Source organism: Monomorium pharaonis, chromosome 1 (genome assembly GCF_013373865.1).
Source record: "Monomorium pharaonis isolate MP-MQ-018 chromosome 1, ASM1337386v2, whole genome shotgun sequence".
NCBI lineage: Eukaryota > Metazoa > Arthropoda > Insecta > Hymenoptera > Formicidae > Monomorium > Monomorium pharaonis.
Genome location: NC_050467.1, coordinates 15,527,801 through 15,599,889, shown reverse-complemented (window position 1 = coordinate 15,599,889; position 72,089 = coordinate 15,527,801). Strand labels below are relative to the sequence as shown.

The 72,089-nt window shown below is 32.1% G+C and overlaps 4 protein-coding genes and 1 long non-coding RNA gene across 5 annotated transcripts; 2 read left to right on the top strand and 3 right to left on the bottom strand.

Moving 5' to 3' along the window:
• Positions 1-14,048: 14,048 nt before the first annotated feature.
• LOC118646119 lies at positions 14,049-39,688 on the top strand. Its single transcript, XM_036288419.1, has 6 exons — positions 14,049-14,554; positions 15,003-15,171; positions 36,721-36,919; positions 37,745-37,939; positions 39,034-39,164; positions 39,519-39,688. Exons 1-6 carry the CDS (start codon positions 14,502-14,504, stop codon positions 39,546-39,548), a joined length of 777 nt encoding a protein of 258 aa, XP_036144312.1. The 5' UTR covers positions 14,049-14,501; the 3' UTR covers positions 39,549-39,688.
• On the bottom strand, positions 19,107-20,369 carry LOC118646122. The gene is made up of 3 exons (XR_004963709.1): positions 19,677-20,369; positions 19,241-19,290; positions 19,107-19,175 (listed from the first exon to the last, which is right to left on the bottom strand). It is a non-coding gene; the product is annotated as an uncharacterized LOC118646122 (long non-coding RNA).
• LOC118646114 lies at positions 26,749-31,346 on the top strand. The gene has a single exon (XM_036288415.1). The coding sequence runs from the start codon at positions 27,618-27,620 to the stop codon at positions 30,987-30,989; it is 3,372 nt and encodes a 1,123-aa protein (XP_036144308.1). The 5' UTR covers positions 26,749-27,617; the 3' UTR covers positions 30,990-31,346.
• A 21,666-nt stretch (positions 39,689-61,354) lies between the features above and the next one.
• Positions 61,355-63,624, bottom strand: LOC118646553. The gene is made up of 4 exons (XM_036289680.1): positions 63,525-63,624; positions 63,263-63,446; positions 63,005-63,156; positions 61,355-61,566 (listed from the first exon to the last, which is right to left on the bottom strand). Exons 1-4 carry the CDS (start codon positions 63,622-63,624, stop codon positions 61,355-61,357), a joined length of 648 nt encoding a protein of 215 aa, XP_036145573.1.
• Positions 63,625-68,088: 4,464 nt separating this feature from the next.
• Positions 68,089-68,928, bottom strand: LOC118646548. Its single transcript, XM_036289674.1, has one exon. The coding sequence runs from the start codon at positions 68,926-68,928 to the stop codon at positions 68,089-68,091; it is 840 nt and encodes a 279-aa protein (XP_036145567.1).
• Between the last annotated feature and the right edge of the window lie 3,161 nt (positions 68,929-72,089).

Sequence of the window (72,089 nt, the reverse complement as noted above, 5' to 3'; positions counted from 1 at the left end):
AGCTTCGATCAAGTCGGGAAAAGCTATATATAACACATTTTGCGTTTCAAGAAGTGTTTTTCTCTTACAACGCGTAAAAATTGTGCTAATGATACATTGTCTAATTTATAGGCAAGACATTTTGTTCTATGTCGGAGATAAGAGGAATATCTTCATCTAGATATTTTTTGAGACTTGCTACCTGTTTGTGTTATATTTTGCTTCTTGCTTATATAATTGACAATCACTCAATCATCATCTTGCTCTATATTTTGAGTAACCGTATCAACAGTACTTGATGCTTCTATGGATGAAATGTCGTATTTACATCTTTTCTCTTTTATGACATTTTCGTTCTCTCTTTCATTTTGCCGACTACTTTTTGCTCGAATAATATTTTTCTTAACTGCTTCTTTAGCTTCTACAATATATCTTGGATTCCTAATGGGCATATGCCTATTATGGCGACTATCCAAGATTTCGGGAAGCATGCATTCGTAGTAGAATAGTAATAGGGCAGGCAACATTTTATTATTTCAAAAAGCATTGTCTCTATAAACATATGCTATTTTTATGCTTTTTGGTGTCCATACAGCGAAAATGCAATATTCTCGCTGCGTAATGTTCAATTAACCCTGAATTTGATAAAAAAATCGGTGACTCCGATTCATTTCATTAGGGTTTTTTTTTGTCAAATATGCCCTTCAAAGGAGGTAATGTCTTCACGGCTTCTTCTGCTGTCAAATGTTCAGCCGATAGAGGACATTTAATTTCAATCAAACAATCCTCACCTATGAGACCATCAGGAGAAGCACCAAGGCATGGATTTTCATTATCAATGAATAATCCGCAAGGTGTTATATTTTTGTTTAATTTTGCGGCTAAGTCTTTTATCGCTACTTTTTCTTGTTCGCGGCCATATTTCATAGCTGCGGTATTAACAGACGTAGGATACAAAATATTCTTTACCGTAATTGCGCAAGAAGTTGTCGGTCTCATACGGCATACGATTCCAAAATTGGACGCTGTCAACATTTCACGTCTCAGTGCTAACCATATCTCGGATTAACTTTGTTCTACTGTATCTCGTTCAATTTGCTTTCAGTTCTTTCCATTTTCGGACAACTTCTCTAGATGTTTTTGCCGCAAATGTTCAAAAACATCATCTGGAAGACCTGGTTTTTGCGATTGCGGACCATAATGACAATCTGGTCCTGATTCTCGCTTGAATATCTTTTTTCTTTCATCTATTTCTCGAGATTCTTGGATTTTTGCAACTTTTATCTGCCGTCGCTTTTCCAGATTCTCGACAACGGGAGGAACAATTTTATCCATACCTTGATGCAGTTCTGTAAGAACTTGCTGGGTATTATATTGCATAACTGCTCCCGCTATTCTAGCGTTATAAGAGCCTCGTGCTCCATAAAATACACGCTTTCCGTTTATCACTTTGCAAACGTTAGAATGGAACGATTCTGCAGGATTATTCGTGACATTCAATAGCAAGCTGTCGGAGTATACACTTAGATACTTTACAGCATCCTCTATTTTTGGATAGAGACCATGCAACTTCAGAAACGGAACATAATTTTTTTCCGTTTCACGGTTTTCTTCGCATTTATGACCACGTTCTTTACATCGTTTATGCTCACCAAATATATGGCTAGGAATGTTCAATATATCAAATCGTAATTCCTTCGCCTTATAATGTTGAGGTTGCTGTTCTTCTCTTCGTAAAGAAGCTGCTAATGTCACCTCGTTCCGTATTTTTAAAATATTATTTTTTATGACCTTTCTTATTTCAATAAAACCACGCTTTCTTTGCGTTTTTGGCTGAGTCGTTGCAGCCACGGTTTGTAATTTTTTACACAAATTACGAAGCAGATGATTGGTGCATTCTACTTTTTGTACAATTACCATCTGTTCGCGATATGGATTATTATTTATAATATATTGATATACATTACTGTCACCATCGGCGACAAGTGTCTTGTATATCAATCCATGCATTTCAAGGCTACAATTGAAACCTTCTGCAATAGCATCGCTCTCCATACGTGTGGAACTTATGTTGCGATCAAAATTTTTGTAGCATTTATGAGCTTTTGGTTCACACATGTTTCGCTCTGCTACGTTACATATTGTGCAAAACTTATTGCAAATACCAATGAAGAGAACATTCCCTGTGCGGTAACCAAGTATAGTGCCAACACCAGAAAGTAAACCTTTGCCGTACGATCTCTTCATCCAGCTACCATCCGCTACAACAGTTATATGCGGAATACCATTTATTGTTTCGTTTTTCTCTATAGCGAGTTGTTTTTCAACCTTGCCTGCCTGTTTCATACTTTCCACGGCAGTTTTTTGAAAATTATCATTTACAATTTTGCGATATTTAATGTAAGTCACTTCAGACATGCAATGAATATTCATGCCTGCACATGTCTCTTCCAGCGTAGAATAGTCAATTCCAGCTGTTATAGTTGCAGCCACAGCAGCCGTATTTAAATCTAATACTTTTGGATTTGTGATGAGTTCTGACCAGATGGTAGCTGTATAATGGCACATTTTGCATTTGAAAATCAGTTGCGTCAATAACCCACGAGAATAGGTTGTGTCGACTCTCCAATCTTTAAATTGGCAGTCGATTCCTCGCGCATAATTATCAAATGTTCTGTGCATCTCTTTAAACAAAAAAGATAGATCGACAATGCGACGACCTTCAGGTATATTATCTTGGACAGGAATGTCCACGACACCTGTATTGTCGATAACAAGTGTATCGTTATTTTCGCAATTGTCGACCTCTTTTTGTATACTTTCATTATTTGTCGTATCCAAGAATTTGTTTTCTGAGATACTGATTTCAGAATTCACATTCGTGAATTCTGATTTACAATTATCAATATTTTTACCTTCAGATACCTTTGCACCAATTGCATTCACTGCGCTCAAAAACTTTCGTCTGTAAAAAAAAATAGATTATGTAAAATATTATTGCAAGCAAAACTAAGATATATCATATTTATTATACATTGTGATACTTATGAAAAAAATTGTATTTCTTTCAGAATAATTACTATGTATAATAAATAAGATGTATTTCTGAAAAATGAGATTGGAGACCTTTGCTTATTTTCATGTTGACTTAAAAATGAACAATGTATACATTTGTTATTCATAATATTAATATCAGAGGCGTTTATCGTGAATTGACTACTTTTTAATTATTGCAGAGTTGTCTGTTTCTATGTCAATTGGTTCTTTTAATGTGTGTGTATTTATTTATTAATATATATATAACTGCAATAATTAAAACTAACCAATTCACGATAAACACCTCTGACATTTTTTTTAAACTAGCCCACGATTTATGTCTCGTTTCTAGTATTTTCTAAAAATTAGCCAGCTCACGATTTACATCTCGTCTCTGGTATTTTCTTAAAACTAGCCAGTACACGATTTACGTCTCGTCCCTGGTATTTTTTAAAAATTAGCCAGGTCACGATTTACATCTCGTCTGGTATTTTCTTAAAACTAGCCAGCTCACGATTAACGTCTTGTCTCTGATATTTTTTAAAACTAGCCAGCCCACGATTTACATCTCGTCTCTGGTATTTTCTAAAAATTAGCTAGCTCACGATTTACATCTCGTCTCTGGTATTTTCTTAAAACTAGCCAGTACACGATTTACATCTCGTCTCTGGTATTTTCTTAAAACTAGCCAGCATACGATTTACGTCTCGTCTCTGGTATTTTCTAAAAATTAGCCAGCTCACGATTTACGTCTCGTCGCTGGTATTTTCTTAAAACTAGCCAGCATACGATTTACGTCTTGTCTCTGGTATTTTTTAAAAATTAGCCAGCTCACGATTTACATCTCGTCTGGTATTTTCTTAAAACTAGCCAGTACACGATTTACATCTCGTCTCTGGTATTTTCTAAAAATTAGCCAGCTCACGATTTACATCTCGTCTCTGGTATTTTCTTAAAACTAGCCAGCATACGATTTACGTCTCGTCTCTGGCATTTTCTTAAAACTAGCCAATACACGATTTACATCTCGTTTCTGGTATTTTTTTAAAACTAGCCAGCCCACGATAAACGCCTCTGGAATAATACTACAAATAAAAAATATGTATACATTGTCCATTTTTAAGTCAACATGAAAATAAGCAAAGTTTTGCAATCTTATCTCTAGGAGCATTATGACATTATAGATATTTTATAAACAAGTATAAGGTATCCTACAATATTACCATGTATACAATGTATCCCAAAAGTACCGCAACGTCCAAATATCTAAAAAATAAAGCATTACAGAAAGGACACTGTTTTAGACAAAAGTTTGATGGCGTATGTGTATTTGTGTGAAGAGGGACAAACAGTAGAGTAAAATCACATTTCAAAGCAATTTTTTAAAGTCATATAAAAATCATTGCCATTTTCTGAAATGGAATATAATGATTTTTATTACATATTATGATTCTTCTAATTATTCTGCATAGAAGGTACATTTAATGAAAAATTAAGTTTTTAAAATATTTTTTAGATATTTATATCTATTTTATTCTATTTTTATTCTATATTTAACAAAATATTGAAAGAAATTTGATTTGACTATTATTTGTCCCCTAGACCATACAACTTTTATCTGAAATTTTTTTCGAAAATGCTTCATTTTCCACATATTAGACCTTTCTAGGATTTTTGGGAGATATTGTATACATTATATAAATTATTCTAAACAAGAAAAATACATATATTTGGGAATTAAGAGAATTTTGAAATACATTTTTACTAATATTGTATTTATTATAGACATTCATATTAGTAAAAAAATATATTATAAAGATACACTACCGTTCATAAGTTCGGGATTCGTTCTCAATTTCCTTGTTTTTCACACAACAAATAAGAAAAAAATTATATACATTTTCTTTTTAAGTGACTAGTACATTACAAGCGCGCGCTACGCGCGCGCATTAATTTTATTTTATGTACCAAATTGTCGAACATAATCTTCTGACATTGCTACCTTAAAATTTTCCCAGAGTTCCTCAGGATGTAACGGTTGACAATGTAATAATATACGTACAAATAATCTTCGAAGTTGTCTTGGCATCATCCACCCAACAGCTTCATTCATTGCTCGTTTCCATTCATCATCATCTTCAATTAAACCTAAAGCTAGACATGTCGCTGAAAATGATTGATGTACTTCTCCATTTACAGTTTTTAAATCATCAAAACTTGTAGCTCCCTTTACAGTAAGTAATAATAATCGTAAATGAAATAATTCTGTTTGTGTTGGACTAACAGAATACATTCGTCCTATGCAATTATAATGACTTTTACGTTTAACCCAATGTGAAATACTTTTTCCATTAATTTTTTCTTTCTTAAACGTATAATATTGTGGAATTTCTACATATAAATATTGTCTTGCTTCTTCGTCACGAAAATTTAAGGAAAAGTAATCAATTAGCATTGTAACTTGATTCAAAGCAGACGTCATTGCTTCTTCAATAGCTTCATTTTCAATTATAATGTTTTGTTGATGAGGAAGATGGATTGGCAAACGTATTATAGCATGACTTTTTTCTTGTAACTTTTTTTCGAGAATACGCCAAATGGCTTCTACAGGACCAACATAACGAGTCTCTATAAAATTACGTATTTCATCATGATCAATAATTATATTGTTTGTTGTTGGTTCAATTGTTATAGCAACAACATCATGTCCTTTGTAGATATACTTATATAGATATTTAACCGATTTGATACTTGAAACTACTTCAACATTTATATGACAATTAAAAATAATTGATAAAATGGGACAATATGGAACTACATAACGATTGTCAACTATATATCTACCAGGACGTTCATAATTTTTACCATTATTTTGTCGACGGTAATAAGGATAAGCATCTTCATCCATTCTAGTTTCTTCGAGATATGATTTAGGATAATGTTTCGAACATTTTCCATCTATCAAACACCAATCGCCACAAGGTCCATGAATCATATGTCTCATAACTATGTCATGTAATATTTGATTTTCAAGAGGGTCAGGAATTTCAGCAGAAATATATTTGTCAACGATTTGGGAAGTTGTTATTTTGTAATCGTATTTTAAAGTAATTAACATATGAACATGTGGTAAACCGCGTTTCTGAAATTCTATGACATATACAAAAGCTGCTACTTCCCCAAAAAATTTTTGCTTTACAATCAAATCAATTAAATAATCTTTTTTAATATTAAAAACGCGTGCACAAATATCAGGTCTATCAGAAGCTTGTTGACCAGGCAAGAGATTCTCTTCAATTTCACGCCATTTAGGATTGCAAGTCATAGTAATAAAAAGATCTGGTTTACCAAATTTACTAACAATTGCCATTGCATCTTGATAATTTTGCAACATATTACGTGGTGACCCTATAAATGTGGATGGAAGTATAATCACTTTTCCAACACGTCCATTTAAATTATTTGCCATAGTTTGTATATAATCTCTTAAACCTTGATATGTTTCAATGCGTAATTCTTTTTGATGATCTTTACAATAATTTATTCTGTCTTTTTCTATTTTAACATAATTGTCTACAAGCCACTGTTGAAATAGACGACGGCCTAATAAAAAAACGTTAAATTTGTCACGAATAGCTATGCGATATCTAATATATTGACTTCTAGATATTCGTTTATTACTATTTAACTTTGTTAAGTCACGATGCCATCCTTGAGTACCATATGGATAAAATAATGGATATATCCATGGTTCAACATTTGGATCCATAGAACTAACCTTTTGCAAAGTTTTAGTATTTTTATTACGTATTGTTACATATGATTCTGGAATTTCTCCATCGACAGTTGTACGAAAAACAGCAGCAACTTCATTGGTTCTTTGAATGTTATATCGACGTCGATCCATACCTGGTTTTAATATAAATGATAATTGTAATTCTGGCACCAATTCTCCAGATTCTATTTCTAATCGTCGTTGATTCTCTAATTCTTCACCCATCATTTGATAAGATTGAACAAATACATTTGATTCTCTCATTATATGTTCAAGATTATGTACAATTTCAAAATCTAAACCTGAATTATCAGTAAGACGATAATTTACAGCTTCGTTAGCATCTATAATAAAGAGTTGACCATATGTTGGATTTTCATTTTGAGCAGCATATAATGATGTATTTATTTGATAATAAATTTGTCCTTGTATTTTGAAACAATATGGACCTGATCGGCTATTTTGAAAATTTACTAAATTAGCGTTAAATGATGCGAATGAAAATGAACTATTATAACTTCGAATATGTTGAAAAAAATTATTAGATTTTGCGTGACTACCATTGAATAAATTATGAAGAAATTGTGGAAGTTGAGGTAATGAGTCCAAATAAATTGCACCATGATTGCAACAATCTTGAAATGAATTTCCTTTATTTAATATTTTTTCTGCTGTAAAATGTTTTGCGTGACAATGAACACAAGATGTATTCACAGAACCAATGTAATATTCAATTACTTTATTAATTGGCGTTGTACTGTTAACATTTAAACAAAATTGTTGCTTTCTCCGTGATTTAAAATGAAATTGATATTCTGTACGTTGATCTAATAGTAAACTACTTGCAGAATTTTTTCTAATTATTTCATTATTCAGTTCTAATATACGATTATTATTATGTATTGTACCAGTGATGCAAATATTTTTAGTTGTTTGTTTAACTGTTTTCAATAAATTGACATTAGTAGCTAATTTTTTTGACATCTGACGACGACGACGCTGATTTTCTCTATTTCTTTCTAGACGTTGTTGATTAAATTTTTTTTCTTCTTCGGAAGTACGATTTGCTTTACATCTTGGCATTTTGCAAATTAAATTAAAAGATATCTTATTTAAATTGAAAAAAATATATTATTTTAAATATATAAATATATATTAATAAAAACTCAATAAAATAGAAATTATTTAAGTATTTGTTTATTATATATAATGTTTATATGTTAATTTGATTAAAATAATTATATTAATAATTATATTAATACTTAATTTTGTATATGTAATACGTAATTATATTAAATAATTTATTATTTATAAAATAACAAAAATTAGTAATAATTAGTCATAAATAACTATAATTATTATTATTGTCATCATCATTATTATCATCATCATTATTACATCATCATTATTATTATTTAATCATTTTTATCACAATTGTTGTCATTATTTTCATTAATATAATCATTTATCATTTATTATCATTATTCCATCATCATTATTATCATCATTGTCATCATTATAATCATCATTATTACAATAATAAATTTATTAATTTTAAAATTTAATACAATAAAATATAATATTCTAATATTAATATATTGAAATATTAAAAAAATATATAACATATGGTAACAATACTTTATAATATAATAGTATAATTATTTAATAATAATTATATATATATAAATATAATTATTAAATATTTAATTTTACTTAATTTTTACGTAAACTTTAAATTAACATTTAAAAATATTATTTAATTAAACGCAAATTATAATATTAATACTGATATATAACAAATAATTTTTATAATTTTATATGAATATCTTCTTAAGAGCTTCTTGAACGTCTTCCTGAAACAAAAGAAACAATGATAATGAGTAATAATAATAATAATACAATATTAGTAATATAATATTAATAATAATAACAATAAATTATTTTTATGTAAAAATTGTTAAACATAGAAAAAATTTTCAATATTGAAAATATTGATATTAAGTTTTCTAAATTAATTTTTTTTTCTCGAAAACTAAATATTAGTATAATACAACATTAATTGTACAATATGGATAAGATATTTACTAAGCGAGAAACATATAATCAACATTTTTTTAATTGTAATATTTTATAGATTTTATAAACATTATTAGTTAATGTTTTTATGTAATTTAGGAACGAAATATTATAAAGGCAAAATATAAAAATATTGATTGAAAATTTTATCTTGGTTTTTTATAATGCATGTTGGAAAACTTTTTCCTGATTTTTTTCCTAAAAATTTAACTTTTCTTAAAATACAAAAAAATTATAAATATATAATGAAAATATTAAAATAGTTTAAATATGTTAAAACGTTTTTTAAATATCATTAAACATTGTGATATAAATTGTTATTCAAATATTTTTAAAACATTTTACATTTATAAGTCAAAATAGTTCTTTATATGTTATTGTCACATTTATTAAAAATAAAAAACATTAATTAATATTTTTCATTTAAAATTTAAATACACTTTTTTGTATTTTATGTTGATATTTAGATAAAAAATGTTAAATATTTAGATAAAAGAAATCGTAAAGAAGTTTTTAAACACGCATTATATATAAAGAATAGATTAAAATTATAATATTCATGAATTATATTAATTGACATTTTTTAATTTTTAATAAATGTGTTAATAACATTAAAAAACATTTTAATTCTTGTTTCTTAAATATTTTAAATATTTAGTAAACGTTACGTCATAACATTTAATAACATTTTAAAAACATTTTATTAAATATTTTTATAATATTTTAAAAATATTTCTAAAACATTAAGTTATATAATGTAGATAAGTTATATAATTTATATAAATTAATTCTTTTAATTTATTTTTTTTATGTTGATTACAAAGACTTCTTAATTAGTAGAGGAAAGGCACCGAATTTGAAACACCGCTTTATTTTTGGACTATATTTCTTAAATAATATAGTTAGAAAAATAACTTAGCAAACATGAATTTAAATTAGGAAACATATTTTCTATCTAATAATATATTAATTTTTACACTTTTTGTAATTTTTTAAATAATTAATATTTTTGTGACACATGACAAAAAAAGGATCTAGCAAAATAGGAACCCAATTTGGAATCTGTATATAGAAAATAAATACAAAAGAGAAAAAAATAGTTTTAGAAAACTACAAACATGTAAAATGATGGTAATATTATCAATAATAACTTACTATTATTAAAATTTGTTACAATTGTTAAAAACATTTGTTTTCAGCTAATTTTATGTAGAAAAGAATATAAAATATAAATTTTCAATTTAGGAAACTATTTCAAATTTGGTATCTTTCTTCTATATCATTTTTTATAGAATTTTAGATTTTTAATTATTGAGTTCAAATACGAAAATTAGAAATCACGTCAAATTTATCATAAAATTCAGAAAAAGATCTTAAAAATGTAAAAAGAAACATTATGTATACAAATAATTATATTATAAAATCATATGAGTCACATAGAAATTAAAAAATTATGCTGTCAAATTTTTTAAAGAAATAATGATTACATAAACTTACCTTAATATTAATAATCTTAATTTTTAAAATTTGAAGTCTCTCAGATTGAAAATATTAAGAGATGTGAAAAATGTTGTTTATGGATCTTAAGATTTTAATCTGTAAATAACAACAAGATAATAGAATAATGTATTATAATAATTTTATTGCGGCAAATAAAAATATTACAAAATAATAATAATAAATAATAGCAATAAAAATTATACAAAAATTATACTTACGGCTTTGTTTGCAGACTCAATTATCAGCGTTACAATCACTGAAGCACGTATATTCAATAGAAATGTGCAGCACGCAATTAAAATTAACAGAATTATCAATTATAACTTGTTAAACTTCTTGCTGGCGTAAATAAGAACGGGCAGTTATTTCTTCTAAGTATGTTATTTTATAGTATTTGATAAATATTAAAACTTAATATGCTTCAATTATATATATAACGTTGAAAGTTTCTCTTGTCATATGAAGTGAGCTAAGTGTAAAAAAAGATTCAATATTTAGCAAACCCTTCACAATACTCGCAAGTTGACGTCCCATGGACTGATATTTTTCACGTAATGCGTACAGCGTAACCAATCAGAGACGTAACAGAAGATGCAAAACGCCTCTGATTGGATACGCGGTACATATCACGCGGAAAATAACAGTCCATGTGATGTCACACTTAGATCGAAGCTTTAAATCTGTTTTTATTTCAAGATTATCAAGTAATATTTTAGAGCCATAATACACAAAATGTATAAAATGAGTGTATCCATGTGCAACCGCTCACTGGACAATCAATGCTAAAAATGAGCGTGGATTATCAGCATAAAAAAAAACTGAAAAGGGTTGCTCTATTTAATGTACTTGCATAAGTATATAGCTTAAAATTAATGTTGGATCAATGAGCATATTTTGTAAATGAATATAGCAATATGTATTATGTATTGAATTTTAATTCTGAGTCTAATACAAAACGTAACACAAGTATAATATGCTACTGCAAAATTAATGAATAATATCTAGTATAAAGTCGCTATATTCATAAAATTCTTATCATTTAAATTCCATATTGATGCAACAGACTATTACGCTCATGTAATATTATACATTTCTATTTATTATTTATTTATTATGCATCTTTTCCACCATTTATAAAATTAAAAAAAATATATATTCTTATTAAATTAATTGAAAATCTGATAGGTTTAACCAGATTCTAGTTAAACTTACCAAATTTTACAAATAAATTAAAAAGACTTTCAGTGAGTTATTAGTAAATGTGCAGGATTGTCTGGATAAATTCTTAGACTTAGATCTGATTGAATCTATAGATTTCAAATTAATTCAACAAGATTTTTTTTTAATGTGTACATAATAAAAATTATTCAATTATATTTTTATAAAAAAAGACACGTAAATTATGATGAGAAAATACATACTCCTGATCCATTATAAATTAATAACATGTATATATACATAGGTAGTTAATAAATATGTATATATACATATTTAATAACTACCTATTTTAAATTGCATTTACTGCAATAAGAATTTAATTCAAACTTATTTTTAAAAATGTCAAAAATATATAGGCTTTTCGAAGAAAAAACTGCTGTCTCAAAAAATTAAAGAGTATTCATATGAATAATTTCTTAAAAATCAAATTAATAATATATTTGGATTCATAAATGTACAAATTTTGAACACTAATTTAACTTTTTATTGAAATATAAAATTTACATGCTACTGGAATTAATGTGTTGTAATAAAACTTGTTTTATAAATATATAACTTGTATTAATAATTAGTTATATTATGTAATAATATGTAATATAATACATATATCGTTATTAGTTACGTCTTCGAGATAAATTGATAGAAATGCATGATCTCATTCGGTGATATCTTCAATTGATTAATATTGATTTGAATCGTTGCTAAGTAAATAAATAAAAATTAAACAACGTTAAAATTGATTTTAATCAATTAATAAACATATAATAAAAGAGATCATAATTTAAAATAGTCTCGTTTACTTTATTATATATATTATAATAAAAAATTAAAATTAAAATTAAAAAAGTATAAAAATTGCACATATTAAATTAATAATTAAAAAGGAATTAAACAAGAGAAAAAAAAGAAATCATACAAAGATGGAAAAAAAACAATACGAAGAAGAATCAGACTTTTCAGACAAAGAATATGAAGAAATAAAGAAAATGCAAATTTCTAAGTATGTGTAATTTTAATTCCCTTTTATTCTATTTCTCCTCTCTCTCTCTCTCTCTCTCTCTCTCTCTCTCTCTCTCTCTCTCTCTCTCTCTCTCTCTCTCTCTCTCTCTCTCTCTCTCTCTCTCTCTCTCTCTCTCTCTCTCTCTCCTCTCTCTCTCTCTCTCTCTCTCTCTCTCTTTCTCTCTCTCTTTCTCTCTTGCTCTCTCTCTCTCTAGCTTTCCCGCATTTTTATTCTCTCGTTCTCTCTAAATTAAAACAAAATAATTCAATTCTCTATCACTCAAAAAAAGTTTATTAAAATTGTATATATATAATATTTTATATTTAAAAAAGGCATAAAGAAGAAGCAAAAAAGAAATTACATAAAAATGGAAAAAAACAACACGAGGAGGAATCAGACTTATCAGAAGAATATGAAGAAATAAGGAAAATGGAAATTTCGATGTATGTACAATTTTAATTCTTTTTTGTTCTATTTCTCCTTTCTCACTCTCTCTCTCTCTCTCTCTCTCTCTCTCTCTCTCTCTCTCTCTCTCTCTCTCTCTCTCTCTCTCTCGTTTTCACGCTTTTTTGTTTTTGTTTTCTCTCTCTGGCTGTGTTCTAATTTTACTGCTGGTACTGAAAATCCATAGTTACCATTATGTATATTACAGATTTTCAGTACATGCAGTAATATTAGAACATAACCCCTCTCTCTCTCTCTCTTTCTCTCTCTCGTTTTCTCGCTTTTTGTTTTCTCCTTCTCTCTTTGGCTGTTTTCTAATTTTACTGCCGGTACTGAAAATCTATAGTTACCGTTACGTATATTACAGATTTTCAGTGCAGGCAGTAATATCAGAACGTAGCCACCCCCCCTCTCTCTCTCCCTTTCTCTCTCTCTCTCTCTCTCTCTCTCTCTCTCTCTTTCTCTCTCTCGTTTTCTCGCTTTTTGTTTTCTCCTTCTCTCTTTGGCTGTTTTCTAATTTTACTGCCGGTACTGAAAATCTATAGTTACCGTTATGTATATTACAGATTTTCAGTACAGGCAGTAATATCGGAACGCAGCCTCTCTCTCTCTCTCTCTCTCTCTCTCTCTCTCTCTCTCTCTCTCTCTCCCCCCCCCCACAAAAGTCGATAAATAGAGCAGTATAAAAAAAATTGTTATTCAAAAAACATCCAAGTAAACAGATTGATAGTAATATGTGTACTTTAAATCTGGAAAAGAATTTCTAAATTTATAAGAGAAACACATGAAATCTCATTAATAGTGTACACAAATGACTCTACATTAACGACTTCAATCAAGTTTGAGAGGCAGTTCAGGATCCCTTTAAGTATTTTTTGTGGGCAGTCCGCAACTAAACATTTTATTGAATCAATTACTTTCTTTTTTTCTGTGTAGTATAAATAATATATAAATGCATTAAAATGTGCATATTAAATGACATTATAATAATTACAAAACATGAAAATTAAAATACAATATTTCGGTTCTCTGTCATTCACGTCAGATTAATAAAACTTGTACATGTTTTGGAAATGTTTCCGTAATCGTCTTTAATTACACAATAGACGCCTCCATTTTAAATAAAGCATAAGACGATTTATAGAGTATTTTCTCTTACTCTCATCAACAAACTGGAATAATAATAAGAATAATAATGTTTGAATATATTTTTATAGAATGAAGTCATGCAGTCATAGAATCATATTAGTATCTTAAGATTACTTAAAGTAATAATTAAGCATGAATGCCGGTCATAGTTTTTATGTCGTGTTTGCTCTCTTATACTTTCGATATATAGAAATGTTGTTCCATTATTGTTATTCATCGTTGTTATATTTTTAATTTATTATGTGAAGATAACAAACCTATTTATTTGAAAAATATTACAGTGAAGATAGATTTTCTGAATTTGAAAATTTAAATGGATCAGATATGTTAACTTCTAACGATATACTTGACAATATCCAATTTTATGATTCAACAATGTAAGTATGTTTCTAAATATTTTGTAAACGTTAATACACACGCACACGCAACGTATAAGCACGCGCGCGCCACACGCACACACACACACATACGCATACCTGTGCATAGTTTAATTATATAGATTTCACTTGTTTTATCATTAATTATACCTCTTTTATTGTATATAATATCTAATATATATGTATATAAATTTTTGAGTTAAAAAAAATTTTTATACATTCACATTTATTATAATGTGGAAAAAAATTTACAATATATATTTTATAATAATATAAAATAGAATTAAACATATATTTTTCTTGGTACTTTATTATAAAAAATATACAATTAGAAAAGATATAATTTAAAAAAGAGATTATTAAATTTTTATTATATTATCAATTATTAATAACTAATTTAATTACTTTATTATATATTAATTTCTAAATTACTTTATTATTTTTATAGTGAAGTAATAGGTTATGTTGATGGCATAGAAGCTCCTCGTTATGTAGGAAACAAGCAACAGTACAAAGTTTTTAAATTTTTTTTGAATAACGGAAATGGGAAGCGAATACAAGTTATTACTTGGAACGATGATATCGACCGAGTAGAACCTCATATAAAATCAAATTACGTAAGTAATTTCGCTTACGTAACTACACTTCAAGTTTTTATTTATATAAATTAATATCTAATATTTTAAAAATTTGAAATACAGTAAAACATAAATCATGTATAAAAATTATAAAATTAAAGGTAAAAGTGCTTATTTCAGCTGTGGATCTTAAGGGGATCCTAAAGTCGTCTGTTTTACCGACAATTTTTACCAATGCCTTTCTTTTTATTGCATTTGCAGAATTAAAAATCCTTCTCTACAATTAAAGTATAGATGATAACAATGTACGGACGTAACGATTTTATACGAAAAATCAAAAAAAATTTTTTAATTGTAGGCGTCTGACGTGGACTCGTAACCAAATGTGCTTGATATAAAAGTTGTGCACTTTGTAAGTATAAATCAAGTCAGGTCCGGACAAGAGTGAACATTAAGGAACAATACTATGCTTTCAGATTGAGCGTAGGCGTCTTAATAAAAAAGATAGGCATTGGTAAAAATTTTGTGTCTCAAAATTTTTTAGATCTGCATGAAATGGCATATATATAGCGGTAGATTAGTTGACGAATATTCAGACAGACGGCGCTACTTTAGTCCAGCACTTCCTCGCTTCTCCTTGCCAACGAAACTTACCCGCGCATTCACACCACACACCACACACACACACACACACACACACACACACACACACACACACATACGCGCGCGCAAAGCAGGCGTTTATGCGCTAGCAAGAATGAGTTGTATATAGAGGAAAAATGAGAGAGAGAAGAGAGAGAGAGAGAGAGAGAGAGAGAGAGAAAGAGAGAACATGCATTGCACGTACAAGCGCGCGCGTGCGAAATTTTCTTATACGAAATGTTTACCAATGTCTATCTTTTTTATTGAGACGCTTACGCTCAATCTGATAGCGTAGTATTGTTTCTCAATGTTCACTCGTGTACGGACATAGCTTGATTTATACGTACAAGGTGCAACATTTTTATTTCCAGCCCGTTTTGTTACGAGTCAACGTCAGAAATTTTCATAAAGCTTGGTGCCATATATACCGCGTCTGTAAGGTTCATCTCAAGAAGGCTCTTTGGCGGGGAGCAATGGGCGATTGCCTACCGATCTGTCGAGCCGGGTTCAATTCCCGTAGTATTTTTGTTCTTTTTTTGTAATTACAATCTATAAAAATTTTTTTATTTACGTAAGACGAGATTTACTAATTGTTTTAAATTCTTCTACACAAAATAATTATTTTTCTATACCAGCAAAACACAATTATTTATTTTTAAATAATTTTTTTATACATTTATCATTTTCGAAATAAAAAGGAAAAATATAACGCTATTTTAATGATAATTTTTTTTGGCGAAAAATAATTATTTTATATAGAAAAATTAAAAACAATTAGTAAATCTCGTCTTACGTGAATAAAAAAAATTTTATAGATTGTAATTACAAAAAAAAACAAAAATACTACGGGAATTGAACCCGGCTCGACAGATCGGTAGGCAATCACCCATTGCCCTCCGCCAAAGAGCCTTCTTGAAATGAATCTTACAGACGCGGTATATATATCGCCAAGACTTTATAAAAATTTCTGGCGTTGATTCGTAACAAAATACCCATACAGCACAAAGCTCCGATTAAACTCCCAGGGAGTTCATTTTGCTGAGCTCCCGAGAAGCTTACAAAATTCGACAAAACAAGCTCCCAGGGAGTTCATTTTGCTGAGTTTTCAAGAAGTTTACAAAATTCGACAAAACAAACTCCCAGAGATTGAACATATCGAGTAAATTAATGTACTGCATGTATAGTCATATAGTCGCGAGTAGTTCGCAAGATCGCCACTAGGCGAAGGCACGGCGCTCCTTCTCGTGAGAAAATTTACTCCAAAAGGCTTATAAAAGAAAACCATCACTCACGGCTTACCTAGCAGTTAGTACTTCACTAGCTGCAAAGTGTAGTATATATTGTTTTTGTTACACGAAGAGAGTTCGTGGGCCTTTGCAACTCAGAGAGAGCAAAAGGGGGAAATTATAAAAATAAAATTTTTTACGGCAGCTCCTATGTCCGCTTTTGAGAGCTTCCTGAGAGCTTTATTTAAGCTGGCAGGGAGTTCAGAAATAATGTTTTAAATACTCCCTGCGAGCTTCAAAATAATTCCCGTGAGGCTTCTATATAAGCTCCCTGATAGCTTCATCTAAGCTCTCAGGGAGCTCCCAAAAGCGGACATAAAAGCTCCGGGAAGCTTATATAGAAATTTCCCAAGAATTATTTTGAAGCTCGCAGGGAGCTCTTAAAACATGATTTATAAACTCTCTGCGAGCTCAAATAAAGCTCTCAAGGAGCTCTCAAAAGCGGACATAGCAGCTCCGTGCGAATTTTTTGGAAGCTTAAATGAAGCTTATGAAAAATTTTGTGAGCTCCTCGGGAGCTCCCCGAGAGCTCCCCGTGCTGTATGGGTATGCATGAAATAAAAATGTTGCATCTTGTACGTATAAATCAAGCTATGTCCGTACACGAGTGAACATTTAGAAACAATACTACGCTATCAGATTGGGTGTAGGCGTCTTAATAAAAAAGATGGACATTGGCAAACATTTCGTGTCTGAAAATTTCGTACGCGAGCGCTTGCACGTACCATGCAGGCACGTGGTTTTCTCTCTCTCTGTCTCTCTCTCTCTCTCTCTCTCTCTCTCTCTCTCTCTCTCTCTCTCTCTCTCTCTCTCTCTCTCTCTTCTCTCTCTCTCTCTCTCTCTTTCTCTCATATTTTATCTCTATACATACAACATTATTCTTACTGGAGCATGAACGACCAAGAGAGAGAGAGAAAAAGAGGGAGAGAAAGAGGACAGAGAGAGAGAGAGAGAGAGAGAGGACGGAGAGAGAGAGAGAGAGAGAAAGAGAGAGAGAGAAAAAGAGAAAGAGAGACATGCATACGTACGTACAAGCGCGCGCGTGCGAAATTTTCTTACACAAAATGTTTACCAATGTCTATCTTTTTTATTAAGACGCCTACGCTTAATCTGATAGCGTAGTATTGTTTCTAAATGTTCACTCGTGTACGGACATAGCTTGATTTATACGTACAAGATACAACATTTTTATTTCATGCATATTTTGTTACGAATCAACGCCAGAAATTTTCATAAAGTCTTGGCGATATATATACCGCGTCTGTAAGACTCATTTCAAGAAGGCTCTTTGGCGGAGGGCAATGGGCGATTGCCTACCGATCTGTCGAGCCGGGTTCAATTCCCGTAGTATTTTTGTTCTTTTTTTGTAATTACAATCTATAAAAATTTTTTTATTCACGTAAGACAAGATTTACTAATTGTTTTAAATTCTTCTACACAAAATAATTATTTTTCTATACCAGCAAAACACAATTATTTATTTTTAAATAATTTTTTTATACATTTATCATTTTCGAAATAAAAAGGAAAAATATAACGCTATTTTAATGATAATTTTTTTGGCGAAAAATAATTATTTTATATAGAAAAATTAAAAACAATTAAATCTCGTCTTACGTGAATAAAAAAATTTTTATAGATTGTAATTACAAAAAAAAGAAAGAAAATACTACGAGAATTGAACCTCGACAGATCGGTAGGCACTCGCCCATTGCCCTCTGCCAAAGAGCCTTTTTGAGATGTCTTACACACGCGGTATATATAGCGCCAGAGAGAGAGAGAGAGAGAGAGAGAGAGAGAGAGGGGGGGGAAGGATCATTAAAAAAATGTATTTTATAAATATATTTATGTATTTTTATATCAACTTTTTACATACGTATACATACGGTAGTTACTACTACCGTTACTAAATACACATATATATTGTCTACATATACGGGTACCGGTAGTAGTAACTACCGTATCCGGGCATATATGAGGGTGTTGATGGCAGCGGCATCGGCGGCGGCGGCGGCGGCGGCGGCGGCGGCGGCGGCGGCGGCGGCGGCGGCGGCGGCGGCGGCGGCGGCGGCGGCGGCGGCGGCAGCAGCTGGGTTGGAGGATGTGGTGTGTATGCTGGAAGAGGATAGTTATATGTATGTTGATATGTATGTGGATACATATATCCTCTTCCAGCATACCACTTTTTTTTCTCCTTCTGTATTGCGCGTCGCACCCAATTATTGACTTGCTGGAAAAAAAATTTATAAAAAGTAATTTATTATTTTGTTACATTTGTCATATTTCTATAATTCTACACTGAAAAAAAAATATATTCAATAAGATATATTATTGCGGGCTGCCAATTACAGATATATACTCAATACAATATATGCTATTGCAGTATTAACATTGTACTTGCATTAATAGAAAATATTATTGTATTGAGTATTTTATGTAATTGGCATCATGCGTTTCACGCGTGAAACGGAAGGCACCCCAAATCTGAACCAACACGTGTATGCGTGCGTGCGTGTGTGCATGCATGCGTGCGTGCGTGCGTGTGTGCATGCGTGCGTGCGTGCGTGTGTATGTGTGTGTGTTATATAATATATATATATATTATAAATTACTTACATTTTCTAGAACTTGCCATTTTCACTATCACTTCTTCACCACGCTTCGCACTCCTTATCTCGCGAGACATCTTGTAAAACAATGACTACGCGACACTTAGATCGCAGATTCTGCCCCCGATAGTTACGGCGTATGGGGAGGGGATAAAGAACTAAGGGCAAGAACCAATCATATACTGAGCACTCACTTAGAGGATAACGAACAGGGGCTCGATTCTTAAATTTATTCGCAAGAGAAACGTATGCGCAAATACCCTCTCTAACAGAAAAGTTGCAAGTTTATTGGTTAAGTCATATGATAGCCAATAAATTTCCAACTTTTCTGTAAGAACAGAATTTGCGAATACGTTTTTCTTGCAAATGAATTCAAGAATCGAGCCCCTGTTCGTTACCCTCTCCACTTATATCACGCTGCTGTAAAATAATTCGATGTTAGAAGCATTGCTTAGGCTGGTATTCATAGTCGAATCTTATTTTAAGATCGTCTCAAGTAATGTTTTAAGATGCCAATACAACTCTCATTGGCTGATGGTATCTTAAGACAGTCCTTAAGGCATAGTCTACAATGAAGACTTAAGCTTTAAGCCGTAAGAAATTGACTAATCACAATTGAATATTTTTATAAAAATCGACTGTGTTTGGTCAATTTCTTATGGCTTAAAGCTTAAATCTTCATTGTAGACTACGCCTAAGATAATCTTAAATATAAGACCCGACTATGAATACTAGCCATAGGCCAGTATTCATAGTCGGGTCTTATATTTAAAATCATCTTTAGTACTGTCTTAAGATGCCATCAGCCAATCACAGAGCCGTATTGAGCCGTATTGCTTGAGACGATCTTTAAATAAGATTCGACTATGAATACCGGCCATAGATGCGAAATTCGCGAGGCCTATCCAAAAAACAAAAGATCATCATTGCTCGGCCAGCAAAAGTATAGTGAGAGAAAAAGAGGGACATACAAAAAATATTATTATAATACATACAGGAACATAAAATCACATTGTCTATACGTAGTAGCGACGCGGTTACACTAATAGAAAAATGTGTTGTAATTATAGGCGATTTTTGGTGATTGTTTGGTATATGTAGCAAAGCGTACCAAACTGTACTAGAACCAATGAGATATAAGTAAACTTTTATCTTATTGGTTCCGGTACAGTTTGGTACCAAACAATCACCAAAAATCTTTTTATAATCGCATAGTAAAATATATATATTGTGTAATTATATAATTTAATTATATAAATTATACATATAAATATTAAAATATTTTTTACATACATTATTTGAAATAAAAATTTTGCTTCAAATAAGAAAAATGCAAAAAATTCTGTCAGATAAAACGGTTTAAAAAAAATTTAATTTAATGCATTTCTCATTACTCTTCGAAAATTTGCTATCAAATTTTATATATAGAGGCTTCTCTGACAAAAATTTACAATAAGACTAAATGTATTTTTTTTTTTAAATTAAACTTTGTGGTTTAATCTAATTAATTTCTATCGTAATTGTGAACAGTAAATTAATAAAAGCTTATCATACATTCACGATAAATTTTTTCTTCCGTGTTATGGCTCGAACGGATCGAGCTCTTTCCTCATTCGCATAATTAAAAAAATTAATACCTTGATTATTGGTGGACCTAACTCAAGACCTAACCCAAGACTTTTCTGTTTATCTCGATCTCATCTATCTTTACGAACGTTGACCCACATGTTTTGAGACACCTTGTGTACTAATACATATTATAGAATCCTTTTAATAAAAAAAGGATTCTATAATATGTATTAGTATATATATCAATTATTTTTCATCAAAAAATTTTTTAATACATTATAAATATTAAATAATAATACTGTATAGTTTCAGAACATTTGGTGTAATGTTTTTATTTAAAAAAATTCCTAAAAAATTGCCTTTTTTGTTGGTCGTTTACAGAGGACGATCTCCTTAAAAGGTCTAAAAAAATAAAAATAGTATAATTAAAAATTATTAAAAATTGATTTTATTTGCCTTGCTTTGATTGTAAATGAAAATATTTGCTACATTTTCAATATATGTATAAAAGTTATATATAGTGTAAGTACAGAAACTTTTTGATAATTATATGTACAAGGTAAGTGTACAATAACTTAGAAAGATAGAAGAAAGGATTTAGATAAATGTAAAATTTTTATATTGTTTTGCATTATTGTAATAATAACCAATATTTTTTCAAATACCAAGAAAAGCGCGCCAAGAAAAGATCTCGAGCCGCTCGAGCAATTAACACGGCCTGTATCAGCGAGACGCGGCGAAGCGTGGCAACAACGCGCTTCGCCTCTTTCCCCCCGGCCGCTGGCTGCTGCCGCTTCCACGTCTCGTTCGAGCCGGCTTGAGCGCTTTCCTTGGCGTGCTGTCATTTCAGGGCCGCCGCTAGATATTCAAGCGCCCGTGTGCAAGTTTCAATTTCCCGTGTTATAATTCGGATTATATCTGAAAATATTGGCAAGCATATAAAACAAAACAAACAAATTTTTAAGTATTTTTTTTAATTTTTAAAATTATAACAATTTGATATCAAATTAGCAATCCCTGATGGTACTGCCCACGTGCAGTGCACGTTTTTAATATTCGTAGAAATAAAATTAAACTTTGTATGTATAGAGATAAAATATGTGAGAAAAGAGAGTGAGAGAGAGAGAGAGAGAGAGAGAGAGAGAGAGAGATAGAGAGAACTACGCATGGTACGTGCAAGCGCTCGCGTACGAAATTTTCAGACACGAAATGTTTGTCCATTTTTTTTATAAGACGCCTACACTCAATCTGATAGCGTAGTATTGTTTCTAAATGTTCACTCGTGTACGGACATAGACTTGATTTATACGTACAAAATGCAACATTTTTATTTCATGCATATTTTGTTACGAATCAACGCCAGAAATTTTCATAAAGTCTTGGCGATATATATACCGCGTCTGTAAGGTTCATCTCAAGAAGGCTCTTTGGCGGGGAGCAATGGGCGATTGCCTACCGATCTGTCGAGCCGGGTTCAATTCCCGCAGTATTTTCTTTTTTTTTGTACTTAAAATCTATAAAAATTTTTTTATTAACGTAAGACGAGATTTACTAATTGTTTTTAATTTTTCTATGTAAATAATTATTTTTCGCAAAAAAAAATTGTCATTAAAATAGCGTTGGATTTTTCTTTTTATTTCGAAAATTATACGTAAAAAAAAATTATCTGAAAATAAATAATAATTGTGTTTCACTGGTATTGAAAAATAATTCTTTTGTACTGAAAAATTTAAAACAATTAGTAAATCTCGTCTTACGTGAATAAAAAAATTTTTATAGATTGTAATTACAAAAAAAGAACAAAAATACTACGGGAATTGAACCCGGCTCGACAGATCGGTAGGCAATCGCCCATTGCTCCCCGCCAAAGAGCCTTCTTGAGATGAACCTTACAGACGCGGTATATATGGCACCAAGCTTTATGAAAATTTCTGACGTTGACTCGTAACAAAACGGGCTGGAAATAAAAATGTTGCACCTTGTACGTATAAATCAAGCTATGTCCGTACACGAGTGAACATTTAGAAACAATACTATGCTATCAGATTGAGTGTAGGCGTCTTAATAAAAAAGATTGGACATTGGCAAACATTTCGTGTCCGAAAATTTCGTACGCGAGCGCTTGCACGACCATGCAGGCGCGTGGTTTTCTCTCTCTCTCTCTCTCTCTCTCTCTCTCTCTCTCTCTCTCTCTCTCTCTCTCACTCTTTTCTCACATATTTTATCTCTATATATACAACATTATTCTTACTGGAGCATAAACGACCAAAGAGAAAGAGAGAGAGAGAGAGAGAGAGAGAGAGAGAGAGAGAGAGAGAGAGAGAGAGAGAAACAAAGATCGTAACAATTGCGAGCGTCCACACAATAGCATACGCCGCGGTCGCTTCAGAATCAGGTGTTAGTAGGGGGGAACAGAGGGGGAGAAGAGCGCGCGGCTGGCGCCGGTGTCTCACGGATACACGGAACGCGTCCGTGTGCGTGAGTGGAGTGGGTAATTCTTGAGCACGCATTCGCTTTTTTATCTTTCTCATTTACTTACTCACTCAGTCACTCAGTCACTCACTCACACACGCACTTATTTTTTACGGCATGTAAATGTAATGTAATGTTTTTAGAAATATGCTATGGCAATTCATAAAATTGGTTTATTACTATAAATATTATTTAATGTAACATAATCATGTTTGTCAATTATAAAACAATTTATGAAAATTATATTTTTACAATAATAACTAACATAAACATATAGTATGCAATAAAATTTATTTTGTCTTATTAATTGTATCTAATTTTTAAAAATTATGCATTTTGTTTAAATGTAAATTTATTCCGACAAATGTTAGATCTGGTTTTATTTTTTATATTATTTCAAATTATTTTATTTATTTATTTAAACCAAGGATTTGTTTTAATGCAATGATGAATAATGTTTTAAACTATCAGAAAATTGTGTAATATAATTTCATAATGCATATACTTGTGGCAGTAACAATTAGGAAATATGTAAGAATAAATATTTAAAATTTTATTTATTTTTAATTTTTTATAAGAGAAAATGATTACCGCAATATATACACAAATTTTGAAACTTTTTCATTATATGATTCGTACAGCTTTTACTATAATCGTGCTGTATCATTATAGTAGTATATATAAACCATAAAGTAAACGGACTGTCTTGTGCGTCGGTATTATCTACTGCGCGGACTGTTTCGTAGCGGGAATTGTTACCGATGTTACGCTTGTTGCAAAACAAAGACGCACGGGCGGCACGGGGAGACGTTCACGTCGTAACGTGTATTAGATCTCACGTGCAGAATAACTCAGTGAGTTTGTGAAGAATAAATATATAAAGTGTGTACTAGTGATAGTGCAAACAATGGGAAAAACATATAATGATAAATGTAGGCCTCTTTGGTATCCTCGACGGTCTACGAAAAGAGGATGGGTACTAAGGTTAGTATCTTCAATTATGTTATTATATGGAGAAATTATTTTAACCATAAGTGTGAGGGTTATTACATATTGTATGTCAAAATGTAATTGCCAACTTCATACATTGTGAAGTGTGTGTGTGTGTAAGCCTGGTATATTATTTCGTAAAAATTGATTAATTACTCAGAGTTCTGTCTTCAATTGTAATAATTATATAGTTTTTGATAGATACATAGATTACATAAAGAGTTCTGCTCAAGCCAAGGATCTTAGGCCGTATTTATTGTCAGGTCTTATATTTTATTAGGCGTAGTCTACAATGAAGACAAGCTTTAAACCATAAGAAAATAATCGAATCGATTTTCATAAAAATACTCAATTGTGATTAGTCAATTTCTCACGGCTTAAAGCTTAAGTCATCATTGTAGACTACGCCTTAGATCGTCAGTAAGATTGTCTTAAGATACTATCAACCAATCACAGATCCGTATTAGTATCTCATTGCTTTAGATGATCTTGAAATAAGATTTGACTATGAATATCGGCCTTAGTATAAAGTGAGACATCCGAGTGACAAAACGTCTCATGTTTTAAATGATAAAAGTTTTTGTCACAGATAATGTAGATAACAGAATTGTAAAAAATTTAGAGTAATATACAATATTTAGTGTACAAAATTCTAGAAAGAGTTATGGCAAGAAACATTATTTATATTACGCAGGGTGTTCCAAAACATGTAGGTTTACGCTCGTAAAAAGGTTGAAGGGATCGAGATGAATATAAAAATCCAATATTGTCTTGGATTAGGTCTTGGGTTAGGTCCACCAATAATTGAAGTAATTTTTCAAATTATGCAAATGATAGCGCGCCGAGGGAAGAGTTCGAGCTGCTCGAGCCATAACACGGAAGAAAAAATCTATCGTGAATGTATGACAAGCTTTCATTAATTTACTGTTCACAATTACGATAGAAATTAGATTATTTGCGGATTCCATACGTTAATATCTCGATTATGGGTGGACCTAACCCAAGACAATATTGAACTTTTATGTTCATCTCGATCCCCCTTCTATCTTTTTACGAGCATTGACCCACATGTTTTGGGATACCCTGTATACTACTTACATTTTTTAATGGTTTAACCTAAACCTAAACCTAAACCTAAACAATTACATTAAACATTTAACTGTTGGATTATTGGAAAAGCCACTTTTGTCACTTGTGTAAACAAAACATTTTATTATAAATTTTTAAATGATATTTGATTATATGATTATTAATACAATAATTTTGATCTTTTTTAATTGTACAATAATGAAGAGATTTAATAACGCCTCACACTTTTAATTACGTTCGTAAAATCGTTGTTATTAAAATTATTTATGTATGTCCAGACATATGTTTAATCTATTCAAATATTATTATATCAGAAATAAAATTTGATTATTTATTATTATGTGTAAATGTAAATTTATTAATGAAACATTAAATGAATTTTCTGATACAATAGTAATTGAGTGAATTAAAAATGTCAACATTTTCTAGTGAAACTTTTATATTATGTTATATGGTATACATATTTTTTGTTATTAAACAGCATAATTGTAGTTTTGAAATATGCATACAAGACATCTTCGGTGAAATGTTTTAACTAAAATCTTTTTTACTAAGATAAAAAAAATTATTTGTAGATAATATTGTTTAATCGTTTGTCTAATACTTTCCTTGTGATACTTTCATATTATTTTTTGGATAATAAAAAATACTTCAATATTAATAAAGAATTTATTCTAATAAGATTAGTCTGAAAATATAAATGCAATCCATTGCTTATATTCATGTGTATACAATAAAAATTAAATACATATATATAGGATCAGTGTGAGTAAAAGTAAATCACGCCTAAATGTCGGAGAAAAATAAATCACTGCATAGTTAAAAAAATTTTTATTAATTACATTAATTTATTAAATATTCAGTTATACAAATAAAATATTAATAAATAAATTAAGGTATATTTTGTAACTATTTTTTTATTCATAATTAAAAAATATTGACATTTTATTGTTAATTAGTTTTTTGTTTAAAAAATTAAAGAAATTTATAAAAATGTTTTATTTTTATCCACACTGACTTTATTTTCGGATAATAGACTCATAATAATAACAAATAATTTATCAGAAGTTATACTAGAAGTAACAATTAAGATAGTACTGATGAAATTAATGTCAATACGTCTAACTTACAATACTGACAAAATAAATATCAAATGCGTCAAATTTGACGGTATTGATAAAATAAATATTAGATGCGTTTAATTTAACGGTACTAATAAAATGAAAGTCAGATGCGTTTAATTTGACGGTACTGATAAAATGAATGTTGGATGCGTCTTATTTGATGGTACTGACAAAATAAGTATCAAATGCGTCCAATTTGACGGTATTGAAAACATAAAGTTGCGATGTGTCAAAATGATGATACTGACATAATAATTGTATGAAACATCAACTTCAATAATAATGTATGCGTCAATTCTGACGATATTGTTAAATACGTAATGCGAAAAAACATTTGTTATTATTATGAATTTTACTTACTGCATTAAACAGTCAACTTAGTAAAATAATAAGTTTTTAATTAGATGATAATGAAGAAGCAATGAACTGTAATTTTTTTGAAATTATAAATTTTGTAACATTATTAACATTTACATACACACACGCACACACACACACAAACACAATGTAAAATTATATTTTTTAATTATGCTAATATTTTATAAATAGCTTTAATTGTTATGTTGTAAATATATATAAAATAAATATTTTTTTTTAGACGGCAGTTATCAAAAAAGCTGAAAGAAGAAGGTGATGTAAAGAGAACGGACAACGAATTTGTCAATAGCCAGACATCAGTGGCATCGCTGTTGAATAATAACAGTATGATAGATCCAGAGGATCTTATTCAAGAAGCATCACTGGACGTAAGTAAATTAGAAAGCGAAATATGCATGAAAGATATGCATGAAAATGTGCAATTTGACAAAGATGATGACGATAGTCTTGTAATCGAAAAAGGTCTGTGTAAAAATTTTATCCAAGAACACGAGCCTGAAAGTGATTGCATTGTAAATATGTCTCATTTTTTGAAAGAAATGCACAGAACATTCGATAACCATGCGCGAGGAATAGAGTGCCAATTTAAAGATTGGATACTTATAAATTCTCGTCGCTTGGGATTTTTAACAAAATTTTTTTTTAAATGTCGAATGTGTAACTATGAAGCCTATTTTTGGTCGCATCCGCAAAAAGACGACACATTAAATATTAATAGTGCTGCTGTAGCTGGAACTATTACAACTGGAATAGGCTTTGCCCAGTTACAAGAGCTACATGCAGCTATGAATCTCTCTTGCATGTCTGAACCAACTTATATAAAGTACAGAGACCAAATAATTGATGAATTTCAAAAAACGGCTATGGAAAGTATGAAAAAAGCCGGTGAACTTGAAAGAGCACTCGCTCTTGAAAGGAATGACGTTATAAACGGTATTCCATATATACCCGTTGTAGCAGACGGTTGTTGGCTGAAGAGAACTTATGGTAGTGGTTATAATTCTGCTTCCGGTGTTGGAGCCATAATTGGTTACCACACGAAAAAGGTTCTATTTCTTGGTGTCCGCAATAAGTATTGCTCAATATGTGATATGGCAGAGCGGAAAAATATCGAACCAAGAACGCATAAATGCTATAAGAATTTTGATCGCAATGCAAGTTCCACAAGAATGGAAAGTGATGCTATTGCGGAAGGTTTCAATTGTAGTCTTGAAATGCATAATTTGATTTATAAAACGGTTATTGCGGATGGTGATAGTAGCGTATTTCAAACCATTCTTGATAACGCACCATACAGTAAACAGATGGTGACAGTAAAAAAAATAGAATGCACAAATCATTTACTCCGTAATTTATGCAAAAAGTTAAAAGCTGTGTCACAAATAACTCAGCCAAAAACGCATAGACAGCGTGGTTTTGTACAGGTGCGAAATATTGTAAAAAAAAATATTTTAAATATTCGACGGGAAATAGAAAATGCAGTAAAATTACGAAGAAAAGAACAAAAACCTCAACATTGTAGAGTTAAAGAATTACAGGAAGATATCTTGAACATTCCTAGCCACGTTTTTGGCGAACATAAGCGATGCGAAATACGTGGTCAAATGTGCCAAAGAAATAAAAATAGAACAGAAAAAAATTATGTATCATATTTAAAGTTATATGGTTTGTACCAAAAAATAGAAAGTGCAATTTTTTATATAAGCGGTTATTCTGACAGCTTATTATTACACTTGACCAATAATCCTGCAGAAGCGTTTAACTCAATAGTCTGTAAAATGATTGGTGGAAAGCGGATTCACTTTGGAAAACGAGGTTCTTTTGATGCTAGATCTGCGGGAGCAGCTGTACAATATAATTCACAAGAAATCCTTACAGAATTACATCGAAGTATGAATAAGAATGTTCCACCTGTTATCGAGAATCTGGAGAAACAGCGACAAAAAAAAATTGCGAGAACCAGAGAATCTCGAGAAGCACAGGGAAGGCAAAAAAAATTTAAAAGAGAACCAGGAACAGATAGTCATTACGGTCCGCAATCACGAAAACCAGATCTTCCACCTGAAACATTCGAGCAACTTCGTCAACACCATTTAGAAGAGTTGTTCAAAAACGCTAAAAACTGGCAAAAAATTGAATCTGATACCAGACAACAAAGTAAATCACAATTATGGTTATCATTGAGACGAAAAATGTTAACGTCATCTAATTTTGGAAGTGTATGTCGCATGAGACAGACAACATCTTGTGCAGGGACAGTAAAAGCTATTTTATATCCTCCGTTCATTGATACCGCAGCCGTAAAATATGGTTGCGACATGGAGGAAATTGCGAAAAAAGAATTGGCAACAAAATTAAACAAATTAGTGAAACCTTGCGGATTATTCATAGATACTGAAAATCCATGCTTGGGTACTACACCTGATGGACTTCTTGATGAAAACGGTCTAATAGAAATCAAGTGCCCCTTATCAGCTGAAAATTTAACAGCAGAAGAAGCAATAAAAACAATACCTTTTTTGAAAGGCATTTTTGATAAAAAGAATCCAGATAAAATGAATAAGAATCATCGATTCTTTTATCAAATTCAAGGGCAATTAAATATAACGCGACGAGAGTATTGCGTTTTTGCTCTATGGACACCAAAAAGCATGAAAATGATTTATATAAATAGGGATGATGCTTTTTGGAAAAATCAAATGCTGCCATTCTTAACACGCTTCTATGATGAATGCATGATTCCGGAAATCTTGGATAGTCGCCATAACAGACATATGCCGATTAGAGATCCTGGATATATCATAGAAGCAAAGAGAGAAGCAGCTAAAAAAGAAAATATTCGAAAAAGTTTTCGGCAAAGTACATTACATGAAAATGTTGCTAATAAGGAACAAGAAACATTAGATATTTTATGTACAAAAACAGAAATTACCACTGCTATGGAGCAAGATGATGATTGCACGTACATTGGTACAAGTCCTAAGGATGTAACCAAAGAAGACAAAACATTAGATATTTCATGTACAAAAGCAGAAATTGCTGCGCTTGCTCGAGATATGGAGCAGGATGATGATTGCACGTACATTGGTACAAGTCATAAGGATGTAACCGAAGAAGACAAAGCAAGACGACAAATAAATTTAGATGAAGTTGTCATACCAGTTTCTTTGGTGAGAGAAAATGTCTTGTCTGATAATATGTTAAATGATGAGTCGTTAGATTCATTTTTACGCGTCATAAGAGAAACGACTCAATTTCAAACGCAAAGTGTGCAATATCAAGGATGTCTTGATTATATTGACGCTAGTCAAAGTAACAAAAGCGTACAGATAATTGGAGGAAAAAGTCTATGGACTGGAGACGGAATTGCACATTGGCGATGTATATTTTATGATGGCACCAAACTTTACGTATATGATAGTATACCTAATTGTAAATACGATAAGTTGGCAGCTAAAGAGAAAAATTATATACATCTGCGATATCCAAAAATAAAGCTGAGTGATATTATTTTTGAAAAAGTTGATACGCAGCCTGATTCTACAAGTTGTGGAATTTACTCAGCAGCATTTGCTACAACTATAGCCTTAGGTGGCAATCCGTGTAATGTAAAATATTCCAGAAACATGAAAAGCATGAGACAGCACTTTATGAAAATTATAGAAAGTAATAAACTGCTGACATTTCCAGAAAGATAAAAATATATCTTATTAAAATTTAAAAAATACGATATTGTAAAAATATCACTAAGATAAAACATGTTTCATAAATTAAACTTTTGTTCAGACGGTACTAGTAAATTAAAAGCTAGCAGCGTCTATTTAAACAGTACTTTTAAAACAGTAATTGTAATAAGAATCAGAAGCTTCTGTTTAGACGGTATTGGCGAAATAAATGCTAAAAGCGTCGTTTTAAAAAGCAATGATTATATTTAAAATCAGAAGCGTATCTTGAAACGATACTGATTCTTACAATTATTTAAAACGGAGAGACGAAAAAATTTTATTGGTTGCGTCTCACAAGAATGGGCGTTGGAAGGGCCCATTCTATACAAATAAAAAATGACTCGGTGGAAAACAAAACTTTGCGGTGATAGACAGAGACAACCATATGCGTTCATAAACGCATATGACTGCGTTCAGAAACATCACCTGAGTTTCCTTTTCATCATTTTATCTTTATTGTTTGACAAATTATAAACAAAGATATAATGAAAGTACACGAGATATTTTTGAAAGATATAAAACTATAATGATTTATCTATTTCACGCGTGCCGTGTATTTTTGCTGCTCGATAAGACAGTCGACTAAAAGATTTACAATTTTACACCAAATCAATCACATTTTATAATTTAAATTCTTTACATGTATTAGTGTTTATAAAATTAAATAAATGATTACATTTATATTTTAAATTAGAAAATAATAAAAAATAAATTTAGTAATAATTTTTATTATAAAAAATGTACTATTAAATTTTGTTATTACTATTATTTTATTGTTAAACAGTCCTTTACCTAGTAATTTTTATTTAAAAACAAACATATTACTTGTTAAAATATTTTTTAACAATAAAATAATAATAATAAATTAATTTTATATTACATTTTTTTTTTAAATTATTACTAAATTTATTCTTTATTGTAATAAATTTTTGTGGATAAATGTGGACATAATGGACAATCAAAATTTACAATTTTTCCCAAATCATATCTGAGATAATTATAATAAAATTTTTAAATTTATTTTGACATAAAATAATTTTTTTAAGCAGATGAAAAACAATTTTTAATGGACAAATGTGAACATATTATGGACAACCAAATGTATTAGTTTTTTAAAATTTGTTTTATAAAAAAATTAATTTAAAAATTAATATTTTTGAAAAAAAAATTGTATTTACAAATTCGTATTTTTTCCGTTTTTTTTAGAGTTGGCAAATAAGTTTTTTCAGTTTTTGGTTCAATGTTAATTCATTTTATCATTGAGCCCTGGATTTTGCAAAAATTATGGATTCTCATTGCTCATTATTTGTCCACATTTCTGTATAAAAAATTAATTACATGCTGTAAATAGTACGAAATATCGTATCATATAAAAGAATAACGTGATGCTCTGCGTGTATACAGGGTGTCCCTGAACATGTAAGTCAATGCTCATAAAGAAATAGAAGGGATCGAGATAAACATAAAAGTCCAATATTGCCTTGGGTTAGGTCCATCAATAATCGTGCCATTAAATTTGCAAATAATCTTTTAATTTTTATCGCAATTGTAAATAGTAAATCAATGAAAGCTTATCGTACATTTTCGATAGATTCTTTTTTTCCTGTTGTAGCTCAAGCGGCTTGAGCCATTGGCGCGCTGTCATTTGTATAATTAGAAAAATTAATATCTCGATTATTGGTGGACCTAACTCAAGATCTAACCCAAGACAATGTTGGACTTTTATGTTCATCTCAATTCCTTTTACTCTTTTATGAGTATTGATCCACATAGTCAGGGATACCCTGTAGATTTACATGCATACACGCTGCTATCCAGCTATAGCTGAGTGACAGCAAAGAAAGTCTAAGGGTTAGTTCACACTATACGGCACGTATTGACAACGATACGAACCGACACTGACACGATAAAATATTAAAACATGCGTTTTTACCCAGACAGCACACAATATTTATGATAAATGTTTATAAATACTTATTAATAATATTTATTTTTTCTAAATATTATATAAATATTTTATACATATTTTGTATACATGAAGAAAAAATCTTTATTCAACATTATTAAAATATAGACTTAATATTTTATATAATATTTATGGTAAATAAAATTTATGGTAAAAAATTTATAGAATATTTACAAAATATTTATAATATTTATTTGAATATTTTATAAATATTTATCAAAATATTTAATAAATATTTTTGTGGTCTTAGATTTGACAGATAAAGATTTATCATAAATATTATAAACATATTTATAAAATATTTATAAATATTTACAAAATATTACTTATACAAATCTATCTTTTATTTACTATAAATATTGTATAAAATATTTAGTTTAATGTTAAAAAGATTTTTTCTTCGTGCATATAAAATATGTATAAAATATTTATATAATATTTAAAAAAATAGATATTAATAAATATTTATAGATATTTATCATAAATATTGTGTGCTGCTTGGGTAATGCTACTGTTCATATACATCAATATTGGCCAACACATTCCGTCAACGGAATCTACCAATAATTGCATTTAAAACGCATGTTTTAACATTTTGCATTGATCAGGTTTATAATTTTGTCGTCGGTACGTAATCATTACATTGTAATAGTCTGTACCATAGACTAAGGTACCTTAGTCTATGGTCTGTACCGTATATTGTGAACCGACTCTAATAGAGTGCGACAGTAACGCCGCGTAGCGCGACACGACGCGACGCGACGCGGCGTGACACAATCAAATAACATAAATAGCTGTCACAAGATATATATAGTGAAATATAAAAACAAAGTTATTTATAATATACACAGTGCAAAAACAGTGTCTCTGTCATCAGGCTCGAAAAAAGAATGGATATAAAGGTTAGTATATTTTATGTTAAATATGTTTGACATGTATAGACAGGCAGATAAACAAACAGACAAACAGTCTTTCAACAATTATTTTTGTATTATGTAATATATTTTCTGTACCATACTTTTCTGTTTGCTATTGTGTTATGTTGTGTATTTATATTTTTTTTGCAGGTGGCAGTCAAAGAAGCCTCTACAAGAAGAGTATAATAAAGCTCCGGAGGTGTATTCAAAAATCAGAAGCGTTTCATAACTGGTAAAATATCACAAATGTTTTTATAGACGGAACTGAATATAATAGAAATCAGAAGCGTCTTTTCCAACGTATTTGGTAAAATACTAGAAACGTTTTTATAGACGGAACTGAATATAATAAACATCAGAAGCGTCTTTCTGTGATAAAATATCAGAAACGTTTTTATAGACGGAACTGAATATAATAGAAATAATCAGAAGCGTCTTTCCTAACGAAACTGATAAAATAGTAGAAGCATTTTCATAGACGGATTGAATATAATAAAAATCAGAAGCGTTTCTTTATACGGAACTAAATATAACAGAAATCAGAAGCGTCTTTTCTAACGAAACTGATAAAATATCAATACCATATGGCATCTATTTAGACAGTAAATAGTAAATGGTAAAAGTAATAATACCTGAAGTGTCTAGATGGTACTGGAAAATTGTATAATACCATATGCATCTACTTAGACAGCACGGGTAAAAATAATAATACCTGAAGTGTCTAGATGGTACTGAAAAACTGTATAATACCATATGCATATATTTAGACAGCACTGGTGAAAATAATAAAACCTGAAGTGTCTATTTAGATTATTTTAGATGGTACTGGAAAGTTTTATAATATAGCATCTATTTAGACAGCACTGGTAAAATTTATAAAACCTGATGTGTCTATTTAGATGGTACTGGAAAATTGTATAATACCATATGCATCTGTTTAGACAGCACTGGTAAAATTTATAAAACCTGATGTGTCTATTTAGATGGTACTGGAAAATTGTATAATACCATATGCATCTGTTTAGACAGCACTGGTAAAATTTATAAAACCTGATGTGTCTATTTAGATGGTACTGGAAAATTGTATAATACCATATGCATCTGTTTAGACAGCACTGGTAAAATTTATAAAACCTGATGTGTCTATTTAGATGGTACTGGAAAATTGTATAATACCATATGCATCTGTTTAGACAGCACTGGTAAAATTTATAAAACCTGATGTGTCTATTTAGATGGTACTGAAAAATTGTATAATATCATATGCATCTGTTTAGACAGCACTGGTGAAAATAATAAAACCTGAAGTGTCTATTTAGATTATTTTAGATGGTACTGAAAAATTTTATAATATAGCATCTATTTAGACAGCACTGGTAAAATTTATAAAACCTGAAGTGTCTATTTAGATTTACTGAAAAATTTTATAATACCGTATGCGTCTATTTAGACGGTACTAGTAAAATATATAATATTTGGAGCGTCTCTTTTGACGGATTAGTAAAATCACTACCTATTGGTATGAATGTGTACATGTATTTTCAATACATGTATGTCATGGTAACACAGTACGAAATTAAAAATGTTGATAATTTACCGACGGGATTATCGACATTTTTAATTCCGTTTGGGCGGCGCTGGGGTCCGGTCGAAGTTCGCTCTTTACTTTAGGATCCCCTTAATGTCTAAATTCTATTATGTAAATTTATTTATAACTACCAACTCATGCAAACTACTCATTGGAAACGGTAATTCTGAAACACACTTTTACAAAAAATCAGAATATATAAAGTTAAAGAAAATGTTATTAGTGCTATTAACATTAGTTTATCTTCATTTCTCATTAATATAAATTATCAAAAATAAATTCAATAAGAATTTAAACTTAAAGCTTTTTAAATTCCGAACGTTGTAGCAATTGATTGAAATAAGCACTTTTATTTTTATCTTTATATTTGACATTTTCATGTATTAATCTCATCTATTATTATAAAAATTCGAAATTTTTTAACTTTAATATATATTTCAATGATAACTTTTCAATCTATGTCTTAATCCATTAACGCTCAAGCAGAACCATTTTTAACATAATTTTTAGCGACGTTTATTTACAACGTTGAAGATTTATAAAAAATTTAAGAAGTATTTTTTCTTACGTAAAATTTTATGATCTTTTAAAATCCATTGTCACAATTTGTGTAAAATAAAGTTTAAAAAAGTTATGGCGGCTTTTAAGTCAAAAAATGCGAAAAAATCGCAAAAACTTTTAAAAATATTTTATTTTTAACAAAATAATATGAAACTTCAACTCTTCTTGCAATCATTGATGCACAAAATAGTTGTACTTGTAAAAATCATATTTTTCAAATTTGTCAAAATTGTCATTTTTATTGAAAAATGACGGGTGAATCACAAAAATTTACGAATTGTAGAATTTTTTGCACAATAATTTGTTAATTTCGGAAAACTAACTGCTTATTATTATTGTAAATAATAAGAATGATATTTGCAATTTATTTTTGATCAAATACATAATTTTTAATATGGCGGTTTTAATATGGCGACCAAAAAAGTGCAAAAATCATTGATTTACGGTTTTCCTAAATTTCTTCATAAATTCTTACTTGAAACTGTTTCATTCACAAACTATAATCAGTTTATGAATTTATTTATTAGTATATATGAAATAGTAGATAAATTTTACTTATAAAAAGTTATAATTTAGAAAAATATACACACACGCATACACACATACACAAATATTAAATATTATATAATTAATAAACTTAAAAGTTATTAAATAAAAATTGTTTTGTAACAGATTATTTATTTAGACGGTGTACAAGCTCGCCCACCTAAAGCAATACAATTTAACAATGGAAATGTCCCTTACGAATTACAAATTCGTTCAAATACCATTATTTCAAATTTAGGAAAATATAAATTAATAAATTTATTAAATAAAGTAGAAGCTGAGCATGTTCAATTATCTGATGTTTTAAATACAACAACGCGTGTCAGTAAGTTTCGTAGGATTAACACTTTATTATATAAATTATTTATGTTATATACAATGCATTAATTCACACAATTGGAAATAGCTGATCCGCACATGTGTATCAAAATGTGGTCCTTGAATGTGAATATAACAAGTTAGACTTATAAGGTTAGATTTAGGAAAACAAAGTGTCAATGATCTTACGGGAGTTACAGTATGTGTATAACAAAATGTCATTCATAAAAAAAAATAATAAAATTAGACGTAAATAAATTAGTTAATCTTGATGATTATACTGAAAAGTTTGAGAAGAAATATTTTTGTTATGTCGTCTAATTGGGGCACAATAATAGTAAAATAATAATTCATTTACATGGGATAATTGGGTAATAAAGAACGACTTTACGATCGATAAAAGGCCACGAAAAAAATCACTTTTGACGCACATATAACAAAAAATATATTTGATAATATGGTCACCCATTTACATTTTATACAATAACTTTAATTGTTAATAAATAATATTTTAAATTGAAACTTATCAGTTATATTTATTAAAGTGTTATTCGTTAGATATTAGATTCAAAGTAATCAAATATTTACTATATTACATATTATTTAAAAAAAAAGGAACGACAATGCATAATGAATCGCAGAGAAAAAGGGATTGTAATATGGCCACAAAAATAAATGTAAAAAATTGATTTAATACAAAAAAATTACAATATTTTATTACAAAGTTATATATTTATATGGCCATATTTTCTATTACTGGCCATAATATCACCTTCTCCTTTATAAAATAAAATATAATCTTTTTAACACATTCTAAATATTTGTCTTATAGTCATAGAGGGTTACATCAAAACAAACTTTGGTAAAGTTTACAATAATAAATTAAATAAAATAATCGGTTGTGGATCAATAACTGATGGAGAATATAAATTAGAAGTTCATATAATGAACTTCAATGAAAATGATTACAACTATCTTGATTTTAAAAAAGGCAGTAAAATTAAAATAATTGGAACAATACAAACAGGTAAAATATTTAATTGTAATAAAATTTATTTTATCTTGATATATAAGAGAAAGTTACTGAACATGTTTCTTAAGAGATGAAATACATGTAAAACGGAAATTTTTAGGCCATTTTCGAGAATTTTTATTTCAAAGACTAATAATACAATTGTTTTAAAATTTTAATATGATTTTATCATACATTTAAAAAAATAAACAAAATTTTTTAAATATATAATTATGTATATATGTTAATATATTCATCGAGGCGTCAGATGCTATTTTCGCAAGGTACCAAATTACAGCTCCGTTATAGTCGTCAATTTTTATCTGACACAAAAAAATCAAAAAAGTTTTTAAAAAGTAGGCCAATGGTTTGTCGGTGAATATCAAATCAAAATTTTAAAATTTAGTAGTTTTTAAAATATTGTGACTTGAAATTTCAAAAAATTGATTTCGAGAAAAATTTTGTAAAATAATATTCTTACTTTTCAAAAATTACGACTATTTATCGCTAATCAACAATTCATGGCCAATATATTAGACCGTCTGTATTCTCGAAAAACTCTTTCTTTTTTTTTTACTCTTTCTTTTTCTCTTTCAGTCTATTGTGCAGCAAGCACGCAAATAGCTCAACACGCGTTTTGTATCTTTGAAACTGTTAAGAATTCCAGTCTGAATTTTTGCACAAACATTCTACATATGTTCAGCAATCAACAAAAAAATTATCAAAAAAACGACCAAAATTTGATTTTTACATGCATATTTTATTTTAAAGCATATCTTTTCAATATTTACATTTTTTTTATTAAAAAACTAACATTATGGGACATAATTATAAAAATTAAAGTAAAATACATTTTATATGATAAAAATAATTTTTGTAAACATGATAATAAGATCAGTTAGTAATAAAAACAATTTTCACAAACATGTTTGTGCAAAATAAAATCAATTATTATTTTAGTCATAATTTTTATAAAATTGTAATAAAATAAAAAAAATAATTAAAAAAGATAATACTATATAATGTAAAAATTAATGATAAAAATAATAGAATTAATTAAACAACATAAATATTACATTTTTAAAACTAAACGGTATATTTTTTTACAGTTGATCCCCCATATTTTATAGTGCAAAGTGTGAAAGATATTTCATTGATAGATGGACATATGCCATTGGATAAAGTTATAAAAGTCGCTCGTACTCTCGAAAGAAATTTAGATAGTAATTCGTTACAACAGGTATAAACATACAAATAAATAAACCTTAATTTTAATAAAAATAAGAATAAGAATTCAAATTGAGATTTGAGATTTGCAACTATAATTGCATAGTACAGTAATTATAATGACACAAATATTATTCTTTTTAATAATTAAATCGTCTTTCCATTTCATTGTGATATTTAACGAGTAACAATAAATGAAACAACGTTTCTAGCAAAAATAACTGACAGCAAACAGAACATAAAAATTATCACCAGCATTGTCAATTAATACTTTAAAACCATCTTAAGATACTAATACGATTCTATGATTGGTTAATGACACCTTAATACATCTTAATAACAAATAACGCATTATTTCTTTTTGTAGCAACACAATAAGAAGAATAAAATGGAATAATGATACTCGAAATGTCGCTGTATTAATAATAAAAATAATAACAATAATAAAAATAATTATTAAAATATTGTTTTTAAAAAAAGTAATATTATAAATATTTATAATAAATGTTAAATATTAAATATTAATTATTAAAAATTAAATATTAATAATAAATGTTAATAAAAATGTTATATGTTTAAATAAATGTGATATGTTTTATTAAATGTGTTTTTTTCAAGTTATAATAAAACTATTATCAATATTTGTAAATTTATAAATTATAACATTTCATTTTATATATTATGTGTTTTATATTTAGTATCTGCTGGAACAATCTTGCTCCTTACTATTTATAAACTTCACAGAGATCCATATCCAGTTTTGCCATATCCAAAGATATTCAATCCACATAGATTTTTGCCTGAGAAGATACCTCATTTCATTCTTCCACATGAAGCAAATTTATGAAGAATAAAAAGAAAAAAAGGAAAAAAAATAAAAATAATAATAAAGAAGTAATAAATGTATGTGTTTTATTAAAATGAAATTAATTATCTTTCTAATTAAATAAAAGATGTATTTACGATCTCTATTAGAAAAAAATTATGCTCGCTCTCTCTCCTCTCTCAGTCTCCCTCTCTCTCTCTATCGATCGTCCTCTCTCCTCTCTCTCTCTCTCCTCTCTCCTCTCCTCTCTCCCTCCCTCTCTCTCTCTCTCTCTCTCTCCTCTCTCTCTCTCTCTCTCTCTCCTCTCTTCTCTCTCTCTCTCTCTCTCTCTCTCTCTCTCTCTCCTCTCTCTCTCTCTCTCTCTGCTCTCTCTCTCTCTCTCGTCTCTCGTCTCTCTCATTCTCTCTCTCTCTCTGACGTCTCGTCTCTTCTCTCTCTCTCTCTCTCTCTCGTCTTCTCTTCTGCTCGTCTCTCTCTCGCTCCTCGTGTCGAGGGTCAAACATCTCTAGACTCCTGGCATTGTCTCTCCTCTCTCTCTCCCTCTAAAGATCTCATGGCGTCTCTCTCGATAGCGAAGGGGAGTCCCAATATCTCTCTCTCCTACTCTCTCTCGCGTAGCTCTCTCATCTCTCAGTAGCTCTCTCTGCTGGATCTCGCAGTGTCTCTCCTCCCCTCGCCTCTCTCTCATCTCTCTCTCCTCGCGCAGCGCTCTCAATCCCCTGCTCCCGCTTCCACTCTCCCTCCTCTCTATTCTCTCATTCTTTTCGTTCCCTTTTTGCCGTATTTATTAAAATTAAAATTAATTACTCTTTTTTTCTTTAAATTAAAAATAAAATTATTCACTCTCTCTCTTTAATAATTAATTACTTTCTCTCTCTAAATAAAAAAAAATATTAACTTTCTCTCTCTAATAATTAAAAAAATAAAATTCTTTAAATTCTATATTGATCCAATAGACTTATTACACTCATGTAATATTATTCATTTCCATTTATTATTTATTTATTATGCATCTTTTCCACCATTTTTAAAATTTTAAGAAAAATATATTTTTATTAAATTAACTAAAAATCTGATAGGTATTCTTATTAAATTAATTGAAAATCTGATAGGTTACACTCTCTCTCTCTCTCTCTCTTTTCTCACTCTCTAATTCTCTCACTTTCTTCTCCGCCTATTTATTTATTATTAATTAACACTCACTCATTAATAAAAACTCACTTATAAACACTCATAAACACTCACTCATTTATTAACACTCTCTCATTTTTTTCTCTCATTTTCTTCTCCGCTTATTTATTTATTATATCATCACAACATTAGAAAGTTAACCAATATTATTATATTATAAACATAAAATGTCAAATCATTTTCTTCTCCGCTTATTTATTTATTATATCATCACAACATTAGAAAGTTAACCAATATTATTATATTATAAACATAAAATGTCAAATCATGATCTACACCATCATGATCTGCACGAAGACAGTCACTCACGAAGTAAGCGCAGCAAGAGAACCAATCGGCATCGCGGAAAAGCGACAACAATACACTTCGATAGATTCGAGTATCGATGTCATGCCCTTTTTAATAAAAGGATAGGTAGAAGGAAAGAAAGAGAGAGAGAGAGAGAAAGAGAGAGAGAGAGAGAGAGAGAGAGAGAGAGAGAGAGAGAGAGAGAGAGAGAGAGAGAGAAGCGTAGCTCGTAAGCATTCCCGAAGTTATGAACACTTATGCGTACGTGCATGTGTGTGTGTGTGTGTGTGTGTGTGTGTGTGTGTGTGTGTGTGTGTGTGTGTGTGTGTGTGTGTGTGTGTGTGTGTGTGTGTGTGTGTGTGTGTGTGTGTGTGTGTGTGTGTGTGTGTGTGTGTGTGTGTGTGTGTGTGTGTGTGTGTGTGTGTTTGCGTGGATCATGTGCAAATGACATATTATAATTGAAGATACTAACCTTATAACCCATCCTTTCTTAAAAGTGAGTCTGCGACGAAAGAGAGGCACTCTTTTGGTATTGTATTTTCGTCCCATTATGTAGACACAATACACACAAAATATTTGTGTATTAATTAAAACTTTTATTCACTTGTATTCACTGTATTCCTGACAAAACTTGTCGCGGGCTCAACGATACTAGGAATGCTCTAACGGATTCACTTAAAAAAGATTCATATAACAATATTATTAAAATCCGTCACCAACATCGGCCGAGAGTCGCGCTCGGTTACTCGGATCCACGCCGAGAAAGCATTAGCAATAACAACGAGAGCGGGATCAACTGTCTCTGTTTCAGGCACTCGTCTTTCTCGCTTGGCGGCGCGGCGTTGCCATATCAGAACTATACGCCCGCCGCCGCCGTCCCGTCTCTCACGCTACGCCACAGCGTCGCGCGCCGCCGCGTACCGCGATTGCCAAATCAGAGGGTCAATTTTGTATTTTTTTGAAGAAGTGAAAATGTGAAAAATGAACAACAGTGTATATCGTTGGTGTATATCGTTAATCCTAAAAGTATACACCAATCAATGGAGACAGTGCTACTCACTTTTCACATTTTCACTTTCTTCAGAAATACAGAATCGACCCTCAGACAATCGGAAAAATTTCCATGATTGAAAACAGGATACTTTAACAAATTTTACTCGAAAACAAGGCAAAACATATCTATAAAAATTTTTTGCAAGCTATAGAAAAAATGGAACTATATAGATATTAATTTTTCATATTTTTTTATTCTCTTCCTAATTGTTTAAACATTTGTTTAAAATTTTATTGTTAAATAAAAAAAACTTTTGTAATAAGTAAATATGATGTGGAATGCTACATCTTTCTTGCATTGAATTGAATATTTCTGTTACACGCTATAACTCTTCTGAAACGAAATTTGAATTTACACATAAGATATCCTAAGAAGATAACCTAAGAAATAAATCAAAATTCTAAAATCATTACAAATATCAATACAGCTGTTATTATACAGATAATAAAATTATGTGTTTTTTTATTTATCTTCTCTATTTTACGATAATATTATTTTAGCAGTAAGAAAGTAGCGCGAAGATAAGAAAGATTATATGACTGTTTTCTTCTATCGTCCGCCAATGGTCGAAAATTTCAATTTACGCACTGTTTTTTTAGCTGCTTCAGATTTTTCGCTTTGATAGAAAAATAGATATTAGCATTGTAAAATAGAAAAAATAAAGAAAAGTTATTAAAAAAATAATTTTCTACTTCTTTTAAAAAGATGTATTAATATTATTTTGTATAGATTACACAGTCACACACAAAAAAAAAGTGGTTGATCCGGCCGACTAGACTAGTCAATTCTTATGTATTTTGACCCGCTAAATCCGAATCCAAGGTCAGAATTGCAAAGTTAGCTCGCATTTCCTAACCTTAAAAAAAAATTTTTTTTTTAATGTTGGTCCGGCAAACCAGACTAGTTTATTCTTATGTATTTTGACCCGCTGAATCCAAATCCAAGGTCAGAATTGCTGAATTGGCTTATTTTTTCCTAACCCCAAAAAAAATTTTTTTTAAATGTTGGTCCGGCGAACCAGACTAGTCTATCCTTATATATTTTGACCCGCTGAATCCAAATCCAAAGTCAGAATTGCTGAATTAGCTCATTTTTTCCTAACCTCAAAAAAAATTTTTTTTAGGTTAGGAAATGCGAGCTAACTTTGCAATTCTGACCTTGGATTCGGATTCAGCGGGTTAAAATACATAAGGATTGACTAGTCTGGCCCACCGGACCAATATTTTAAAAAAAATTTTTTTTGAGGTTAGAAAATGCGAGCTAACTTTGCAATTCTGATCTTAGATTCGGATTCAGCGGATCGAAATACATAAGAATTGACTAGTCTAGTCCGCCGGACCAACCACTTTTTTTGTGTGTGCCTGTGTAATTAAAAAAGAATTTTTTTTGTGGTTAGAAAATGCGAGCTAACTTTGCAATTCTGACCTTAGATTCGGACTCAGCGGGTCGAAATACATAAGGATTGATTAGTCTAGTCCGCCGGACCAACCACTTTTTTTTGTGTGCCTGTGTTATTAACATGATTCTTTACTTATTTTGTCAGAATTTTTGAAGAAATACATTCATAACGTCATTTTCAAAAATTTTCGTGTAACAAATATATCCATTTCAAATTAGTATAGGTGTAGCAATCCACAGTGGCTTAGTAGTAAGAAGCTCGATTTCTCACCGCACCTTCTGAAGGATTCCGGGTTCAAATCCCGGCATCGTCCGAATACGGACATCAGCCGCGGTAGCAGGATATACGCCAGCACAAGCCGCACCGGCAGGATACGTACAGTATAGTTGCACAGGCACGTGCTAAACTGGCGAGAGAAGCGAACATAATCTACTTTGAGCCACTGTGGATTGCTTTTTTTTCAATTACTAAAGTATATAAAATTATGTTCAATATATTTAAAAATGATAATATTTTAATTATTTTGCATCTTTTTAGGATAAAAAATATGCTGCTTATCTCTCTTTATTTAATACTCAAAAAATTATATTCAGATATATATATATATATATATATATATATATATATATATACATATATAATATATGTATATACATATATTATAACCAGCATGTTTAAAAAAAATTCTGTAAATGGAAAAATAGAGATCAAGTACTCGATACAAGTTGTAGCTTGTAAAATTTGATAAAGGACCTTACTTATAAAATAAACTTATTATAATAAACACAAAAAATTTTTATGCCAACATTTACACCAAAATCGATTTTGAATGTCACTTCAGTATGTCTATTATAAACAATATATATTGAAATATTGAATGTTTATACCTAGTGACATATGTATATTTACTAAATATAAAAAACTAATTGAATATACGTATACGAGTATGTGCATGTCACGTTAAAAAAATTTGTCTTATATATACATATATATATATATATATATATATATATATATATTATATATATATATATATAAATTAATCAATTAAATTTATAAAATGTATTACAATAATTTAGATATAAAAATAATTACAGTAATTGTAAAAAATGTAAAACAACAGTAGTATATATACAGTGCGATAGATACGTTGTGCTTGTCATCGCGTCTTATAGATAATATTATTGTAGTCATTTCTCGGTCAAAACAAATCTTGATGTATATCATTATTAAAAATTTAATATTTTCAGTTCTACATAATTGCATGCTAATACGGGGTGTCAGACTTGAAACGCAATAGAATAAAGCTAATATTATAATATTTTAAAAACTTCTGGGTAAAACTTACTGGGTATTGCATCCTCAGCTGGCCAGCAAGGATCGTAAGGATGGATCCAGAAACAAGGAATTACTTCTCGATTAATCTGATTGCAATATAGATATATTTGCCGTAGTGAATATAATATATAATATATAGTGTCGATTACATTTTGCGTTGATTTGCGTACGTGGGGTTTGTTTAAAACGCCGAAACGTTTGGTTGTCGCGCGACGCGAGATTCGTCGCCGGTCGTCGACCGCGCCGGAGTTGTGATGCGATTTCCCGGGCACGCTCACGCACACATCGGACTCCGTCTATCCGTGAGGCACGCGCGCTCGGCTGCGATCAGCTCACGCCGATCGCACGTGCCTCACGGATAGACGAAGTCCAATGTGTGCGTGAGCGTGCCCGGGCTTAAAGTCGCATTAGGCCTATGGCAGAGAACGAGACGTAGGTGTCGCAGTCGTAGTCGTAGGGTAAGGCAGAGAAAAACGTAAGTCGTACATGTAGTATACTATTCTAGACTCTAGAATAGTAGTATATTACGACTTGCGTTTTTCTCTGCCTTACCCCACGACTACGACTACGACACCTACGTCTCGTTCTCTGCCTTCGGCCTTACAGCGGCGGGGTGCGTGGAGGAGAGTGCTGGTATGCGAGATTGTGCGAGCTTCTTGTTACTAGCCGCGTGGACACAAGAACGAAAGGATGCCACGAGAGACACGTAAAGGTAAATAAAAGTCGTTACGTATATAATAGTAATTTTTATATTAATATTAAAATCAAATAGAGTAAAAAAGGCTAATCAACAATTAATTTGTATTTTTATTGCAGCGAAAAGTTTAGGCAGCAGTTCAAAGACAGCGACAGCGACGCCGAAACCAACGACGATAGTTATGTCGACGGCGTCAGCAACGACAGAGAAAGCGATGGCGACGATGTCAACGACGCCGACGACGCCGGCAACGACGAGTGAAGCGACGGCGATGACGACGATGTCGACGACGAGGCCAATAATGGTAGATGCAGCGACCGAAACAGCACCACTCGAATGATTTCGAGGCCCACACAGTGCCCACAGTGGCACGGTTTACAAGGCGAGATAAGCAAAGTAAGTAATATTTAGGATTCGAACGTTCACGCCGGCTGAAAAGAAACAACCAGCGTGGCGCGGTCGACTCTCTCGAGTGTAGCGCAACGATTCTCCGCTTGTGCACGGGCTTCGTGCACGAACGGCCGGACCGTAAAATAATATTTATATATATAGGGTATCCCGTATCTAATATAAAATGTTTGATATATGCACAAAGGGGTCATCCATATATTACGTAAGCAAGTTTTTAGTTATTTTTCTCCTCTCCCCTATGTCAGCAAATGTCAAAACTTCTGAGACCCCCATCCTAATTACGTTAGATTTTTCCGTTTGCTCGATATAAAATCTGAAAATATTTTATTTGCTGATATTAACAATTTGTTTGATAACGTTCTGACTTTAGTTTTCAACGCAATTGTATAATTCTTTGAATAATTGAAAGTAGAAAAAAGAATTAACCTATCCCCACACGACACGGATGACTGTCGATTTATAGTTAACTTTTCCCAGTTGATTTAAAGTCGACTTTTTAAGTCGATTATAAGTCAATTATAAGTCGACTATTAGTCGACTTTCATTCTTGACTTCTTCAGTACAAATACTGTGAAAGAATAATATAAATATAATATTGGCAAAATTAATAAAACTTATTTCACCTATTATAAATAATTTCTGTACTTTATGAAAAGTTATTTGCAAATATCGTTCATCATTTTTCATCAGAAGCAGACATAAAAAATCTAACGTAAGGATATGTACGACCCCTCTTCCCCCATGTAAGCATTTGCCAGAATTTGACCCTCTCTCTCCCCCAAGTATACTTACGTAATATATGGACAATCCCAAAGAAGAAAATATATAGTTAATAAATCTGAATTAATTAAAAAGATTAAAAATAAACTCATTATATTTATTCTAATTTATTTGGCAAATGAAGATATTTCAATACAAGGTTTTTTTAGTGACAAGAAATCACAGCTAGTATATCGAGTATGGGGACGCCAATTTCTTTGGTGATTTTGGAAACCAAACTAAAAATATACGTATCTTGACGTTTTGTCAAATGCTCTGTATTTTTCTAGTTATAAATTTTTGAAAATATCTTCCGAATTATTTATTATAATCATATAATTCTTTATATATATTAGAAGTGATTATTTTATTCCCTCCAATTCCGAATAAATTGAAAAATCGTTTTATTTTTTATTTTATTTTAATTAACAATCAGTTTATTATGGTTCATAATAATTGTTCCTTAAAAATAATTCTAATGTATTGTAGGAAATTTGTTTTTGATGTATAAACAATATAAACAACCTTTAGTATTTAACAACATTTAAAAAAGCGTGAATTGCCAGTGAAAAAAATTTGTATTATAGTGTAAACAACGAGAAATAGGAATAGATAAAGCGTGCTCAAGCGACTTGCGATTTCTTCAATTTTTTTTATCAGAGGTAAATATTCATTTTAAAATTTCCGCTTGTCAAAAAAATTTTTTATGCATTTCCGAAAATACATGAAGAGGGATGAAACAATAAAAAAAAAATTACTCTACCCTATTATATAAAATGTATATATATAATATTGATTATATATATATACACTGGCGCAAAAAAAAACGAAACAAAATTTTTGACCGATTTTTAGGCAATATTCAAAGTGATGCAACTTTGCGAAAAATCATCCGAATTACATGTACTTTTTTTTAAATTAAAGGGCAAAGACTCTACTTTGAGAATCCCTATGCGAAAGTTTGATTTGTTAAGTGCGAATCTTTTGTATCGCATGAAAACCAAACATGTGTTTTTTAATTGAAAAAAGTAAAAGTTTGTTATCATTTTGCACAAGTTTCTTGTTAAAATCTTGCTAATATTAATTCAGATTCTGAAAGTTCATTCTTTTCTAAGCAATTAAAAAAAAACATGTCGATACGATGTTTTTTGTTGATTGCACGCTAGTTTGAAATTTGCACTGCATTTTAGCGAATAAATACGATATTATTTGAATATCATGAATTTTGAGTATCAATATGATATTGCACATTAATTTTATTCGTGTTTAACTCAATCATACCGCCGTCATCAAAGTGACCCGATCTGCACCACGTGGAAAATGACGATCGGATTTTGTCCACATCATGTGGCCCTGAAAAGGCTGATTTTTTAAAATAAAATTTGAACTTTTACTTTTTATGTATGAGTATGTGTATATGTATGTATGTATATCGTCAGCAGTGAGTGGTTGAATTGCTTCTCCATAAGAATCGTCAATGGTTTTATTATCAATATCTAATTTTAAAATTTCAAAGATTTTTTTAGCTTCTTCTTTCTTTCCGGATGATTTTAAATTTAATATAAAAGCTTCTTGAATTTCATTAGCAGAATAATTCTCATTAAGCTGCATTATCCTTCGTCTTTTAGTGGATATTGAACATTCATTGAAATCACTAATAAGTTGCCTCCCATACTTTCTTTGCAGAAAATCAAAAGTAAATTTACTATCTATCCAAGTTTGATCGGTTTTCTTGAATTGATCTTTTCGGTAAAAACTTTTCTTAAATTTTTGGTAAAAGATTGCAATAAAATAAGACAGTCCTGATTTGAATATTTCTATTTGCGTTGAATCAAGTCTTGTACTAATATTATTTTCTTCGTCAATTTTATTCAACAAAATCGTTGCATCTTTAGTATTTGTCTCAAATAAAATGTCACAAAGTAATTTATTCGGAATTATTATACTCTCCATTTTCTGTCTTATTAAATATTATACTTAATATATTCGGACCAATATGAAACAAGTTCTACAAGAGATACAAGTAAGATATAAAATAAATCATAGCATTAAGAATAAAAATATAACAATACAGAGATATGAAAAGCAAAAACAAGAGAAAGATATAAATTAAAATAAAATATTGAAAACTTACATGTCCAAAGTCAATGAATAAAATTATAAATCAAGTAAAATTAAAAAATAACGATGGTAAACAATAATGTTAAAGAAAGTATAAAATCATCATACGTCCATCATATGATGAGTCTGCGAATCGACTGAGGATAAATAACAAAACAATCCGTGATATATACGGAAAGTAAACATTAGGCAATTTTTATTATTCTATTACAAGTTAAAAATACAAGTTAACTTAACTTGAAAACTAATGTACAAATCAAAACAGAAAATTAGAATACAAAAAACATGAAAATCGATTAAAGATTGTTGAATAAGTATTAATTCAAAAACAAAAGAATTTATAAAAATGTAAAAAATTAAATTTGCAAAAAAACCCCATGGAATGTAAATTCAAAGCCTCCTCGTGACACATTCTGGATATACTTTTCATCAAGTGTAGCTAATTCGAGTCATACTAAGCTACAAGTATAATTTATTATACTTTTTATTTTGATTACATAAAATCATGAAGTCATGCAGTCATTGCTGTAATGTGAGTTTGTATTGTTTCGATGTCACTGAGCCCATAAGTAAGATTTTGCAGGTAAAAGTTACCGTTTTATGTATTGTCATTATTGCGTCAAGGTATTTTGTATTTTTCAATGAGAATATGGGGTTGTATGCCTTGAGGGATAAAATTTATTGAAAATCGGCTCAGACAGTCTTTTTTGGCATCTTTCCACGAGTAATTAAAAAAAAATGTGTTCTATTTGGTTAAATATTGAGGTCTCTATACCATTTTGAACGAAAAAAGTCAATTCTGGCCCACTGTGCGGCGCCAGGCGCGCCACCGGCAGGATACGTACCGGCGCCAGCCGCGTCACTGGCAGGATACGTACCGGCGCCAGCCGCGCCACCGGCAGGATATGTACCGGCGCCAGCCGCGCCACCGGCAGGATACGTACCGGCGCCAGCCGCTGCACCGGCAGGATACGTACCGGCGCCAGCCGGATATTATCCGAAATAAAAAGCTTTCGAAAGCTCCTGATCATTCGCTGCGGTATACCGAATCGTGACGTTAGAGGCGAGCAATGACATACTGAGAATTCTTGCGTGTTATTTCCAAATAGATATTTGGATAAAACAACACTTCAGATCGCTTTATCACACTTATAAAATTGTTCGAAGACTACCCTTTTCTTTGATAGTAATAAACAGCCGTAAAATATAAACGTAATACGAATTCTAATTACGTAAATTCTAGTGCGTAACGCCACGCGTGCATAACCCTAGTCATGGCTAAGATGCGTATTACATTCACATTTTACAGCTGTTTATTAACTATTAGAAAATGATAGTTTTTAAACAATTTTATAAGTGTGCTAAAGCGATGTAAAGTATTGTTTCATCCAGACATCTTTTATTTGGAAATAGCACGCAAGAGTTCTCAACGTGTCATTTTATGACGTCATAATTCAACATGGCCGCGAGTGATCAGGAGCAATTTGTTTTTTTCGTTTTTGTCGTTCCCCAGATAAAACACAGAATTATATAATAACCATAACTTTATTTTATTTGTCACTAATTTTATTTTATAATTTTATTTTTCACTTATTTTATTTTTTTATTTGTTGTACAATATTTATGATTTTATTTGTTTTACAATATGATTATCATGATTTCTGTGTTCTATCTGGGACCAATAATATTCAACATAGCCGCCGCGAGTGATCAGGAGCAATTTTGTTTTTTTTTTTTGTTCTTGTTCCCCAGATAGAACACAGAATCATATAATAACCATAACTTTATTTTATTTGTCACTAATTTTATTTTATAATTTTATTTTTCATTTATTTTATTTTTTTATTTGTTTTACAATATGATTATCATGATTTCTGTGTTCTATCTGGGACCAACAATATTTTTGGTGGCGAAATAAAAGTGATAAGTTTAATATACCATTATATATATATTTTTTTTTTATTATCCTACTATAATCCTACTATAAAATTATATATAAGATATATACTATAATCCTACTATAATAAGAATATATACTATAATTCTACTATAAATTATAACTATATAATCCACTTAGATGTAAGAATATATGTATATAATATAGAAGTAAAAATTATAAAATATATTTCTATTAACAAAAGTTATTTAGCGTGTTATAAATCTAAACTGATACATAGTCAGATAGATTTCTTTGATACTACTGTATTCCATATTTAAAAAAATTATTTTATTTTATATAAATAATTATCATCAACATTTTTACACTACATATAGAATCCTTTATACAGGAACTAAAGATTTTTAAAATGTAAAATATTAATTAGATAAAACCAATAAAAGTCAAATGCGCGGCAGTGCACAATAATTTCCAAATATAACTCAATAATATATTTAAAAAAATAAATCATAATCATACAAAAAAATAAAACCTATGTTTAGGGTATAAAGTTAATCAAACAAAAAAATAAAAACTATGTTTAGGGTATAAAGTTAATTAAACCATTATACAATGCTTGGTCGCATATCATAATTTGTACTTTGCTACCTGTGATCCTCTCATGATGACAGTTACGGTTTATAGTAAAACCGAAATAAATTGGCCACAAACGATTATATTGCCGTACAGAACAATTCCATCATTGTACAATTAGTATGTTCAACCAGATACAATAGCTAGCCTGCTTGCTGAGAGATTGAACATGCATAATTGATTATTACTTGTAGATTTAATTAATCACGACGCTAAATCTAGTAGACAGAGTTGGCAGACGAACGCCGCGGCCTAGGGACGATACTAGGGTAGGGCCCCAAAGAAAAAATTTGTTATATGATATAATTATAGCTTTCAAACTGTATAAAGACATAAACTTAGTATCATTTAGTGATTTTTAAAATAAATTTCAAGCAAACGAATTTATTAAAAAATCTTTACAAATTTTATAAACATTTATTAAATAATAATCGCAGTAGCTTCTACACGCATTTGATTGAAAGAACGAAACTGCAGAAATATTGTTAGTAAGGTTTCTCGTGCATCGGCATTTGAACCGCGAGGGAACGCTATTGTTTCATCAGGACTTTCAGATTTCATCAGGACATCAAGGAGATGGAGTTTCGATATCAAGGCAAATGGGATGTGAATATGATGGCTGATTTCTGCTGGACGCTCAAACATGATGTTTCTGTGAAAGGGAAGAAACGTAAGAGAAAGCCATTGCACAGAACCTTCCAGAATAAAAGAGTTAGATATAATAGAAAAAGGGAGTGAATTTTCTATGCTATTTATTCACAGAAGCTCAAACTTGTCATACGTATGGAATTTTCCCCGGATAATGTGGTTACGCAAGCCTGCACGCTCCGGATTATACATTTGTGACCTAAACTGCTTTTATAAGATGTTTTTTTGAGGTTAGGAAAAAATGAGCCAATTTAGCAATTCTGACCTTGAATTTGGATTCAGCGGGTCAAAATACATAAAAATAGATTAGTCTGGTCTGTTGGACCAACGTTAAAAAAAATTTTTTTTTTGAGGTTAGGAAAAAATGAGCCAATTTAGCAATTCTAACCTTGAATTTGGATTCAGCGGGTCAAAATACATAAAAATAGATTAGTCTGGTCCGCCGGACTAACGTTAAAAAAAAATTTTTTTTTGAGGTTAGGAAAAAATGAGTCATTTCAGCAATTCTGACCTTGGATTTGGATTCAGCGGGTCAAAATACATAAGGATAGACTAGTCTGGTTCGCCGGACCAACATTTAAAAAAAAATTTTTTTTTTGAGGTTAGGAAATGCAAGCTAACTTTGCAATTCTGACATTGGATTCGGATTCAGCGGGTCGAAATACGTAAGAATAGACTAGTCTGGTCCGCCGGACCAACATTTAAAAAAAATTTTTTTTTGAGGTTAGAAAATGCGAGCTAACTTTGCAATTCTGACTTCAGATTCGGATTCAGCGGGTCGAAATACATAAGGATTGACTAGTCTAGTCCGCCGGACCAACCACTTTTTTTTGTGTGCCTGTGTTATTATATCAATTTTGTCACTAAATCACAAGCACCAATTACACGTAACATAATTACTGCAAAAATTTATTCACACACGTAATTCACACGTAATTCACAACATAATGATTTGACAGGATAACCTAACTAACCTCAAACGGTGCTGGCCGATATATTTTAGCAACAAATTGCACTGTCATCTCTTAGAATATCATCACACTAATCTTGCACTTTTTTCTTTGCACTTTCAACTCTGTTGTGCTCTTCGCACCGATTCCGCATGCATGTAATATGTAAAATTTTTAAACACCGAAAACTTTTTTTCTAAGGTTCCTAGGCTCATTCTAAAAGTACTGTTCCTTACTGAAATGCCAAGTGCACCCTATGCTTATTTTATACGTATAAAGTCCAAAACTTTTATACGCAGCAAATGTTTTCACGAGTCGACTACAGAAGTCGATAACAAAACTATAATTTTCAAACTTTCTTTTGTTTTTCGTATGAAATTAATCGCAGCGCACCGTGTTATTATCTGTACTTTAATTTTGGAGAAGGATTTTCAATTCCATGCAATCAATAAAAAGATTTCGGTGTCCAAAAAATTAATGATAAAACAGAGCAGTTTACCCAGTGAACACATTTTATAGCGGCAATATAACATGGAAGTTACATGTAATTTAACGTTGTTATTCTTGTGATATGTAGGTGCTATATGACATGAAAATAACCTGTTACGTAATATTTGTTATACGCAAGTGATCTAGCTGTTATACATCGTTTTGGCGTTACAGTTATTCAACAAAAATTGTATAATCGTAACATAACACGTTCGTATCAATGTTATTACGGAACGATGCGTCGCATTAGTTGACTCAGAAATCAGACATTATAACATCCTGAATGACAGATCTATTTAATAATAAAAAAAATTATTATAAAGATAATGTTTTAAGACAAAAATAACGGTTTGTCTACAATTACTGCGCACAAAAAATGCACAAAATCTAAATTCATCATGTGCTGAACAAAAACAGAATAATAAATGTATTGTGATGGGCAAGGAGAAGTGATTTTAATAATGAGTGATATTTTCAATAACACTTTATTGCTTAATGTAACTATCTTAAAATAGTAAATGCGATTAGACTGAATTTTTTTCTACCGGTACTTGGGAACTATACGCACCCTTTCTGTACGACGGTCCCAACGATTCTGCCCGAAAAACAAAAACGCCTCACGCACGGACAGGTTCGTTTGCCACGTTTTCTCCCCTCTCTTAGCCCACACACACACACAAAGCAATCGACAAGTAAGCGTGGAGGAAGACGCTCGTTCCACATTCTCGCATTTTCTCGACTTTTCTGCCTTTTCATATTGCGTCACCGGCGTCTCGGTAGCCTGAACGGCCCCGGGTTCCCCCTACGAGGCCCCCGTGCACGCTATCGACCTTCACGACCGAGTTTTTCAACCCACGAGGTCGTTGATTACAATGTGGCTTGACGGCCACGAGCCCATGTGACTCGTGCCAAGAGACACCGGATAGCTTACATGTCAATCATCAAGTGAAGAGAATGGGTACATTGTCCCTCCTCCACGCCTTCACAATATATTGTTACAGACATAGGAAATGTATAGGAAATATGTTCACAATCCGAACGTTCTCCCGTAACAACTCTCCCCCCGTACAAAATCCCCTTAATTTTGTACCTCTTGCGTACTGAAAAGTTTTATTAATTTGTGTGTGGGCCGTATTAGTTCGCTGTTATTTATTCTAATTTTCGCCGTTCTAACGACGCCGTCTTTTCACGGATACACGTCAATCACCGTTCCCTTTTTCCACGAGTTTCTCGGTGCTTGCAGATCTACTATCACGACAATGTCATCTACTCGTATTGATTCGACGTTTTCTGACCATTTCTTTCGCGCTAATAGCGTGGGTACATATTCCCTTAGCCAACGACGCCAGAATGTGTCCGCAAGCGCTTGCGCTATTCGCCACTGTTTTTTTGTGCATAGATCCGCGTTTTCGAGCTTCCGAGCTTCAACTCGCCGGAGGAACAGCCAATCAAAAAATGATTGGGGGTAAGAGCTTCGCAATCGCGCGGGTCCGCGGACACATGAGTCAACGGACGAGAGTTTATGGCGTGTTCAACCTCAGTGATAACCGTGTAGAGTACCTCGTCGGAAGGAATTTCATTTTTGAGTGTAGCGTTTAGCGCGATTTTAATTGACCTAATCAACCTTTCCCATGCCCCACCCATGTGCGGAGCATCGGGAGGATTGAAGAACCATTTCATGCCATTTTGTAGCGCGTACTCGTGTTGTTTATTCTCGTCGATCTTTCTAATTTCGTCTTTTAATTCGGTACATGCCCCCTTGAAATTGGTCCCATTGTCGCTATACATGACCAGGGGGGAACCACGGCGAGCGGCGAGACCAGCGGTAGGGCCATGATGGCTGAGCTGGCCGATAAACTGTTCGCAATTTCTATGTGTACTGCTCTTGTAGTAAGGCAGGTAAAAATTACCCCTCACCGTTTCTCTCGACTCCTTCGGACTTTTACATACAATGATCCAAAGTAATCGACCCCGCAGTGGCTAAACGGTCTCTGTCTAAAGGCTAACCTACTTTCAGGTAACGGCGCCATCATCGGACTTTTAGGTTTTGCGCGTCGTAACTTGCAAATCATGCATCTTGAGACTATGGATTTTAATGCGTTTCTCAACCCGATGATGTAATATTTTTGTCGCATTTCGTTTAACACGGTTTCATTACTTGAGTGTCGAAAACGCCTGTGGTAACTTACAATTAAGAGCCTCACCTGCGGATGTCGACCGTCTAGAACGACCGGGTCGCGGGCGAACGATGCATTGACGATCCTCGTGACTCGCCCTCCCACGCGCATAATCCCGTCCTCGTCTAAAAAAGGCGTCACCTGAATAAAGCGGCTGTTCTTTCTAATCGCTGTGCCACCGTGGAGCGCACGCATTTCGTCGGGGAAACTATCTTTTTGCAGAACGCGTATGACGTAATTTTCTGCTTGTACGAGCTCGTCTAATTCATTTTTTATTTGCGATACCTTGCGCCAGCGGTCGAAGTATTTACGTATTCGTCGCGCGGCGACAATCAGGCCACGCCACCCGAAGAGGCGAACTGCGAGTGGTAAGTTCTCGCGGATTACACTCGCCGCGAATATTTGTACATTGCGTCTTTCCAAGCTGTCAATGGATTTTTTCTCCGCGTCGGTGAGTTTCTTCGGCGTGGGCCATTGTGACTGTTGATTTTAGGAAGTCGGGCCCTTCAAACCACATATCTTTGCTTTTCGCGTCCTCGCAAATCCCGCGCGTCGCGCAATCGGTCGGATTCAACTTGGTCGGCACCCATCGCCACGTCGCGGAAGGTACGAGTTCGCTAATCTCTCCGAGTCGATGCGCTACGAATATCTGGCGTGTGTCCGGTTCCGTTTTTAGCCATCGTAAGACTGTTTGCGAGTCCGACCATAAGTACCACTTGTCGCATGTTATGTCTAGTTCTTTCGCGACCGAGCAGATTAAACGTGCGGCCAGTAAGGCCGCCTGAAGTTCTAACCGCGGGATAGACATAGGCTTCACGGACGCTACGCGCGACGGTTTGGTACGGTGAAACGAATGTACACGGCCGCGGCATATGCTTTGAGACTCGCGTCGCAAAATACGTGCAACTGTGCACTTTCGAACGGATCATCTTTCGGTGTTATGCATCGCGAAATGCGAACGTCTCCCAAGCCGTGCAAGCTTTGCAGCCACGACAACCATCTCGCGTGTTCCTCGTCGCGCAACGGTTCATCCCAGCCAACTTTACTAAGCCACACCTCTTGCATGATTATTCTTGATTTTATGGTAAAAGGGCTAATCAAACCGAGGGGGTCAAAAATCGACATAATTACTCGCAAAAATTCTCGCTTGGTGGGCTTTCTCGTGCCGTTTATTAATTCGTCTGGTATACGCGTGTTGCTCATATTAAGGCTCAAAGTGTCGGCGTCGATATCCCAGTACAACCCTAAAGCCCGCTCGTTACCTCGATCGCACAAACGCATTCTTTTATCATCGTGCCGTCTCGCGCTTATTTCAACTTCGTCGATGGCGCGCGGACAGTTACTGGCCCAACTGTGCATCACGAAATTCGCGTGGGAATTTATTTTAATCACGTCCCGTACTAATTTTTTCGCCTCACTAACGGTGGGGCGGCTCGCTAGAAAATCATCAACATAAGAATTTTTTATAACGCTCATGGCCGCGTCCGGTTTACTTTGCGCGAATGTTTTTGCGTTCTCATCTTTAACGTGTAACGCGCTGCATGGCGACGAGTTCGCACCGAAAATTAAACACGTCATTTGATACGTCTCCGGGTACGTTTTCCTATTTTTCCCCCTCCACAAGAAACGTAAGGCTCCGCGCGATCCTGTTCTCGCACTTTAACACGCATGTACATGTCATGAATATCGGCTTTAACTGCGACGGCGAACTGCCGAAAGCGTATAAGTACACCGTACAAAGCCTGTAACAGGTCGGGTCCTGTTTCAAGTTGATCGTTTAGGCTTATACCCGATGACTTAGCGGCCGCGTCGAAAACCAGTCGCACTCTCGGCTTGGCTTCGCTCGTCACGCCAAAATGCGGCAAATACCATACGCGCCCACCCGCGTCGTCATCTACTCGTTTCGCGTATCCATTGTCTATAAGACGTTTCATTTCGTTATAATATAGCTCTGCGAATTCCGCGTTGTGGTCTAACTTTCTTTCCAGTGCGTAAAGTCTTTTGAGCGCGGTCGCTCGGCTGTCAACGTTAGGGGCTATGTCGTTTTTCCATAGGAGTCCGGTCTCCCAAATTTTACCGACGCGTCTACTCGTGTTTTCTAATATTTGCCTTGCGCGTTCGTGTCGCGGATTTGGTCGCGTAATCTCGCGGACGCCGAGACTATCTATGTCAAAATACGCGCGTACCAGTTCGTCAAGTCGCATCCCGTCGCCGTCGCACGGCTCATCGCTTCCCCTCGTGCTCGATGCCGTAGCACGCTTATGCGTGGAGAAAATCCGTCCCCTCCCTTTCCGTTGCGTGTCTCCGTGTACTACCCATCCCAGGGGCGTAAGCGCAATCGCTATGTCCGAGCTGGCCATTTCCCGAACTTCACGGTTTAATAACAGCCGCCAATTGTCTCGGCCGATAAGAACTTGTGGCTGTGCGTTCGTATAAGGCTGCAAGAAAATGCTTTGTTCTTTCGCGATACGACGCACGATATCAGCCGTTAGCGATTGAAAAGGGAAAGCCAAATTCGCGACCGCAATTGCGTTCTTTATGATGAACTCGTTTTCGTTTCCGATAATCTGAAATTCTATTGTTTCACATTGAGCCGCTATACTATCGCATTCTCAAGTATGCCTTGTATACTTACATGGGACGTCTCCCCGCGCAATCCTACTTCTTTAGTCAAACTCGCGTCAATGACCGTTATGGTCGAACCGTCGTCGAGCAACGCGAAAGTATTCGCTACACCGTTCGGACCGGATACTTGCACCGGCAATATCTTTAATAACGCCGCCGGATCGCTGGGTCATGCCCGATCACCCTGCGTCACTCCCGCGTCGCTGCCGCTTTTTCCCCCGGACTTATCGCCAGTTGCGTGACTCGTGAGAGACACCGGATAGCTTACATGTCAATCATCAAGTGAAGAGAATGGGTACATTGTCCCTCCTCCACGCCTTCACAATATATTGTTAAAGACATAGAAAATGTATAGGAAATATGTTCACAATCCGAACGTTCTCCCGTAACATGTATACTATTCAATTTTTCTTAGAATTATGATCTATATAGTTAAACATCTACCCAGGTAGCAAGGTGACGTTAATACGACGTCAATAATTCGTCATTTAAGGTCGCGGACGTCATGTTACCAAATTAAGACGTAATAGTAACGTCATTTTTTGACCTATTAATTACGTCAGTCATTTATCCATCCTACAACGTATTTCCGACGTCATATTCTTGACTAATTAATAACGTCAGTTAATTGATCATTTTACGACGTATTAATAAGATTTTATTAGTGACTAATTACTGATGTTAACTATAATTCTTTGTAATAATTGACGATTTGACCTCAAATGACGAATTATTGAGGTCTAGTGGACGACACCTTGCTACCTATAACTATTAATCATTATTTAAAGATTGGTTAATAAACAACATTATTAAAATTAATATAATATTTTATATAATTAATACTATCAATATTTTAGAATCATCCCAGGCAGCACATAATATTTATGATAAATATTTATTAATATTTATTAATATTTATTTTTTCAAAATATTATATAAATATTTTACACATATTTTATATGTACAAAAAAAATCTTTATTCAACATATTAAAATATAGCTTAAATATTTTATATAATATTTATGGTAAATAAAAGATAAAGATTTGTATAAGTAATATTTTGTAAATATTTATAAATATTTCATAAATATTTTTATAATATTTATAATAAATTTTTATGATTTGTCAAATCTAAGACCACAAAAATATTTATAAAATATTTGGATAAATATTTATAAAATATTTAAATAAATATTATAAACATTTTATAAATATTTTATAAATATTGCGTTTTGTCTAAGGTATAATTTAGCTTTATCAAAAGAACAGAAAAAAACATATTTTTATAAGTTATTCCACATGTTATTTCGCATATGTAAAAATCAGGAAAAAAACTGTAAATTTATATTTATTTATAAAAATATTAGTTAACTACAAGTTTCATGTTTCTCTATTGAACTGATCTATAACAAATATGTATTCATGAGCATCAAGTGTTCATGGATCATCACGAAGGGCTAGGTAGCGTACGATCTTCGAAGTCAAGCAAGCACTTCGAAGTCGACGGCGGTTCAGAGTTGAATGAGTGACCGCGGAAGTTAGGCAATTCCAAATGTGACTATGGTGTGGTGGGTCGTAATGCTTGTTGAGAAACAACGTAGATTTTTTTTTACATTATAATTATGTTATTTCGATATTTTCATAATGCAAGTACTGCATATATAGGACATGTATCCGAAATATTTTCTAAAACGTCAAAATAATGGCTTTTACTACCTGGGATAGTCATAAAAATGACGTTAAAATGTCGTCTTTATTAAATGTAATCTAAAAACCTATGTTTTGTCATAAAAATAACAATAAAATACCGTCAAATGTACGATACTAGCTTCTTGAAAATGACGTCAATAATATGAAAATAATGACGTATTTTTGACGTTAATATATGACGTCGTTAAGATGAGACAAATGTACGTCAGTTTTACGACATTTAGACGTCATTTTATCTCGACATTATGACGTCTGGTTTGTCATAAAATGACCAAAAAATGCCGTCAATTAGACGTCACCTTGCTACCTGGGTAATTAATCATTTGAACGCTTCAAAGATTAGTGCTAAATAGATCGCAATTTCCATCAAATTATTAAGGTTATGGAAAAAGATAAATTTAACAATGAAATTAATAAGTAAATAAATTAATGCTATTTATTTTTAATATGTTTTGCAAAATTTAATTGCTTTTATAAAAAATAATATAGTCGCGTCAGTTTACATATAAGTATATGTAGACAATAACAAGTACCCATATCAATGAGTCAAATTGGCGTAGCGGGTAGAATACAAGATTCGTAATCCTAAGGTCCCGGGTTCAAACCTAGCAGCGGCAAGTAAGAATAAAATAAAAAATTACATAATTTAAATTTAATTAATTAATAAAAATTTATTCTAAATGTAGTATGTGCTGTTGATAAAAATAATTTCAAAAAAATGAAATTTTTATTTTATTTTATTTTTTTTTGTAACTGTTGTGTAACGGTTAGATAACATGTAATTATAACATGTTATATTGCTGAGTCGGAAATTGTAACTTACATGTAAGTTACGTGTAATTTCAGAGTAACGTAACCTGTTATATTCGGTTACATTGTTGTTACACTGCTGCTATATTACTGTGTTCACTGGGTAGTATCCCCTTAAGTATTGCAAATTTGTCTTGTAACTAATTTAAAATAAATAAAAAGTTTGTATTAAAGTATTTGTTATAAAATCCCTGCCTTTTCTTCAGCTTTATATGCTAAATTCATAATATCTATTTGAAGTATTCTTCTATCTCTATAAGGTAATTTTTTCATAATTTTAACCAGCTGCATTAGAAAGCCTTCAATACCATCATTATCTCGTTTATTGCACTCTGATAAAATTTGTGCAACGCTTTGTTTAAATTGAGTATCAGCTGATTGTTTTCTTGTACCTGAAATATTATAAATGTATTTCATTAAATTATAAATAATTATTATTAATAACACAGGCACACAAAAAAGTGGTTGGTCCGGTGGATCAGATTAGTCAACTCTTATGTATTTTGATCCGCTGAATTCGAATCTAAGATCAGAATTGCAAAGTTAGCTCGTATTTCCTAACAAAAAAATTTTTTTTAAGTTAAAAAATATGAGCTAACTTTCCCATTCAAAAAGTACGATAGAAACTGATAGAAACATATAGAAATTTGATAGAAATTTAATATAATTTTATCTGAATTTATAGTTTCTATCGGACACTAGATTTCTTGTCAGATAGAAAAGTTATAAAATTCTATCGTTTCTTATCGTATCTGAAATAAACGATTAAACTTTATCTGAATACGACTACTTTTCTATATGATCCTATCTACTTATCGTATTGAATATGAAAATTACGATTCAAGGTCTATAAGACTCTATATGAATTATTCTGAAATTGTTCCTATACGTTTCTATCAGATGTATTCCAATTTCGGCGGACATAAAGTTCTATCGTTTCTTATCGTATCTGAAATAAACGATTAAAACTTTATCTGAATACGATTATTTTTCTATATGATCTTATCTACTTATTGGACTAAATATGAAATTTACGATTCAAGGTTTATAAAACTCTATATGAATTAATCTGAAATTGTTCTTATATGTTTCTATCAAATATATTACCATTTCGGCGGACATAAAGTTCTATCGTATTTTATCGTATCTAAATTAAACGATTAAATCTTTATCTAAATATGAGTATTTTCCTATACAATTTATATGGCTATCTTACTGAATATAAAAATTATGACGTAAAGTCTATATAAATTAATCTGAAATTGTCCCTATACGTTTTTATTAAAAATATGTTATATACTATAATAGTTTTCTATCATTGTCTATATAATTGGAGATATTTTAAACAGGGAAAAATTATTTCGCAATTTTGCAAACATAACATTTTATCATTCTTTATCGTGTCTGAATCAAACGATTAAAACTTTATCTGAATATAGAATTATCTGAATAATTTGTATAGACTTTAAGTCGTAATTTTTTTATTCAATAAGATAACCAGATAAGATAATATAGGAAAGTATCCATATTCAGATAAAGTTTTAATCGTTTAATTCGGATACCATAAAGAACAATAGAATGTTCTGTCCGGCGGAATTATAAAATAACACAGACACATAAAAAAAAGGTTGGTCCGGCGGACTAGACTAGTCAGTCCTTATGTATTTTGATTCGCTGAATACAAATCCAAAGTCAAAATTGCAAAGTTAGCTTGCATTTCCTAACCTCAAAAAAAAAAAATTTTTTTTAATGTTGGTCTGGCGGACCAGACTATATAATCAGTCAATCCTTATGTATTTTGACCAGCTGAATCCAAATCCAATCGCTTACGTTTGGTGTGCTTTGTTAACTGGTTATGATCAAATGAGTTGCTATCTATTTCTGTTTCACCAATAGATTCCATGTCAATGGGTTGTTCATTTGTAGCAGAAAGTGCATCGGAGTTGCTTACTTCGTTGAAATCAAAATCTTGTAAAATATTACTTTTTGTACTGCAATATTAAAATAAAGATTTTTTTATTAATATAATTTAAAGTTATATTATAATTTATTCTTGTTTAAATATTATCTTTAAACTCATATACTTACGGTCTAGAATTCAATGAGTCGTACAAAAAATTCATTTGATCATAAAATCGAAAACTGTCTTCGTTGTTTGATGCAGATGCTGCTGAGCCACTAGGTATATAAGCAGTTATCTTTTTTCTTGCTTTCTTGTAAGAATCTCTAAGATTTCGCCAACGTTTCTTTATCTCCTCTGCCTCAAATTTATCTGAAAAAATATGTATTTAATAAAATATATTTTTATAATAGAGGAAATTTATTTTTATAAAATTAAAATCAATATTGCCATCTAATTCTTTTGCTACTTTCAGCCATACTTCTTTTACAGTTAATGGATTTCTAAGCTTCACAGAAATGGTATGATCCCACAAACATGGATTTTTCATCACAGCATTTATTAACACTTCGTCAACGTCATTCCAAACTTTATTTGCTTTATTTCTAGGTCTTTTTTTTAGAAGGTGTTTCAAACTCGTTAATATTGCTATTTTCATCTAATGTTGACTCTTCATTTATTCTTTCTGAAAAAAGTTCCAATAAAACATATACTAACAATGAGATAATTAACTTCGAATAATATATAACATTTATATATTAAACTGTTACTTTTAATTTCTTTGATAATAGTAGTTGTACTAGGCCGGTTCTGACTCAAGTTGGAGTGGGCATAAGGGGAGGGTAATTAATCGAGGGGAGGGTAATTAATTGAGAGGGAGAGGGGATTTAATCAAGGAGGAAAGGGTAATTAATAGAGGGGAGGGTAATTAATTGAGGAGAGAGGATATTTAATTGTAGGGGAGAGGGTAATAAAACGAGGAGGAGAGGGTAATTATTTGAGGGAGAGGGTATTTAATTGTAAGGAAGAGGGTAATTAATCGAAGAAAAGAGGTTAATTAATAGAGGGGAGGGTGATTAATTAAGTGTGGAGAGGGTAATTAATAGAGGGGGAGTATTAATCGAGGAAATTAATCAAGGGGATTAATTAATCTATCGCGAAAGGAAGGGTATCAATTAATTTATCGGGAAGGGGTGGGGCTAACTTGTCACCTAAATTTCAAGTTAATAAATTTTTCTTTTGTTTATTGTTTCTTTTTAACAAATGTCTCTGTTATAAATCTCAAACTTTCTTTTGTTTATTGTTTCTTTTTAACAAATTACCCTGTCATAAATTTCGAACTTTCTTTGTTAATTGTTTCTCTATACCAAATGACACTGTCATTAATTTCGAACTTTCTTTGTTTATTATTTTTTTTTAACAAATGTCTCTATTATAAATTTCAAAATTCTTTTATTTATTGTTTTTCTAACAAATAAGAAACTTGTCTCAACATGTTTTTGAAAGTCCTTTGTGCTCAGGGGTTGCCGCCGCCGCTCAGGTAAAGAGACTTTATTATTATTTTATATATGTAATGTAATTTTTATTTGATTATTTATAATTTGAGTTAAATTACATATGCATATATACTCTAATTTAAATTATAAATAATTAAATAATAAAAATTATATTACGTATATTCCACCCCAGTTAGAGTTTGCTTTCTCTTTCTCTCTTCCCTACTATGGAACTGTGTCCGACCGTTTATGCGCGCCTCGGACCTCACTCCCCACTACACTATTCGTATAAGCAGCGCCGTTATCTTGGCTGCTAGCGAGCGCCGATATCAAGCTGCTAGATTTTATAAACATAAAAATATTTAAATAAATAAATAAATAAAATAAAATAAAATAAAATAACATGCGGATACTGTAGTCTGCGTTTAATATTATACCTAAAAAATTTCTTTGATACAATTGAACGTGTCACAACATGTTAAATCTCAGCTTTCCCTTTTTCTAAAATTCTTTTCAAAGATCATGCGACTTACAAATAGCATAAGTATATATAGGCGAAATTCTTCGTGCATCCCTTAGACGTTTTCAAGTCTGTGTCTGAGTAAGTTTGCAAAATAGTTTGTCTGTAAGTCTGTGTGCAGTAGCAAATATTTCAAGTGCGATTTGTGGAGCAAGTGAAATATCACAAAATGGCTGATATGGAAATTGAAGTTATCGATATCATTGAAGATGATATCGAAATTATTGACGTTGAGGAAGATGTTATCGAAGTCATAGACATTGCAGACGACGACGAAGAAGAAATGTGTGATAATGTAAATAGGGATGATAATGTAAATAGGGATGATAATGTAAATATGGGTGTAAATATTGTAAATAATGAAGAAATTGTAAGTAATGATGAAGACAATCGAGTAAGAAACGCGGCAGTTATTATCCACCAGGAAATGGATATTGAAAACGTTATGGAAATGGGAGATATTTTCGAAGAAGACTTAGCAGATATTAATTTTGAAGAAGAGGATCACGAGAGCGTACTTTCGGAAGACAGTCAGTATTTAAGTGACTGTAGTGACGATTTTGAAGAATCTGTAGAAAGACATATCACTATTAGACAAGTCCAAGCAATAAACCATGAAACAAGACATTGCGCCATTTATTCTTTTTGTAAAACAGAGGAAACGTACGGTACAGGCGCATATATTGCGTGTGCCAAATGCATGACGGAATTGATGGTCGCAAACGTACACCATTTTTTCGCCGTCCGTCAACACCTTACGGACAGGTTTACGGCAATTAGCGGCAAATACTGCTCCAATTGTCGTAAACCAATGTATATTATAATTCCATGCAATATGTGTCCTGTCTGCACACCTTAAAAAAAAAAAATTAAGAAAAAAATTAAAAATAAAATAAAGTAAAAAAAACATACATTTCTTAATAATAGTCGCCATTACTATTATTAAGAAATGTGGAGGGGTGTACAGTATAAAAATAAGAGCTCCAGCATCATTTCACTACAGTCACTCATTACAAGACGGACAGCAAAGCTCCAACATCAGTCGCTCTATACCAGACGGACGGTTCTCGACAATGTTGGCTGCTTGAGTCGATCGGTGGAAGATTTTTGAAAAACGTACAAGATGAACTGTTACGTTCCAAACCAGGAAAATGGAACTCATGATAAACCGTAAGTATTTATAATTTTTAAATTCATAATATTTATTTTCTATATTAAAAAAATTTTTTTCTATAACTTGCTTTATTCTTTTTTACAGAAAATCACAGCCGCGCCATACTCCACGTATCCTAGGGAAGAGGTTTGCTTTGACCACTACAGGATACCAGTACTTGGAAATGGGGATCAGCGTGGGGTCTGAACCTTTTGTGGAGATGATTCTTGGCGACAACAAGGGAAATCAGCTAATTTTGCCATATATAACATGGCAAATATTCATTGAAAGACGTATGGATATCGAGCGACTCGTGCGGCCAAATAATTGTAAGTCTTCGTCGAAACTTACGATTCATGATCTAGTTGTAGAAATTGTAAAAATATGCGATGGAGATATTGTAAAGTTAACATTATATAATACCTGTATATATATGAAACCATCAACTGTACAATTTTTACTTAAATCTCGAACACTGCGTTGAATCTGTATATAATCAATTATATCAAAATACTTATAGTGTAAGCAATAAATATAAGAAGTTTATTACTATTTTGCGTCAAAATTATGTTACTAATAAGTATAATGCTATAAAAATGCTGAATGAAAATTACGATAAAACTTGTATCATAGAATGCGAACTAGTAACTTATGCATCCGACAATATTGTATATGATGCTTTACATAATTAATAAACAAATATGTTTTTGTATAAATGTTAAAAATTATTTAAGAATTATTCCTATCTCCTACCAATTATCCTGATATATAAAACTAATTTAATTTGTTAAATGTAGTTTTTATTAAAGGGAGAAAAAAGAAAGGGAAATATGTTGGGAAAAATAAAGTAAAGTAAAAGATTGTATATATTTTATTTTTTTATTTTTTATTATTAAATCACCAATTATACAGTTTAAATACATTCTGCGCATACATAAAGCGCAATTGTTCACATGATTCCGACAACATAAAGTATGCGTAACATCCATTTTATTTAGAGGTTTTATATCTTCGTAATGTACCTCGATATTTTCGACATTAGCGTCCTCGTCCAGAAGCAAGTCTAACAACCATTCTCGTTTCTCACATCCCTTAACGTACATGACGAGTGTTATTTCATTCCTCATCAGCGCTGCTGTAATCAAGTTTTTAGGAATTCTGTACGGAATCATTCCACCCTCCCATGATATTCCATGATGATGCGTAAGCAACCACGATGCCAAGCACTTGTCAGCGTTGCTAAGTTGATGCCACGGCATGGGATGTTGAAAAATGTAATGTGAGAGTTCGACGCCATTTTTGAGAGAGGCAAATTCCTTCACGACAAAGCTTCCCCTGACGATGAAACCTTGCAGATCCACAAACGTTGGTACAGACATGACTGTTATCGTTGAGAAGACTGATCCACATCAATGCGCTATACATTCTTATATCGTCTCAAATGTATTTTTCTGGAGAAAAGTGTGGTAGTGTCGTCGTCGTCATCTTAGGTAATTTTGCGCACAACGTTGATCAACGGATTGTACTGAACTATGCGATCGTGTATGATGAGACAGTACGCGGTGGTGCTCGCGGGTACGTTCTCTTTGTAGTCAAATTCTATACGCACATCTACAGTTGCACTCTTAATCGATTCGTTTTGTCGAGAGCAATCGATAATCACAAACGGACTTTTTTATCGAAAATTCGCGACAGATAGATTCGGCTCAAGATTATCATACCCATAATAGTTTTCACAGAAACGTGTATACATATCATACAGAATTGACTATCTGTTTTTATCGAAATCCAGATTCATATCGTTATACGGATAACATTCCGAGTTCAGATACAGTTTTACATTTGTCAGTTTACAATCATTGAATCGACTCGCGTCTTCAAGCATGACGTTCTTCCGACCAGCCTGCAGAGCGAAGACGACGTAACGCGGCTTCTCGAGCTGAGTAGCGGTCTTGATAGCCCATGTATGTTTGGTTGTGCGTTGCAATAATGGAAACTCATACAGATCCCATGAACGAAAAGCCATGCTGAGTATCGCCTGCTTTCCAGAGCACGCAGCATCGACAGTTTATTTCTCTCATTCAACAGCACATGCGGTATTCGCCATTGTACTTTGAATAATTCAATTTCTGGTTCCTGCGCTGGATCGCCGACTAGACAATTATTATCGTTGCGTGCGCGTATCAAGATCAACTCATGACGAGCGTTAATCACCACGCGTTTATAATCTTCGCAAAATCCCAATAGCATGTTAAGTGGCACACAAAAATTAAAGTATCCATTCACATGATAGCACGGATCCCAACCAGCGTTATTTGCAATTTTGGTTCTGTTAGTTGACATGGTTATATAATTCTTGAGCGTGCTGGTTATTCCAACGTTTCTGTTACGATCAATCTCTACACCATCAAGTTCATATCGAATTTCATCAAACATAAACGCGATGCAATTATTCCCCAATGTCACACTAGATCCCGTAACTGTTTTTTTTATCGTAACTTTTCCCTCGATGTATAGAAAACTTTTAGACGGTAACGTGTATAAATCCTGATGTTGTATAGGTATTCTTATCTCATCACTGTGATCAAACGTTGTATTAGCAAATGGATTGTACGTGTGAGTCTCAATCTTGATGATACGATCATCGAAGATCGGCTCATTCTCGATGTTTAAAATGTCCGTCATTGTCGTACTGCGAATCCCAAAGATTGAAGAAATGCAACGTTTGATGCGGTAAGTTTCTTTTTCTCAGTGCAAACTTCTTTTCTTGATTGAAATTTACTACTAAATGTCGGTTTTGTAAACGATGTGTTATCTTTTACGTGCCCGTTCAATACGAGCATCTCACGCTGCGTCTACACAAGCGTTATCGTCGTAGTCGACATACGTGCAATCTGACGGTGATTTCTTCTCCTCGAAAATTAAGCAATCGTCCGTGCTGATCGACGACGCGTATCGTCAAATCCGAAATGCTCCGTGCGGTGATCGGCAGATAAATGATCTGCCTCGGTGTTTCCGAGATCTTATATCCTGATGCCACGTTCGGAGAAAATTCGTATATTGTATGCACACGCTTGTCATTACTGTATGCGCTCGAGGTCACGTTACATTCTATGCGGATAATGTTTACGTTGATAATGTTAATTGATAAATCTGATTTGTACCATTTACGCGGCTTTAATATACGATCTGAAGAAAATCCTAGCAACGATCCAATATTGTTGGGCTTGCTAAAATTTATTTTATAAACGCATATTATCTCGCTCTTCATCGTATTGTTTGTACTCTATCTTTGTCATACCGTCTCCGAAATATCGTACAAGTTCTTTAGGTGGCCGAAGATTTCCAAAACTATCGAAATATCACGTGATTGTCTCTCTTTCCGTACGCTACCCAATGAGTATCAAGACCCGTCACATCATCCAGGTTTACGATACCGCTCTCATTTCGTCGTGGACCGCTTATCGGTAATGCGTTACGCATGAAAACATCTCTAAAGTATGGAATACGCATACGAATAGCCAGTTGCTGCAGTTGCACATTTGTCATTGCACCCGCAGGCATTTTTAACGTTTTTTCGACGTTTTTTTTTCCTTTCGCTATTACACCTTTTCCACATTTGTATGGAGCGAGGTACAGTCCCTTTCCACCTGTGTATGGACCAAGATATACACCGCGACCTTCCCTCGTGTGATTGTGACGTTGTAACTCCTCGAGCTGACTTCGCGCGACTTTACTATCATTCATTGCTTTTGCCACGCTAGCCGCTGTACCGATCATGGATCCGAGTGCGCCCAATAACGGTAGAATTGGTAACATGCCGCCTCGTTTTGCTGTTGGAAGTACTCGTTTCTTTTTCGTTGTCTTTTTCTTCATCGTCGTCTTCTTCATGCCCATGCCAATCTTTGTTTTAGCTTTCATAGCTGCCCAAACGGCAGCAGCAGCAGCTTTCTCTTTTAGAGCTGAATCTTTTGCGATTACATGTTCTAACGCTTTCGTGGCAAGTACCTTGTCCGCCGCGTGTCGTTTAGCGAGATTGTTGTTTTGAGAATAAGCAATATCGTGTTCGCGGCACGCTGCGTCCAATGGATTTACACCCTGATCGCCTCTGGCTAATCGTTTTTTCAAGTGTGTTCCCGGACCGCAAAACTGATATCCAGGGATATGTAGCTCGAAAGGAAGCGCGTTTATCAAGCAATTTAACAAACCACAACCCGATGGCATTCGCTACAATTCTTTATCAACGGTGCGGGACCGTTGAAATCAGGAATATCAGAGAGATGTGATAACAGCGCAAATATCTTTGCTACTGCACGATTCGCGGTTTTGCGCGCATATAAATAGACGTTCGATCCTACCTTTTTACTTAGTAGAAAATGAGGTTCGTACGACAACCGTTGGCGATACGCGTTACAAATTATGACAACAAATTGTCACTGATGGGTGACAGTGGTGAGAAGCGTAAGCATGGTGAAATGCTGCCGAGTACTATACGTGCGATTATTTGCGGACCCTCGAATTGTGGTAAAACCAATGTCATCATAAGCTTGTTGGAAAGTCCGCACGGCGTACGTTTCGAGAACGTGTACGTATACTCGAAATCGTTGCAACAGCCGAAATACCGATACTTGGAGAATTTGTTAACATCGATCGATGAAATCGGTTACTTTACATTCTCTAATAACAGTGACGTTATTCCTCCGAGCGAGGCGCGTTCAAACTCAATCTTCATCTTTGATGACGTAGCGTGTGATAAGCAAGATACAATAAGAGAATACTTTTGTTACGGACAAAAATTTCAAAAACCGATTTGTAACGTTCCGTTGAAGACTACTCGATACGGGGGCAGCTTTCGTTCTTTTGTCTAACGGGGCTCTCAATTTATTTGTTTTAGGGCGACCGCAGCACGTCTGCTTATTTCCCAGGGATACGCCGAGAGCCGGAAGGATCGTTTATCGCGTTTGAGAGAGAAATAAATGGGATGAGAGACAGGTTAAATAAACGTATTTATTATTTATCAATCAGTATTAATCTTCATTTATTGAATACATAACCAATATATATATTTTGTGATTATTGGAATGATAGAAATTATGTTAAAGAATGTATATAAATAATAAGATAAAATAAAATAAAATAAAGAGTGCGTTGATTACTCAAAATAGTATGTGATAGATCCAAATTATGCATATGAAACAATTCAATAAAGTAATGAATATAAGTATGTTATTAAATTATTTATGATCAGGTAAGATATGAATTCATTTATTGTTTAAACATTTAATAAAAACAGATCGATTTATGAAATCTAATTGATTGATTTTATAAACTGGATAAAAATTATTTACTTTATTGATTGAATAAACTTGTGATGAATATTTCTTGTCGTGTTATTAAGTAGGCTGCCAGTTCAGCCGAATTCTTGACGTCTGAAGAATGGTTAATTATGTTAGTGTTTAAGCGTCTTACCTTGTTTTTGTGAAGTACTAAGGAGATGAGGGAAAAGAAAGGTATTGCCTCATGATTATAATTGTTTGTTCAAGATTAATTAATTGTAATAGCTCAAATAAAACAAACTCACTGTCAGTTAGGTGGCGTGAACGTATCTTATGACTCCATTCTCGCCTCAGCGGAGTTTCCCACGTCACGTCGGGAATAAAAAAAAAGAAAAATAAAAACGGAGTCAAGAGTCACCGTTCTGACAGGGTATAAATGTGTAAATATTTCCCTCAATCGTTCTTTCAGATTTCGCGTATTAAGATAAAAGAAAATCACTGTCAATCAGGGTTTGTGAACGTATCTTACGACTCCACTCTCGCTAGGCGGTATCCCACGTCACATCGGGA

Excerpts from the sequence above, each read along its gene's own strand:
- LOC118646119 (XM_036288419.1), top strand. The coding sequence starts at position 14,502 with ATGTTAACTTCTAACGATATACTTGACAATATCCAATTTTATGATTCA. Across the intron at positions 36,920-37,744 it reads AAATACAACAACGCGTGTCA|TCATAGAGGGTTACATCAAA; the intron begins GTAAGTTTCGTA and ends TTTGTCTTATAG. Across the intron at positions 39,165-39,518 it reads ATAGTAATTCGTTACAACAG|CAACACAATAAGAAGAATAA; the intron begins GTATAAACATAC and ends TTCTTTTTGTAG.
- LOC118646114 (XM_036288415.1), top strand. The coding sequence starts at position 27,618 with ATGATAGATCCAGAGGATCTTATTCAAGAAGCATCACTGGACGTAAGT.
- LOC118646553 (XM_036289680.1), bottom strand. The coding sequence starts at position 63,624 with ATGAAAAATCCATGTTTGTGGGATCATACCATTTCTGTGAAGCTTAGA. Across the intron at positions 63,157-63,262 it reads GACTCATTGAATTCTAGACC|TAATATTTTACAAGATTTTG; the intron begins GTAAGTATATGA and ends CAGTACAAAAAG. Across the intron at positions 61,567-63,004 it reads GTTAACAAAGCACACCAAAC|GTACAAGAAAACAATCAGCT; the intron begins GTAAGCGATTGG and ends ATAATATTTCAG.
- LOC118646548 (XM_036289674.1), bottom strand. The coding sequence starts at position 68,928 with ATGACGGACATTTTAAACATCGAGAATGAGCCGATCTTCGATGATCGT.